This window comes from Gossypium hirsutum, chromosome A10 (assembly GCF_007990345.1).
Source record: "Gossypium hirsutum isolate 1008001.06 chromosome A10, Gossypium_hirsutum_v2.1, whole genome shotgun sequence".
Classification (NCBI taxonomy): Eukaryota; Viridiplantae; Streptophyta; class Magnoliopsida; order Malvales; family Malvaceae; genus Gossypium; species Gossypium hirsutum.
Window position 1 is genome coordinate 107,256,406 of NC_053433.1, and position 72,089 is coordinate 107,328,494.

General features: G+C 35.4%; 2 protein-coding genes, 1 long non-coding RNA gene and 2 other non-coding genes across 7 annotated transcripts in view; 3 read left to right on the plus strand and 2 right to left on the minus strand.

Moving 5' to 3' along the window:
• Nucleotides 1–1,158, minus strand: part of LOC121207626 (uncharacterized) — a 9,543-nt gene extending 8,385 nt beyond the window's left edge. The window contains exons 1-3 of one of the 2 annotated variants that reach the window (XR_005902720.1): nt 1,046–1,158; nt 812–895; nt 487–542 (exon numbers count right to left, since the gene is read on the minus strand). This is a non-coding gene — a long non-coding RNA (uncharacterized lncRNA). Of the gene's footprint in view, nt 1–442; nt 543–811; nt 896–1,045 lie in introns of both variants that reach the window. The other variant, XR_005902719.1, reaches the window with a different exon arrangement.
• Nucleotides 1,159–13,811: 12,653 nt separating this feature from the next.
• Nucleotides 13,812–16,668, plus strand: LOC121207627 (putative disease resistance protein At3g14460). 2 transcript variants are annotated; one of them, XM_041077980.1, is made up of 2 exons: nt 13,812–15,915; nt 16,437–16,668. In XM_041077980.1, the coding sequence occupies exons 1-2, from the start codon at nt 13,826–13,828 to the stop codon at nt 16,444–16,446; spliced, it is 2,100 nt and encodes a 699-aa protein (XP_040933914.1). In that variant the 5' UTR covers nt 13,812–13,825; the 3' UTR covers nt 16,447–16,668. The 2 variants fall into 2 exon arrangements, with proteins under 2 accessions (XP_040933914.1, XP_040933913.1); XM_041077979.1 differs by lacking the exon at nt 16,437–16,668 and adding an exon at nt 16,272–16,352.
• A 16,214-nt stretch (nt 16,669–32,882) lies between these two features.
• LOC121208928 (small nucleolar RNA R71) lies at nt 32,883–32,989 on the plus strand. The gene has a single exon (XR_005904049.1). It is a non-coding gene; the product is annotated as a small nucleolar RNA R71 (small nucleolar RNA).
• A 17,720-nt stretch (nt 32,990–50,709) lies between these two features.
• On the minus strand, nt 50,710–52,800 carry LOC121208083 (uncharacterized). Its single transcript, XM_041078590.1, has one exon. The coding sequence runs from the start codon at nt 52,798–52,800 to the stop codon at nt 50,710–50,712; it is 2,091 nt and encodes a 696-aa protein (XP_040934524.1).
• Nucleotides 52,801–72,057: 19,257 nt separating this feature from the next.
• The window catches only part of LOC121208830 (small nucleolar RNA R71), a 107-nt gene continuing 75 nt past the window's right edge, over nt 72,058–72,089 (plus strand). The window contains exon 1 of the small nucleolar RNA XR_005903954.1: nt 72,058–72,089. This exon is cut by the window's right edge and continues 75 nt beyond it. This is a non-coding gene — a small nucleolar RNA (small nucleolar RNA R71).

The following is a 72,089-nucleotide window of genomic DNA, read 5'->3' on the forward strand; positions in this document are numbered from 1 at the left end:
AATTAAATCCAAAATCAGACCAAATTTAAACAAATTTTTTGGTCAAATCAAATTCTTTTAGAACATTAATGGTTTAGATCATTCAAGTTTAGTCAGGTCAGTCAAATTTGGGTCAATTCATGTCCAAGTTGATTCAAGTTCCAGACTTCGGGTTTTTTCAGGCTCCGTTAGGTAGTTTCACGTTGTTAACTTTATATGATCAATTCATAATGCATACCAATCAAGCCAAAAATTCCATTCAAAGACTTTAAGTTCGTAGCTAACAAACTTTAATATTAAATGCAAATATGTTTCATAAGTAAAATCTTATCAAACAAAATTTCTTCTGCAAGTCTAAACAACAGATATAATTTATTTCTAATTTGGAAAAAAAAAAACTCAAACCCGAATTTTCTTTTCTAATACTATAAAACATAGATAATAGATAATAAAAACAACTTACATCCTTGGAAGAAGGAAAAGAACTAATTGGTGAATTGTCTTCACCTGATAAAATTAAACAGCAGCAATTCTGAATCTTCTCCTTGTATACATGAAAACTCCTATTTCAAAAAGCATAATTATTATTTCACCAAATTTAATGCACAACAGTTTCAAATTTCAACCAAACAAGATAAAATTAGCATCTGGCAGATAGAAAAGAAAAACTTAAAGTTACATGAGAACTCAAAATTTGCAAAAGTAATAACGGCAACTATTTCACCAAATTTCAACCGAAGTAAGTAAAATTATCTTCTTGCGTATATGAAAGAAATTCTCAAAAAGAACAAGAACAAATCAAATTGTAAAAATTAATCCCAAAACAGAGAACCTTAAATTGTTGGTGAGAAGGGCTTCTGGGCTGCACTGAGGAATCTGTGATTCGTTGCAGACAAGCTGGAAGCCAAGCCAATTCCTATTATTACAACAAAATTATTTGGTTTTATTCTCTTAAACTCAGAATTAATGTTAAATTATTAACAGATTAAAAGTAGAAATAATAAAGGGAAAAAAATTATCTTCTTTTGCTAGGAAAGAAAACTTTAAGAAGAAAAGAGATTTTCACCTCGGAAGATTGGGGAGGACGAAACCCTAAGCTTCTCATTTGGGCCCCAATCAAATCACAGAGAGATTTTTGTCACACTCTCAACTCATAAGTTTCTTTTATGAGTATTTTCGCGCCAAAAAAATCAGATTAAATAAGGTGAAAATACCTTTTGGGATTGAATTAAAATAATCCTTTATTATTGAATAAATCAATTTTCTCTTTATAATATTAAAAAATCAATTAATTTCAAATCTTCGATTAATGTAATTTTTATGTCTGAATATCACAATTAGGTCCATTTTGATATTTGAACTTATTAACAATGTCCATTTTTGTTTTGAATTTGAAAAATGGTGAATTTTATACTCTTAATTCTTTAAATTAATGTTTCTATACTTCAGAGAATATTTGGAAGCAAAAGGAGTGAAAAATAAACAAAATTTGAAAAATCGGAGTAAGTTTTAGGATTCATACGGGCTAGGTCATTCCACACGAGTTAGACACACGGTCGTGTGATTCACACTGGCTGTCACATGACCATGTGCCAGACCGTGTGGGAATAGCGAATCCTACTCCAAACCTGCGAGAAAACGAGTTTTTTAAGTTTTTCAGACATTTTAAGAATATATATGACAAAAATAAGAAGAGAGAAAGGAGTCGTAATAGAATATTTAAGACAATAATTCAGAAAAAAAACCATAGAAATAGACACTGAAGCAGATTTCTATCAAGATTTTAGATATCCTTTTGATTTCTTTGAAATTTATTGTGATTATGCGTGCTTAATTCTTGTTTAATATTTCTAAGCTATTAATCCATATTTGATGTGTTGAAATTAGGGGAGAAATAAACCCTGTTTAAGATTAGATCTAGCGTAATTGAGTAAAGTTGCATGTAATCTTATTAGCATAATTTAGTGATTTCTACGGATTAAAATACTAATTGAATTCTTTCTTAGCTATTATTTTGCTCCTCATTTGTTTTTTGTCACGTTCATAATCAATTATTTCAATTTCTCAATTAAATAATAAAAAGACTGTAATTATTAGATGCATTTGTCTTAGTTAAATTTTTAGTTGGTTTAGGATTGTATGATGGAAACCATCTATTTTTCCTAACTCCAACTAGGTTTGTATGCTTGAGGCCATCTACTCTGCTATCCTAACTCGACCTCGTAGATTGTGCTGGTAATTTGTTAAAAACATGGAGGCTGCAGTCATCGAGCTCCAACTTTCATGTTATCCTCACTATGTGAAGATCATACCTCAGAGAAGCTTAGAGAGGTAAAGAGGAAGTACAACATCATACTAAGGCCAGTGATGAACCTCAACCTTCTAAAAACCTCAAGGAGCTTACCAGTAAGTACTATTGTCTCCATAGGAGCAGAAGAGGAAAGACAAGAAACGATGCAATGGAAGATCCCTTACAACATTGAGAAAATAATGATAAGGAATTGGGAAAGGCCAGAAAAGCTATCAACAGCATTACACTGCCTATTGCGAGGCTTGAATTATTCTATTGATGCTTCAGCTGATTCTGTTTTTGAATCAAAGTAGCAGGAATGTCACTATTGTTTTCATGGGTTTTTCTTCTCTTTTTTTCTTTTTAATAATACAATTACGTGTGTGTATTAGTTACTTCTATATATTACTAAATGGAGACGTAAAAGTTGAGACCTTATGAATGATCTACCATTGCAACTTTGTTAAGACGCCCTCATGTTTTGTTGCTGAAGTTGTTCCTTTGTGAAATGTGAGAAAACAGCATTTCTGACAGAATTTGGCTGATATCAAGAGAATTGGGTTCAACATTGCCCACTCTTGTAGTTCTAGTTGACGTTACAGAGGAATTTGGCTTGAATCCACCAATCAAAGGATATCTCAGGTATATATGATAAAATGCAAATGCATCTGAATTTAATCGTAACATTTAGAACTAGGAAAACTTGATAATTGTTAATTATTTGTATGTTCAATTAAAGCTGTTGTTTATATCAATAAGACATATTGCACTCTTAAGAAAAGAAGTTATGTTTGAATTTTAAGGATGATATTATTGGAAAAGACAACCACAAAACCAAAAAGATTAATCTTAAACTATAACAAAAAGAAAAACCTGTTTTTATAATTGATAACTTCTGAAACCCTTCTATTGTACCAAAAACTTTTGGTCTTTCATATCATGTCTCTATTTCAGTTTTAATCGTGCTTAGCTATTTACACTTTGAATTTTTGTTTGCAGACACTTGTGACAGTAACTACAGGACTTGTATATGTTAGTTTTGCATGGTCAAATTTGTTACCAGCAGTTATAGCTTGTGAATCTTCAGCTTCAAGTTCGATCTCTGCTGTTGGAAAATCTCAACTCTCATTTTTTTTTTTTTAAAATCAGTTGATGATAGCCACTTTAAGGAATATGGCACCTCAATGTGATGAAATTGAATTGATACCTTTAAAAGTAGCATCTTTAAGGATAGCTCAAACCACGATGGAACATTAACCATTTGCACACATAAATTTCATTACATTAACCAAAATGTTAAAGAATCTATGAAATTCTGAATAAGACTAGAAAACTGCTATGTTAACCGAGCCCTCCTACAAGAACGCCTGCTGCCAAGTATCCTTCCTCAAATATGATTATGATCTTGCCCGGGATTTAGAGGTATTTGAAAAAACTGCTTTATATGCATGACTCTGTCCCTTTCTAAGGAACCGACAGAGTGCATTTAATCATTAAAATCAATAATACTTGTAAATAATGAATCACTTAAAGATGCTTTGCACTATGACACACACACACAAAAGAGAAGTGTTTGAAACAATTGTTTTACTCGTCAGGACTCAAGTAAAGAATCAATAAGTAGCATATAACCTAGCGAGAGCAGCTTTTAATATGAACAAACTGCAATAATGTGCTTAATAAAAAAGACAATCAGAATAACCAGGTAGAAGCAAAAAGCTTTTAGCACTATCTGGAGTACCTGAAACTGAAAATAGCATTTACCTGGATTACTTTTGCAAATTTGGTGCAGAAATGTGGCTTCCATGAAGCATAACTCCTACTCCATCAAAAATATTGCCACTGTTATCATGACGTATAGGTTCCCGATTCTTGTAAGCCTAGTTTCTGGTTGATTCGATAGAACCATGTATCTGCGGGAAAAATAAATAAAATTGAAGTTTTCATCAGAAACAATATAGAGGAAAGAACATGAGTAAAAGCCCTTACGAATTAAAAGGTGACAGACGTTACTAGAAAAGGCATGCATGATTATTGGTTAGAGGCTTGTGGAACCTAGATGCTTATTAGGAATAATTCCAATTTATATTTGTATATATCCACAACTGCAAACTTATCAGGAACACTAACACAAGTATTTTTTTTCCTTTTGAAACCATTTATGCCAGAACTCAACTGAATTTTAATTTGACAATCTAATGAAGCATTTACTAGTAGGGAAGTGAAATCATCAATACTTAGAGAAAGTTTCTGACCTCAAATTTCCTATATATCAGTCACAAACAAGCTAATCCATGGCAGAATACTTATCAGTTCTCAGAAATTATTCCAACTCAACACTTGTTGAAACAAATAAACATAAAGTAATAACTTGAGGGATCAGGAAAAGAAATAAAGTTTTAACAACCAACCTTCTTTGGGCATAGAATGATAGAAAGCTGCTGAAACTTATGCCTTGAACATCTCTTTCCCCTGCTCGAAGGAGATGGAATATCGGACAGAACAATACCATCATATTTCCAGATCAATCATTCAATTTACTTTTCCTTCGCTCTTGAAAATCCCGTAAGCAGAAATTTTATATCCTGAAATAAAAAACCCTTCTGATGCCTGAAGTGCATTGTTGAGCCCCTTTTACCATCTTCAATTTGAGCATCTGGTTTAAACCTTTTGCCAGGTCTCGAAGCAGAGGCTATATTAAAAATATCAAGATTCAAGAAATCTACAAAGGACAAGGAAATGCTACGTTGTTTTCCATATATAAGTAGTACATTTTGTGTGTGTAGATTGTCATCTGGTGAGCTTGTTTTTTTGAAATCAACTTCAGTTTCTGACAAACGAACCCATTTTCTTGCTGGAACCTTCATATCATTATTGCACTCAGATTGCATCCCTTGAATATTGCTGCCTGAGTTATGAAAGACAGAGACATCTTCTGCAACAATCTGTTCAGCATTTGCCTTTGAACGACAATCCAAAAGTTTGGCTGCCAGAAGTCGTTAGCGCATCCTTTGTGGTAGAATAAGAAGAGAGCTCTTTCCCATGGATGGCTGGTCCTGCAACGGAGTACTATCTTTAGGATGTTCATAGTTCTTATTGATCATTCCTTCTCCATCTGGATTATTCACAGCAATATTTTCTTCAGCATCTCGACCAATTGTACACTCAGGTATGGAGCTTTGAGCCAAAGACATCTCAGAATTTATTTTATCACAAAATCTAATTCCACTGTTTTTGTCTCTGAAGTGTAAAGAGGTTAATTGATTAACACAAAGTTTTGACTTCCCAAAATAGAATCATTTTCATGAAAAACTTTACTAGATATTTTAAGTGAGGTCAACTGCCTCCGAAATTTTGTTGTAGAATATTCACCATCAAATTCGGGCAGATCTTGCTTGGTCTCAGATATGCATATTCTCAATCTGAGGTTCTAATGAGGAGCATGGACAATTTCCTGTATTATCTTCTGTTAGTATAAATCTTCGGTTAGAAAAATCTCAAACATACGAACTAAACTTGAACAGCAAATGAAGAAATAGGACAAGGCTACAAAGCGTATATCAAGCTATTAATTTAAGTTTATATTCGCCTCTACCTATATTCGGTATGCAAAAAAATTTCAAGCTAATTAATTTCAAGGATATAATGAAGTCAATGACTATTTGTGTTTTGCACTAACGAGAATAATTTACACACTAACGAGAATAACTCACTAAGCACTGAGTAATATATAACAAGAAACTCAAATTTTACAAAAGATTTCTATAGTAATATTGTATAGAATAATCTAATAATATTAGAATTTTTGACCAATGACCAAAAAATTTATTTTTTGATTAATTACGTACATTTATTTATAGTTATTGAAACAATATAAATATTTAAAAATATTCTAACAACTTCTTCAAAATTTTCATTGATAGCAAGATAAATTCGTATTTTTAATATATTTATTTTTGACTAATTATCAAATAAAATGCTATTAAATTTGGATTTTTCTTATCAGGAATGAAGTTGGTGTGCTGAATTTAAACTCTTATAAAAAAAGGGCTAAATTAAAACAAAAAGCAAAGAGGAGGGCTTGATTGAAAGATTACTGAATAAAGATTGAAGGATTTTTAATATTGTTACAACAATGTAATTAGTTTAAATTTAATTTTTAATTTTTAAATTATTTAGTAATAATATTTAGAATTATTTAATGATAATACCTGGTGGCTATAGCAACTCGAGGTGTTCATGGGTTGAGCTACCTGGCCCGGCCGGGCCGAAGGTCCGCCCGAAATGTGAGAGGGTTTGGGCAAAAATATAGGCCCAAAAAATGGGCTTAGACAAAAAAATAAAGTCTGTTTAAAAAATAGGTCGAATTCACTAAAGGATAAAAAAATCTGTATTTTTTTATTATTTTAAATGTTATTTTTTGTTGTTTTCTCACTATTTTGCTATCATTTTACTATTATATTGCTACTATTTTATTGTTATTGTTTGGATATTGTATAAAATTTATTTTATTGTTAATTTTCTTATTATTTTAAAGGCATTTGTTAATTTTTTTATTATTTTAGAGGCATTTGCTTGTTAAGTTGCATTTATCTTAATGTTATTTAAGTCTACATATTTTTTAAAATTTATTTTCAATTTGTTGAAAAATATTTATTTTGATGTTTTTAGTATTTTTGATGTATTATATATATTTTAAAATAATCTAAAAAATTAATACGGGCGGGCTGGGCTCGGGTTTTAGTATTTTTATCCGGTTCGAGCTTAGGTAAAATTTTAGGCCGGACCCAACCTGAGCCCAATAAATGAGCATAATTTTTTAGTTGAGCCCAACCCGACCCATGAACACCACTAATAGGAACACATAGGCTTCTATTTCTATTTTTATTTCTTCTATTTCTATTTCTTTTTCTCCACTCCTGCGATTCAATATTGCTGTTTCATTTTTTTTTCTTTTTCTTCAACCTTTTTGGTTTAATTCCTTCCGAGGCCTTTTCCTTTTTCACTTTCCACAATTCCACAAAATCACTTTCAAAACATAATTTTTTTTTCATGATTAATTAAATCCTTTTTAGCTTTAACGTGGAAATTGCTCCAACAAAATAATCATGAGATACGAACCCGCTCAGGAAAACCTCTCCATTCAATATTCCCTATCTCATTGGCGTGTTCAATTGGAAAAAACTAGTTGCATTCTGTTAAGGGAGTTAGTGATAGGATTTAAACGACCCACACGGTTGAGGCTGCTAATTCGAGTTGGGTTTTTCAAACCGCAAGGCTGTCGAAGTCTTAAATTACAGGTACGTGCCACGTTGTTGGAAATTCGATAAGGGTCGATTTGCAAGTGATACCAGGATCGACTACGAAAGGAAGAGTTGACGGTTTGAGGGATCCTCGATTGCTATAACCAGCTTATTGCTTGGAAGAGAAATTTTGTTTCGAAGATCGATTCAAGATTGGAGTACATAAGCTAAGGCTAAACTTAAAAATATTTTATTTACCAATTTATTTTATTTTCTTAAAATTATTTTTGTATTTTCTAATTTATTTTTATTTTATTTTATTAGACTTTATATTTCATTATTCTATTATTTTAATCAATACCCCCCCTTCTTTTTCTTTTCAGCACAGTACCAACATTTTCTGAAGAAATACTACAAGGAACAATAGAACAAAGAGGATCCACCAAGGACGGATAAGAGGATCTCACATCTTGAGAAACCATAATGCCCTCGTCAACTTGGTTAGGTAAACCCACGAAGTGTACGCTTTTATCCGAAGCTATTTTAGATCTCTTGTTTGCGCGCTTCCTGACTAATGAGTTTTCATCAGGTGCAACATCAGCAGATTCAGAGAAAAAACTAGTCTCAGCAGCAAAACACTTAGTGATATTTTTGGTTTTTAGTTTCAGCTGTTCAGAATCAGCTTCCTTCTTAAGATAGAAACAAAATAAATGAAAAAGAAACAAGGAAATTTTAAATATTAAAAGAGAGGAACATCAAGTGCCTAGTTAACATACATGTACGTGCCCAAAATTAAGAGACACTAACGATAGTAAAATAATTTTAGACAAATAGACCTGGATATAAAAGAGATTATAACAAAATAACAAGCAGCCTGCCAATTTAAACAGAAAAAACAGTGATAAAACCTCAAAAACTAAACAAAGCAAAACTAGCAAAAGTAGTTACTCCAAAAAGTGCATAAGAAAGCATATGAGATGCTTATAAAGCAAGTTAAGAGATGAGCAGAGCAAGCATTAGCATTACCATTATGTATAATGGTAGGCAAATTAAAGGAAATCAAAGATCTAGTATCCCAATAACTAGACGGAGTCAAAGTTTGACAAAAGTTAGATGTGGAACGGCAAAGTTACCTTACAGATTGGCCATCAAATAATCTTACTAACAACCTTTATTCAAAGAAATTTATGATATTATCTATTTGTCCCTCCCAACACGACAGGTCTTTAATTCTTCTAAAGCTTCTTATTCTTAAATTTTGTTTCATTTTCAGTCCCCCCTACACCCCCAACACCCACATCCACACTAAAAACAAGGACCGTTGCGCTCTAGACAACCTATAATTCAGAATCTACTGGGCAAATACTGCCGAAGAGCGTGAAGACTCATTTTGATAAATTACTATGAAAAATACAATGGCTACAAACAACCCATTCTTTCCTCCTGTTTATTAAAATTGTAAACTTTGTTATGTATAAGACAACATGTACAAGCTAAAAATCAAACTAAATAACAAAAGGAGGTCTGAGATTCGAAGATCAATAGAATAAAGCAAAGTATGTACCTTCGTGCCCAACCACCTAATCAACGACTTCTAAATCCATCAGTGACAAATGGATTGGCATTACTTTGCTAAAATAGTGAGACATTAATAGTTATGTGATTATGGATTATATTTTTCAGTCAAATATCTATTTGGCACACACTGTGTTATCTCCGTCTTCTATCTTTAATATTATATAAAAAGATTATATTTTAAAAAAATAGTTTTAAGTATAAATTATATCATCACCCACTCCACATCATTATCAAAAATTATCAATCCAACGCAAAAGTGGTTGGGAAAACAAATTTCATTATCAAAAGTAATCAATCAAACATTTTAAAGAAGCAAGTTGTTTGATTAAAAAATGCAAAGATGGAGGTGAGGAGTCATTGGAATTACATCATGATTTCAGGCCAAGAAGCAAATTGTTTGATTAAAAAAATGAAAAGCTTCTTCATTAGCAATAATAAGCAATTAAAAATAAACATTTTATAATAATATGGCGGGCACATCCACTGCCATTTTCCTTACTTTTATTTTGTTTTTTAATGCATTATCTCTATTTGCCTCATTAATTACTTTATTGTTATTAGTTAAATCCCCAATTTTAATTGGGAAATATATTTGTAGTTTTAAATTGTGGCCACTTTTAACTGCTTCATTTTTTTTATTTGGAAGTTTGGTGACAATAGTTTTCAAAAGAATAATAATTATATAATAATATAATTATTTAATAATATTAAATATTTATTTATATTGTTTTGACTTGAACAATATGATAAGTTAATTTTTTTGTGAGACACCTGTTTGTAAAATACTGTCATCATGAATTGATTTGAGTTGACTTGTATTACTTTACTTGATTTATGTGTACAACTATTAATGTTTGAAGGAGCAAAAACAGATAACAAGATGAAAAACAAGCCGAAGGATACATACAAAACTAATTTCACATCAATTTTATCAAGAGTTACATCTTTCAAAGGTCAAATATCACCAAGTGCTGACTACTACCACTAACTATCTTCAAAATCACACAACTTGACAATTCAGTGAAATATGGGGCTACATTTGGACTAAATCAAACCAGCATGCAACCAAGCTAAATTTGCAGCATAATTGGCCATCCTGCAATAACAAAAAACATTTAATCGTTATTTTTCTCAACCTTCTCTACTGTTGAGCATTGGCCTGCAATGCAACATGTGACCAGCACCTTACCAAGCAGACCAGCAATGGAGCAGAACCGAGTGTAGTAGCTAGTTTGGTCTATTTTGTTCATTTTGTTCCTATGTAACTTAGTTTAGTTTCTTTGTAACTTGTTACTAAAGTTAATAAAATTAGTTTTTGATTTGTACTTAATGTAATGGCTGATGTATCAACTAGATTTAGTTTGAAATTCAACTTGTATTAGTTGTGTATTGGTGGGAGCATCTACATTGTTAGGTAACTGTCCAATTTCATGTAACTTACACATATATTTTGATTTCAATCAATGAAAATGGTTGTCTGGTGACATTTTCAAACTCTTTCTTTTATTTTGCTTTTGTTCCTTTTGCTTTTATTCTTGTTTTGAGTCTTGAGTTGCTGCCATTGTTCCAACAAATGGTAATCAGAGCCTGTCATCTTTAAGGGCCTCTGTTGTTGGTTGTTTCATTTGAGAAAACAAAAGCACGGGAAGCAAGAGTTTGAAGCTGTTGAGTTTGATTCAGCAGTATGAGTTCCACACCACCTCCACCTCTAGTGTTTGCTAGTGAGAACTACCATATTTGGGTATTCAAAATGAAGACATACCTTCAAGCACAAGACTTATGGAGTGTCGTTGAAATGATATCGAACCACCTCCATTGAGGGCTAATCCCACAATTGCTCAAATGAGGCAGCATGCTGAGGAGAGTACTAAAAAGCACAAAGCCTTGGCCTACTTGTAGAATGGAGTGTCAGATATAATCTTCACTCGAATCATGGCTTACAACACACCTAAGGAAGCATGGGAGAGGCTGAAGAAGGAGTTCATGCGATCGGATAAGACTACGCAACAACAGTTAATCAACTTAAGGAGTGACTTTAAGAACTTGAAGATGAAGGAATCAGAGACTATTAAGCAATATTCAGACAGGATTATGGCCACTGTCAATAGCATAAGGCTACTTGGTGAAGATTTCAGTGAAAGCAGGGTTGTTGAAAAAGTTATCACAACTCTCCCTGAGAGATTTGAGTAAAAAATCTCATCGCTCAAGGACTCAAGGGATTTAACAACCATTTCTTTGTCTGAGTTGGTGAACTCCCTTTATGCACCGGAGCAGAGAAGGGCCAACAGGCAGGAAGAGTATTCTGAAAGAGCTTTCCAAGCAAAGGCCAAAGAGAGCTCTAGTTCAAGCCAGAAAAGAAAGAAGTATTGGCTCGATAAGAGGGGAGAAACCGAGGAGTGATGCAGGCAAGAGGAGGTTTCCACCATGTATCCACTGCAAAAAGACCACACATTTGGAGAAATATTGCTGGTATAGGCCAGACATTCAATGTAGGAGTTGCAAATAGTTTGGCCATGTTGAGAAAGTATGTAAGAACAAAGGGAAGGTACCAACACAGTAACAGATCCAAGCTCAAGCTGCTGAGGACCTTCAAGCTCAGGAGGAGTATGTTTTCATAGCTTCATGCTTTGCAACCTTAAGCAAAGTCAAATGCAATTGGCTTGTGGATAGTGGCTACCTACATCACATGGCTGTTGATGAAAGTTTGTTCAAAGACCTTGACAGAAGTTATGCCTCAAAAATTAGAATAGGCAATGGGAATCTGATTGAAGCCAAAGGCAGGGGCAATGTTGTGATTAACACTAGTTCAGGTAACAAAGTCATTTCAAATGTGTTTTTTGTACCTAACATTGATCAGAATCTACTAAGTGTTGGTCAGTTAGTTGAAAAAGGGTACTCACTAGTTTTTAAGAATGGTTCTTGTGTTATTGAAGACTTTCATGGCCAGGAAATGATTACAGTAGGCATGGTAGATAAATGCTTTATGCTTGATGCGAATCAGCTTGAGAAGAAGGCTTATACAAGCTTAGCTGTTAATGCTGGCCTATGGTGTAGAAGAGTAGGCCATGCTAATTTCAGATCACTTGATCTGTTACACAAACTGAATTTGGTAGAGGATATGTCTAAATTTGAGGCAAGGGAAACTGTTTGTGAAGTATGTCAGCTTGGAAAACAAACTAGACTGTCTTTTCTAGTCAACCGGGCATGGAGGGCTCGAGAAAGACTTGAACTTGTGCATTCTGATGTGTGTGGACTAATGAGGTCCCCTTCCTTGAATGACAACAAATACTTTGTGCTGTTCATAGATAATCTAACCAGATTTTGCTGGGTTTACTTTATGAAATAGAAGTTTGAGGTGTTTGAAGTCTTTAGCAGATTTAAGACGCTAGTGGAGAACCGGTCAGGTTGCAAGATCAAGACCTTGAGAACTGACAATAGAGCTGAACACTTGTCTGAAAGGTTTTAAAAACTTTGTGAGTAGGCAGGGATCCACCGTCAATTAACCATACTTTATACTCCACAACAAAATGGAGTTTGTGAAAGGAAGAACAGGAAAGTCATGGATATGGCCAGGTGTTTGCTATTTCAAAGCAAGCTTCCAGGAAAATTTTGGGCTAAGGCTGTCAATACCTCAGTATATCTACTCAACAAGCTTTCTATTCAAGCTGTGAAGACAAAACACCTTTTAAAGCATGGTATGGACTCAAACCATCTATTTCTCATCTGAAAGTATTTGGATGTGTATGTTCTATTCTTATTCCAGTAGAGAAAAGAACCAAGCTGGAGAGAAGGTCTGCTCCTGGCATATTTGTTGGCTACAGCAGCATTAAAAAGAGCTACAGAGTGTATGATCCCTCAACAAAGAAAATTTTGTTGAGTAGGGACATCAAATTTGATGAAAAGAAGGTTTAGAATTGGGTTGGTTTAGATGCAAGTCAGGTTGATGAAGATCAGTTTGATATCAGCTTGGAGCTAGCTGAAGGTGAATCTGGAAATGCAGACATTGATGATCCTCCTGTGAGAGGCACCAGAAACCATTGTAGACATCTACCATAGATGCAATGTTGCAATAATTGAGCCTTCGAGCTTTGAAGAAGCTGTAATCGACAAGTGCTAGAGAAAGGCTATGGAAGCTGAGCTAAATATGATTCAAAAAAATGAGACATGGGACTTGGTTGATAGCCAGACCAGAAGAAAGTCATAGGTGTCAAGTGGGTTTTTAGAGCCAAATTCAATACTGATGGCTCATTGAACAAGCAGAAGGCAAGTCTAGTGGTGAAGGGCTACAGTCAGGATTATGCACTAGCGAACCTTTCTTCCATTAAGGTTGTCTTCGGGCTTTCCAACTTATCACTTAACCAATCATGTCCTAACGAATTTGTTGCCAAACTTGCGATGCTTAAGGGCACTTTCTTTGGAAGGGTACCAAATCATCATGTTGCCAGATTTTGTGGGAGATTTGAAACTCTTAAGGTACCTAAACTTCTCTCAGAATCGAGTTATTAAATGCTTGCATGAATCACTTAGTACCCTTCACAATTTAGAAACCTTTTTATTAAAGGGGTGTTATAACCTTGAGAAGTTACCGTCAGAGATGGAAAAGTTGGTCAACCTATGCTATCTTGATATCGCTGGTGCAAATAAATTAGAAAGCATGGCAAGCAATTTTAGCATGCTGACTAATCTTCAAAAACTTTCCATTTTTGTTTTGGGTAAAGAGAAGGGACATAAAATAATGGAGCTAATGAATTTGTCAAATCTCAGGGGTGAACTTTGTATTTCAGGATTACAGAATATAGCTGAGCCTCGAGATGCACGGATGGCTAGATTATCGAATAAGTCGAGAATTGGGAATTTAAAATTGCAGTGGAGCAAAGACTTTGAGAATAGAAGAGAAGAAGTCGAGAAAAGGGTGTTGGATGGACTTCAACCTTCTAAGAAGCTCATGGAGCTCAGCATTAAGTTCTATTGTGGTGAAATGTTGGCAAATTGGGTGGGAGATTCATCCTTCAATTGTTTACAATCTTTATGCCTTGATGATTGTATAAATTTATTGTCATTGCCATCAATTGGGAAATTGCCAGTGTTGAAAAAGGTACGTATTAAAGGATTGCGCACTGTAAGGACTGTGGGAGTTGAGTTCTTTGGAGAGAATACGACCAACACATTTTCTTCATTGGAGATTTTAGAGTTTGTGGACATGCTTAATTGGGAGCAGTGGAACTTGTGTGAAGTTGATGAGGAAGCTAGGAAATTCCCTAAACTTCGTGAACTCTTGATTCAAAATTGTCCCTTATTGTTAGGGAGTATGCCGGAAGACCTTCCTTCTTTGAAGAAACTTGCAATTCGTAGCTGCAAGAAGTTGATATTTTCTGTTCAAAACTTTCCATTGCTTTCAGAATTAGAAATTTGGGGTTGCCACGATGTAATTTATAAAGGTTTTGCAGATTATAGCTCCATAAAAAGAATATCGTTTCGAGGGATTTCCAAGTTTAGTTATGCAGCAGAATGCTTGAGGTTAAGATCAATCAAAGTGGAGTTGTTTGAGATTGTTGATTGTGAGGAGTTGTGGTCTTCTCGAGAGAACAATTGGGGATTGCTAACTCAGTCTATGTCCCCCCAATATTTGAGAATTTCCAATTGTCCGCAACTTGTATCCATAGGAACAGATGAGGAAAGAGAAGAATTGATGCAATTGAAGATTCCTTCTAGCATTGTAAGCATGAGAATAAGTAATTGTGGAAGGCTAGGAAAACTATCGACAACCTTGCACTCCCTCACATTACTTATGACATTAGTGCTTTTCGATTGCCCAAAATTGACTTATCTTGCAAGGAGCAATTTGCCTTCGAATCTGAAAGTGCTAGAGATTGAAGATTGTAAAAAGTTGCAATGTTTGTTGTTGGATGAAGGAGAGGATGTTGACTCCAACAATGCATGTGTTCTTCAGAAGTTGAATATTGATAGTTGTGAATCTCTAAAGAGAACAAATAGAAGTGAGTTGCCCTCCACACTGAAAGAACTTCAAATAAGTGAGTGTCCAAAGCTAGAGTCCATATCCCAAGAAATTCAAGATAACTCTTCTCTTGAATCTATTGATATCGAAGGATGTGATATGCTTCAAGGGTTACCTCAAGGATTGAACAAGCTCAAGCATTGCAACAGCATACGCATAGGTAGTTGTTCAAATTTGATTTCCTTAGCAGAGGGTGGTTTGCCCACCACAAACCTTGAAGTGCTCCGCTTCAGCTCTTGTAGAAGTCTCCAAGCTTTTCCTGGGAATATGCAGAGTCTCAACGCTCTAAAAGAATTAGCAATATGGAATTGTCCAAATGTGACATCCATTCTGGAAGAGGGGATTCCTACCAATCTCACATCGCTTTCAATTGCTGGACCCAATATCTGGAAGGCAATACTAGAGAGGGATTTGCATACACTCACTTGTCTTAAATCTCTCTCCATATCAAATGGGTGTCCGGATGCAGTGTCATTTCCTCAAGATGAGATAGAAGTCACACTGCCCTCCTCTCTCACCCATCTCCGCATCTCGGATTTCCCAAAACTGGAGAGTATATCCTCCAATGGCTTTCGGAACCTCACTTCTCTCCAGCACTTGAGTATCGGATTTTGCCCAAACCTTAAGACTCTTCTGGGGAACAACATGCTTTTTTCGCTTTTGGAGCTAAAGATCGTGGGGTGTCCAATGATGGGAGAACGGTGCAAAAGGGATAATGGACCTGAGTGGTCCAAAATTACCCACATACCTTGTGTTACAATTATTGTGTCAGGAATGGAGAAACAACAATTAATGAATCAAATTTGCAGGTATGTCAAATTGGGATACCTATATCCGATACAAATTTTATTTTATTTATTAACATTTTTACAATTATTGTGTCTTATTTTATAACTAGAAAAACATAATATATTGTCCCTTCAGGAATATTATTATTTTAAAATACGAGTTATTTCAATATTCACTCAAAAATAGAATAATTAATTTTTGTAATGATTTCTGCATAGCTAAGTCAAGTGAAGCACCAGATGGTTTTAATCTAAACAATACATTTTTGTATGTACCAAAAAAAAAAACAACAAAATTTTGTTTTATTCATTAATCCTTGCTATTGGAAATACGGACACATTGAATCTATGTATGGATTTTGCTTGGGGAAATGCAGACCTTTTCTCAAGCGAAAGAGTTGAGCTGATTCAACGCCTAATTTCGTAGGCTTTTGCTTGGACGATCTTTACATGGGTACCTTTCCATTGTACCAAAAAAATTTGTCTTTCATACCATGCTGTAATATTGTACAGCTATTTACACTTTGAATCTTTGTTTGCAGATACTTATGACAGTGACTACAAGAATCGTATTTGTTAGTTTTGCATGATCGGATTTGTTACCAATATCTGTAGCTTGTGGATCTTCGGCTTCAAAGTTGTCTCTATTGTTGGAATTTCTTGAACTTTCTCTATTATGTTTTGGAATAATTACTTCTTGATGATAGCTAAGGTAGAGTTATGTATTTATTGTAATCATGTAGCCACACTTTTATATTACAGTGAAGTTTTTTAGTGGATTCTCGTGGTTTTTACCCTTTGATTTAAAGGGGTTTTTGACGTAAAAATTTTGCGTCTCGTGTGATTGATGCTTTGTGATTATTCTTGGAGGCTTCTGTGTTTTTTCGGAGAATATTTAAAGCTATTTGTGCTGTCATAATTACCAAAAAAGAGTTGCAGTTATGCTTGCATGTCTTCGGTTGTTTGAAAGGTAATGGGTTATCAAAGGAGATTGTTTTTGCCATATCAAAACCATCTATTTTTCTGAACTCCAACTAGGTTTGAATACTTGAGGCCATCTACTCTGCTATCCTAACTCGACCTCGTAGATTCTGCTGGTAATTTGTTAAAAACATGGGGGCTGCAGTCATCGAGCTCCAGCTTTCATGTTATCCTCACTACGTTAAGATCATGCTGCAGTGAAGCCTAGAGAGGTAAAGAGGAAACACAACATCGTACGAAGGCCAGTTATTGTACCAAAAACTTTTGGTCTTTCATATCATGTCTCTATTTCAATTTTAATCTTGCATAGCTATTTGCACTTTGAATTTTTGTTTGCAGACACTTATGACAGTGACTACATCACTACAAGACTTGTATATGTTAGTTTTGCATGGTCAAAATTTGTTACCAGTAGTTACAGCTTCAAAGTCGATCTCTGTTGTTGGGAATTCTCGACTCTCGTTTTTTAATCAGTTGAAGATAGCTAAAGTGTTGAATTTACTGCGACTTTTATCCTTTAATTTTTTTTTAAATCTATGTGAAAATTGTGTATATATATAATAGATCCACAATTACATCTTTTTCTTTAAAGTACAAATTTAATCTACATTTAATCATTTTCTTAAATATCTTTTAGTCAAGCATACTTGGTGATGGCTATTAGACTAAGGGATGTCCTATTAAAGTATTAAGTAACTTACAGCGTAACCAGCAGAGGGCAATTTGATTAAAAAATAGACAAACGAAGGGTCAACAGATTGTTTTTGCCATATCTGAACCATCTATATTTCCGAACTCCAATTAGGTTTGAATACGTGAGGCCATCTCCGCTGATGCTCCAGTCTGCTGTCCTAACTCGGCATCATAGATGGGGCTCGTAATCCTAATATTTAACTGCATTAAAGATGGACGTTGTAAACTAAATAGTGTTGAGTGTACTAGTAAGGCAACTTATATTCTCAAAAGGAGACACGAGTTCGAATTTTGGAGATGACATTATTGAGAGACACAACCACAATCTCCAAATATGGTTCGTAAAACGAACATGTAGAATACCATAAAAAAAATGAACATTGCAGTCATCAAGCTCCAACATTCATGTTCTCTGCACTAGGTTAATATCATGCCGCAAAGAATCCTAGAGAGGTAAGAGGAAACTCAACATTAGACCATGGCCAGTTATTCTAGTGATGAAACAATTACTTTCCAAGCAATCTGTTAGCAATCCAATCTCAGGTTGCGCTGATGAGTCACTAAACAAACTAAAATTACGACAAAGGCAAGCGCACCTAACAAACAATAGTATAGCTATGGTGAGTCGAGAATATCGTGTCCACGAGGACTTAAAGTACTAGTAATTACTATTTTTCTATTACTTAGCCGATAAAATGGGATGATTGTTTTTAATCTAAAATTAACTAAACTAATTACTAAGAACGCGGCGGAGAATGAATTAGGAAAATAATCGAATTAAACCAATGAGGAAGACAATACCCAGGAAAGAATCCACCTAGACTTCACCTATTATTCTGAATCTGATTGAAACGATTTATTCACTTGTTCCTTGATCTGTAGAAATCTCTGTAACACCCTGAAAATTTCTACAGTAAGATATTACTCTTAAAATAGTAAAATAAAGAAATAAAGTGACAAGAAAAGGAAAATTGAGTTGGAAAATTGAGTTATGTCACTGGAAAGTATATTATGACATATTGATTCAAGAAAGGACTAAATTGTAAAAATGAGAAAAGTTTTGTGGCCCAAGAGTAAATATTCAAAAATTGAGGGATTAAAGTGTAAATATGAAAAATTTGAAGGACTAATAGTGAAAATATTTTAAGGGTGGAAGGATCTAGAAACCAAGGAAAAATTTGATGAATTAGGACCAAATTGAATAGATGAAGAATTATGAGGGACTAAATTGTAATTTTACCAAAATTAAGTGATGACTCAAGAATAAAATTTTAAAAGATCACGAAGGGCAAAATGGTCAATTGAAAGGGAGAGAAATCTAGAAAGTAATGATGATGTTGGAGATATTTTAGATTAATTAATTAAATAAATATTAGTTATTAATATTTTAATTTGATTTTTTATATGATATTTTATTAGTATATATAAAGAAAGAAAGATGAGGAAATTCTCATCCATTTTCCATGCATTCACGCTAGGGAGAAGAGAAGAGAAGAAAAAAACTTTTCATTCTTTCCAATTTAGTTCTTTTACCAAAAATTTACCATTTTCACCTAGAAATTAAAAGAATTTCCATAGCTACCAAGGGAGAAAAATATTAAGGAGACTATGGGGAGTTAGAATATCAAACTTGATTCAAGGAATAGAAGCTGAAGGAGAGAGAAAATCAAATTAAAGATTGGAATCAATAGATCAAGGTAAGTACATCAATATTTCAATATATTTTTAAGTTTGTTATTATTGAGAAAGCATGGAAATAATGTTATAGTGTGATCTTAATGAGTTAGTGAAGGGAAATAGGAGAAAGTGATGGGAAATATTGTAGAGAAAGGGAATAAGGGTGTTATAAACATGGTAAATAATATCTTGCACTAAAACAATTTTAGATAGTAGCAATAGGCTAAATTTGAAAAATCACCAAAAATTATGGAAGTTGAATTAGAGGTTGAATAAAACATGAAATTAAAGCTTATTAATTCTAGTTTCTTATAGAAGAAACGATGTAAGCAATGGAATTGTAAATCATAGAACAAGATAAATTTTGTGAGACAATGTCAGAATGATTTTGGGTTCCCCTGTTCTAACTTTGGAAAATCATCAAAAATTGGAGAAAAATAATTAGAGACTTAAATTTATATGTTTATAATCCTGAATGAGTCTATTTTCAAGATAAATAAACGTAACATCATTTGAAATTTGTACAAGGAGATAATTAATTTTAGTAAAGAAGGGTCAGAACTGTCAAACAGTAGAATAGAAGTGAATTTAAAGAATAAACTGAACTTATTGGCTAAACCAAAAATTCTAAAAATTTTATGGTAAGAATATATGTAAGTCTAGTTTCAGGAAAAATTAGCAGATCTTAATTTCAAGGTCTGTAGCTCAAGATATAAATAATTTAGTGACTATGACGCAAATGGACAGTTTTGAATATACATATAAGTGAATAATGAAAGTATTGATAATGTTACTTGTAGCATGTTATATAAATTAAGGATGAGGAATGGAGAGGAGGAGGAGGAGAATATGTATGAATATTCAGCTAGCATGGCTAATTTGTATGTTTTAGGATTAGGGACTAAATTGAATAAAAGTAAAATTTTAGGGGCAATTTTGTAGGGATATAAAAAATGACCATATCGAAGGAAATGAATTGACTTATTGTCTAAATTCATAAATTGAATGGAATTATCAATTTAGATCAAGATCGGATGAAAATCAGGGAAAATAAAAAATTACCAAAATGCCCATAAATCTGGGTATTTTTGAAATTTTGTCAGGTAAATTTGTGTAACATAATTGAGCATGAAATTTTAATATAATGAAATGAATGATTTTAAACGGTAAGTATTTAACGGAAATTTTTGCTAAATGATATGTAAATCTGAGTAATTCTTCGAAACTTTGTTCCAGCAACGGATACGGGTTAGGGGTGTTACAATCCCTGATTTATGTTAATATCTCTTTTGAGAATAAGAACAACTAACTTTAGGTTGATTAATTGAAATCTCTTTCTAATTAAAACCCCTATTGTCGCATTGACTCGATCTATAAATTCCCTTATTAGATTTGACTCTAATCCGATAGATTTATGTCGTCTTATTTCTAGGATTGCATGCAACTCCACTCAATTATACTAGATCTACTCTTAAACAAGGACTTTTGCTCCACCGAATAAGCACATTTAGCATGAGTCAATATCCTGAAAATATCAAAACATGAAATAAGCATACATAATTAAGAACAAGAAATGAAGTATTTATCATGTAAATCAGAAATTAAATAACAAGATCCATCATAGGTTTCATATTCCCTGGGTATCTAAGGAATTTAGTTCACAATCTGGGATGGAAACATCTCAAAATTAGAATAACAACAAGACATAAAGAAACCCAATAAAACTTCTAGATAAATTGAATGGAGATCTTCAATCTTGAAGGAGATCCGCTTCTAAGTTGAATCTATTGGCGTTCTTCGAGTCTTTTCTTCATTCGTCTCTCTGTGTCCCTTTAGGTCCTCTTCTAGTGTGTATTTATAAACATTAGAATGCTTAGAAACCTTAAAAATTGGGTTTTTTTGCGTAAAAGGGAAACAAGGTGCGAAATTAGCACTGGCTGGCACATGGGCGTGTGGCTAGCTCGTGTGGCTAACACGGGCGTGTGCCCAGGCTGTGTGGTTCCTTAAAACAACTCTTTTTGTTTGATTTTGGCCCGTTTTTCACTCATTTTACTTTCCTATGCTCACATAAGTATAGAAACATGAAATTAAAAGATTAAGAGCATCAAATTCACTAATTTACAAAATAAATCATCAAAAACGCATCAAGAATGGGATTAAAAACATGTTACTTTTATGGCTTATCAAAAATCCCCACACTTAAAAGTTTTCTTATCCTCAAGCAAAATCCTCAAGCAGAAAGGGAGTCAATAAAACAGGAAAAATTCTCAATGAAAAAAAAAAGAGAGAGCTATGGGTTGACATTAATGGGTAAATCAAGAAACGGTGTGTTAGGCTCAAAGAGGTTCACTAAGAGTTAATCATATAGGTAGGCTTTTAAGGGATAAGTGGGTTAAAACTTAAGTGCCTTTATCATTTAAGTATATCAAATCAAAGGTATGATCTCGACATGCATAATCGAAGCAAGTTCTAGAATAACCAATCAATATTGGCACACTCATAACCAATAATAAAATAAGCAAGGGAAGTGTATGCTCTAAAGGCTCAAAATCTCAAAAAAAATTATGGTTTTTGATATCAATCTTGCAAATCTCAAACTTCAAGGTAATACCTCAATTCAGGGAATGTAACACCCCCTACCCGTATCCATTGCCGGAATAGGTACGAGGCATTACTGGAGTTTACTGAATATTTTTAGATAATTCTGAGTCATTTATTATTTATATTTTGAAAATAATCATAACGTCTCTCTATTGGGTCCTCGAAGCCCCAAACATACATTAAAAACCAACCGGAATTAAATCGGGATCATAAAAAATTTCGCAAAATCTTAAATTTTATTTTTATCTAAGTACTTACCATTTCAATACTTCTTATAATTAAACATGTTACCATTCAATCAATAGCTTGACACTTGTCTAAGCGTCAAACAACATCATTGTTAGTATACTTGTATATTTTTCATATAAATTCAACATTTATATACTTATTTTCTCGACATGTTACACTTGAGTTCAATAATTTTCTTTACTTGCATAATTTCCTTGTATCAACATATTAAAGATAATCATTTATGTACATGTCATGAAACATATCATTCTCTTACTGTTTCTTCATAAGTATATATCAATCATTTCATTATATCAATATTTCATGTACCATCATTTCCATATATTTTATGTATATTTATTCCGGTAAAGTTTATATCAAACTTAACATAAATTATATTCCATGTACTAATTCTTATTTTGTTTATCTATCTTCATAATTATTTCATACAACTATTTTGTACATATATTTCCATATGACCAGTTCTTGTAAACATTTCACACAACTATTTCATATAACCATTCGTCATTTGATACATATTACCTGAATATCAATTGTTTAATAGATGTCATCGCGTCTCCCATCCACGGTCTTATTTATCTTTGACATGATGCCATAGTCTCTTTCAACTATGGTCTTACTCATTTTCTGTCATGTTGCCATGGTCTCTTTCAACCATGGTCTTATTCATTTCATGTCACTCTGCCATGGTATCTTTCAACCATGGTCTTATTCATTTCATATCACATTGCCATGGTATCTTTCAACCATGGTCTTACACATTTCATATCACGTTGCCATGGTATCTTTCAACCATGGTCTTATTCATTTCTCGTCTTGTTGCCATGGTATCTTTCAACCATGGTCTTATTCATTTCATATCACGTTGCCATGGTATCTTTCAACCATGGTCTTACACATTTGATATTAGGTTGCCATGGTATCTTTCAACCATGGTCTTACAAATGTCATATCAGAGAGCACACTCCCGCGAACCTCATCCTTACCGTGGGATTACCAGTCCAGGCTAAATCCCCAGTAATATAAACTCATAGAGTATTGTCGGGATTACCAGTCCAGGCTAAATCCCCTGCAACGACAATTACTCTAATGAGTTTGGATCTGAATTACCAGTCCAGGCTAAATTCAGACCCTAATATGGATTACCCGTCCGGGCTAAATCCATTTACACGTATTCTTCGGGAGGGCTATATCAGGATAGGATCACCCGTCCGGGCTAGATCCTTTTTACCGTAAATTCCTTTTCAGAGATCCATCGAAATTTCCTTTTATTCAATCGGGATTTCTTCCCCTTTTTATCAAATATATCAATGTTCCATCAATTTTCATACAATGAACATTCAAATTATTTTCACATCAATAACATACATTTCAAGCATTTAAGAATATAATTCAAGTTACACGAACTTACCTCATTGGTTGTTTGTATTTATAATTTCATTAATCCGATATCTTTTCTTTTCTACGATCAAGTCTCATATTTGAGTCGTCCGGATCTTTATAAATAAATTTGATCATCATTTTCGTTCATTTCATATTCTAATGCATTTAATTAATGCTCTAGGTAAAATTACCATTTTGCCCCTAAACTTTTAATTAATGACAATTTCATCCTTAGAGTCAGGGAAAATAAAATTATTGCAATTTAATCCTTATTTCCAGCTATTATTCTCATATGTATTGATAACAGTTCATGAATTCTATAAAATATCAAAATTTTTCATAATTTCAACACTTTTCAATTTAATCCCTAAAACATGTTTTCCCCCGATCTTGAACTAAATTAATAATTTTATTCAATTTTGTAATTTAAATAATAAAATAATCCATTTCATGCAATTTGGTCATTTCTGAAATTTTTACAAAATTGCCCATAAAGTTTTACTTTTATTCAATTTAGTCCCTGAGCCTAAAATATACAAATTAGCCATGCTAGATGAATATTCATACATATTTTTCCTCCTCCTCCTCTCCATTCCACATCGTTAATGTAGATAACACACTTGTAAGTAACATTATCCATAATTTTTATTATTTACTTTTATGAATATTCAAGTTGTCTATCTGCGTCATAGTCACTAAATTATTTATATCTGGAGCTATAGAACTCAAAATTAAGATATGATAATTTTACCTAAAACTAGACTCATATATCTTCTTACCATAAAATTTTCAGAATTTTTGGTTTAGCCAATAAGTACAGTTTATTCTTTAAAGTTACCCCTGTTCTGTCGTCTGACAGTTCTGGCCCTTCTTCACTAAAAATTAATTATCTCCTCGTACAGAATTCGAATGATGTTCCCATTTGTTTCTGTTGAAAAAATACTCATTCAGTATTTTAAACATATAAATTTAAGCCCCTAATTATTTTTATCCAATTTTTTATGATTTTACAAAGTTAGAACAGGGGAACCCGAAATCATTCTGACCTTGTCTTACAAAATTCATCATATCACATGATTTACAATTCCATTGCTTACATCATTTCTTCTATAAGAAACTATACTTAATAAGCTTTAATTTCATATTTTATTAATCCTATAATTAGATTTCTACAATTTTTGATTATTTTTCAAAGTTAGACTACTGCGGCTTTCCAAAACTGTTTTAGTACAAGATATTAATTACCATGTTATAACACCCTTATTTTCTTTTTCTACACCATTTCTCATCACTTTCTCTTATTTTCTCTTCACTAACATATCAAGAACATAGGACCTTATGTAAGAAAACTCTACTATAACATTATTTCCACGCTTTGTCAATAATAACAAACTTAAAAACATATTGAAATCTTGATATACTTACCTTGTTCTATTGATACTAATCTTTAACTTGATTTTCTCTCTCCTCCAGCTTCTATTTCTTGAATCCAACTTGATATTCTAACTCCCCATGGTCTCCTTAACATTTTTCTCTCTTAGTAGCTATGGAAATTCTTTTGATTTCTAGGTAAAAATGGTGAATTTTTGGTGGAAGGACCAAATTGTAAAGAAAACAAAATTTCTTTCTTTTCCTTCTCTTCTAACGTTGGTTGCATGGGAAATGAAATGTGATGTTAATTCTTCATCTTCCTTCCTTTTATACTAAATAAATAATAATATAATAATAATAAACATCTCATAAAAATATTAATAAAATAATATTTATCTAATTAATTAATTTAAAATATCATCAACATAATCATTACATTCTAGAATTCTCTCTCTTACTAATTGACCATTTTTCCCTTCATGATCTTTTAGAATTCCATCATTGAGTCATCACTTAATTTGATAAAATTGTAATTTAGTCCCTCATAATTTTTCACCTATTCAATTTGGTCATAATTCATCAATTTTTCTTGGTTTCTAGATCATTCCACCCTTAAAATATTTGCACCATTAGTCCTTCAACTTTTTTTATATTTACACTTCAACCCCTTAAATTTTGAGTATTTACTCTTGTGCAACAAGACTTTTCTCATCTTTGCAATTTAGTCCTTTCTTGAATTAATATATCATAATATACTTCCCAATATTGACATAACTCAAAAATTACCTTTTTGTCACTTTATTTCCTTATTTTACTATATCACGAAGAATATTTTACTGTAAAAATTTTCGGGGTATTATAGGGAAACAACCTAATAATTTTTAATTCTGAAAATAGACTTATTATGCTTGATTATCTCATATCTTAAAGTTTAAACAATCAATGCACAAATACCTATGAATTTAACCTAAAACACATAAATAAAAATCACAAATTGATAAAAATTCATTCTAATAGTAAAATGAGAAAATTACTTAAACACAAGACATAATTCAGGGATTTTCTAATAATCATATAAATAACCTCTCCACACTTAAGATGTACATTGTCCTCAATGTACAAATAAAAATAATCACAGTAGAAACAGAATATCATAAGAGAGGGTGAGAATTGAAACTGCCTTGAATATTGGATGAAACCCCTAGAATAGTGAAAAGCGGAATTGTAGACAAATCTAGATGTAGTGCATGATTCTGAGCAAACTATTAAGAAAATAAACACAAGTGGTGAAGAAGATTAAGGGATTATACTCGATTAGAAACAACCATTAAATGAAATATAGTTCACAAGATAAAAATGAAATAAGTTTAAGAAAATAAAAATAAAAATAAAAATAAAAATAAAAATAAATGAACTCAATGGTCCTCATCATCAGACACGTTGGTGTTGTGAGTCGTTGGCACTAGAGAGGAGATGTAGAAATGCTAACATAGCTGCTGCAATGTCGCCTCAAGACTGTCGAACCTCTAAACGCAATACTGCTGGAAGTGAGTGATCTGCTTGGGGAGGTCTGCTAGAGTGGCAGTAGAAGGAATAGGGCGATGACTCAAAGGTGGAGGGTCTTCGTGATGGAGAGAAACATCATTAGTGAAGTCTTCGGGTTTATTCTGAGTGTCAGAATGAAATAATCGATATTGAGGGGGACCCACTCCACGACGCCGCTCGATCATCCTCATACGTATCATGCTCGAGATTCCCTGAGGGGACATATGGCCGACTAGTGTGAGTGTAGAGGACTGCTCCTGTGTGTCGAGGAGACCGAAGTGTCGAGCAAGACGAGTCACATAGGGGACAAAATAGATGGGGCCCTTCTTGTGGCGGTCAGTCTGATGGCAGAATGCTAATGCGATGAAGCAAGCCAAATCAATGATATGGCCGTTGACCATGCTCTATAAAAAATAGGCATCATGAGTGCTAACGGCTCCAGTGCTCTCTCTCTTACCTGTTAAAGTATGAGTTAAAAGTGCATGAAGGTACTGTAAAGCTAGAGAGAGAGAAGTTGCCTTCGAGTGACTTGCATCATAAAGTGTCTGGCTCGTTCTAAGCTCTATCCAACAACATGGTGGCGAGTGATGGATATGTTGATGAAGTCGAAGGAAGTTCTCGGCGCTCATAAACTCTTCTGTATAGAGTCCCATAACAGCATCGAACTCTGGGAAGCTCCTATGGCACGCCAAACTACCAAGTCAGAAAGTGATGGTGCCTGGTTCGTCATGAGTCATCATGACCTGGTGTAGAAGAAATGTCACGCAGAACTCCAAGGTAAGCTCCATATAGATGGGCTCGATGATGGAGGAGAATATGTCCCACGGAGCTGTGGCAATAAAATCGTGAACATCATCGCTAGTCGGACCTACTCCAATGCGGCCCAATAAATACATCGGCCTAGGCTGAGTGGTACGAGCACTGATATAAATCCTCTTGGAGGCCGCCGAAAATTAGAGATAAGGGTGGCAGGCCTCGGCGGAAGCGCTCAAGGAGGATGTCACACCATGGGTCTTCTGCTTTTCGAAGTGGGGACGACGATCTTAGTATTGCCTCGTGTGTTTGTCATGGTGTATCTACGATAAAACAATCAAAATATATTAAAATGGACAAACAAACATAATAGAGGCAATGCTAATAAGAATGAAAAATCTCAGTAAAGTTCAACAATTTGACTAATAGAGAAATAGACTTGAAACATAATAAAACTACTAAATAAAATGCTACTTAAAACAAAAATACAATAGAAATAAATAAAACTGATAATAATCAATAATAAAATGAATAATTTAAAACTGGCAAGAATAAAATAAAAAATGAAATCAACCAAAACAAAATAAATGTATAATCCTGTTAAATCAAAATAAACCAGTAAAAATGTCCAATAACTACATCAAGAATAAATCCAAAATTAATCAGTAAAGAAACCAAATAAATAAGATTGAATAAAGCACAAGCAATAAAAACAATAAAATAAAATACCATGGATTAAAGAAATAATAATAATAATAATAAGGCAAAGAAAGTGTAACCGACGGTGGTGGTTCCGATTAGACGGCCGAGGTGGTAGGTCGGACGAGGGGGAGAGTGTGACGGAAAGGAAGACGGAGGTCAGCATTATACGACTGGGACGGCTGTAGGGGTCATGGGTGCATGAAGGGGAAGAGGAGAAAGAGAAGGGGATAAGGAGAGGGGAAGAGGGGTTTATGAGGTGATACGGTTATGTAAAGGCCCGTGTTGGGCTACACGACCGTGTCACACGCTCGTGTGACTCTGTTTAAGCCCATGTGCAATAAAGGCAAAACAACCCAGTCTTCACACGGCTTTGGACACGCCCGTGTGGCTCAGCCATATGCGTGCCTTGCCCGTGTAACTCTCTGACTTTTTTTAAAATTGGAAAAATTACCTCCAGGTTTCACACGGCCTAGGACATGCCCGTGTGGTCCACATGGCTGTGTCATACGCTTGTGTGGACTATCTCCGTTGATTTTTGAAAAAAATTAGGTCCCAGGATCAGCACGGCCAAGGACACACCCTTGTGTCTAAGTCGTGTGGGTTACACGGCCATGTCGCCAGGCCGTGTAACTCACTGTTGAACCCCTTTTTGTGCACACGGCCTGGGACACGCCTGTTGTAACACCCATATAACCCGTATCTATCACCAGAATGGGTTATGAAGTGTTACCAACCTAAAATACCACATTTGTACAATCACATTGATATAAAAACATCAACTTTTATATGCATTCAAAAACTTTATACAAACATTTAAAAGATGCCATATTCGCATGGCCCATAGACAACAAATTTTCAAAAATACCATTCACTTAAGTCTATTCTATACATGCCATACTAGCTTCAAAACATAGTAATACCAAAATGATAGATAGTGTGACGAGTTGCTGACGATCCCTTTCCAAGCAGGTGACTAGAGTCAACAATCTATAAAACAGAGAAACATAACAAACGGAGTAAGCTTTCATAAGCTTAGTAAGTTTTAAGCAATACAACAAATAAACTCAATTATACATCGATTATTCAATTTCTCAAGAGGTCATTTTCTAGATATATTACCATTTGGCCGAATATACACAAGCACATAATGCACAATTAGCATTCTTATTTCACTTAATCTGAATTCATATAGCATAAATAAATCGAATATTTTCACATACTTTCACACCTTGACCGAATGTATCATGATCATAAATATAGATATAACATTTATTCACATATGTATCATATTATACACTTATGATTCAATTCAAATCATACTCACATATAAATACATAATACGTACCTGGCCAATTTAACGTATTGAATGTATTCATTTGTCGTTCTAACACGAGGTATCTTAGTTTTAGACTTTTATCAAATCACCGGTATTCAGCCTGCTAGGTTTAAAACCCGAATTCATTCACCGGCATTTTGCCTGCTAGGCTCGAAGCCCGATATCATTTCATCGGCATTATTGCCTGCTAGGTTTAAAAACCAAATTTATTCACCGGTATTTCGCCTGCTAGGCTCGAAGCCAGATATCATTTCACCGGCATTATTGCCTGCTAGGCTCAAAGGCCCGGATAGTATCTGTATGATATTCAAATAAACAAGTTTCATATAACACAATCACACCAAATTAGGTACCAACATCATTCGAACATATCATCCTACATTTTATTCACTTTTATTTCATTTCATCACTCACATTTATCATTTGATAGTTTACACGTAATATCTTACTCATATTCATCTAACACTATCATTTGATCATAAAAGCATATCACATTTACTTCTATTACAAATGTCATTCGGCCATATACATATATGACAAGTAATACTTAATTCTCATAATCTGTCATGTCATTATCGAATATTATTTACATTTAACTACTTAAAACTTACCTCGAATATTTTTGAACAGTCTCGGATCGACTATTCAACTACTTTCTCTTTTCCCCTGTCCAACCTTGGTTCTCTATGCTCTTGAGCTAATTCAAACAAAATTTAACTTATTAAAGTCCCATCATGCTAGCTTATGGCCGAATATGACAAGAAATTTAATATGCCATTTAGCTACTTTTAGCTCAAATACAAAATGGTCATACACATTTTTTTAATCACATTAAGCAATTTAATACATTTTATTTAACATTCAAGCATTTTATACCAAAGTTTCTCATTAAAACCTAAAGACAACAACCAAATCCCTTCAATTTCTTCCATGGCCGAATGCTCATAACACAACAAATTTTCAAAATTTAAACATGGGTTAACCAAGAAATGTTTTGACCATGCTAATTTCACAAGAATTTCAAGAAAAAAATACATGAACATACCTTTGAATCATGTAGTAAATGACCGAATGTTGCTTGAGTTTCTTTTCCTCTCCTAATTTCGGCTATGAAGAACAAAGATGAACAAGCTTTGTCCTTTTCCTCATTTTGTTATTTTATTTATCTTTATTTTATGATAATAAAGCCATTAAATTTATTAATGCTAATTTAAAATGCATATTTTATTTATCACCATCATTATGGCCGGCCACTACACATTAAAGTGAGAATTTTGACATGAAAATCCACCTATTTTACACCATAAATTATTTGGCCACTACAAATTAACCTATCGCATTTTCAAAAATTTTCACATAAGTCCTATTTAATAATTTCACATACAAATGACAAGATCAAAGCATGAAATTTTCACACATGCACTTTCACATATAATAAACACAGAACATAACATTTAATTATTTTTGTGACTCGAGTTTGTGGTCTTTAAACCACTTTTCGACTAGGGTCAAATTAGGGCTATCACACCCGTGTGTCTAGGCCGTGTGGGTTTAAATTTTTTTTTAATTTTGAAAATTAATTAATTTTAAAAATATCATAAGATAAAATTAAGAAATTAGCAATGTTGACGCTCGGGTTACCTCCCGAGAAGCGTTTATTTAAAGTCTAAGCTCGACTTACCTCATATTCGTACTGTTACGGTGGTTCTAGGAGTTGAAACTCCTTTTTCTCGCTGTCAATTCTATTATCAATATAAGGTTTGAGCCGAGTAATATTTACCTCAAAAGTGCCGAATTTAGAATGATTTACCTCGACTGTACCGTATGGGAATACATTCAATACCGTAAAAGGAGTCGTTCCATTTGCATTAAGCTCTAAAGTGGCAATTCGAGGGTTTGTTTTATCTAACAATACCTAATCCCTAACCTTAAATTGGTTTGTTCTATCCTTATGCTCGTCATGGTGTCGCTTTGGTTTTGCATCATGTATTCTCGGTTTCTCCTTGATATGTGTCCGCGATTCATCTAGTTCATCGATCTATAGCCTTTGTTCTTCATGAGTTGTTCTGTTTTTGTCGCATGAGCTGGGACGTGGCTCTTTCATGTTTTTTCGAGGTGTTTCTTGTAAATAATGTTAAGCCACAATGTTACTCATATTAACAAAAGTCATTTAATCATCTCGATCACTAGATATTTTTGCAGAATCACGAGCTTGGAGAGTAATCATGTCATCACCTACACGAAGTATTAGTTCACCTGTACCAACATCAATAATAGTTCTGGCAGTTGCTAAAAAGGGTTGTCCTAAAATTAAAGGTACGTCACTATCCTCATCCTTGTCTATGATAACAAAATCAACTGGGAATATAAATTTGTCAATATTGACAAGAACGTCTCCAATAATACCCTTAGGAAATCTAATGGTTCTGTCTACTAATTGAATACTCATCCTAGTTTGTTTGGGTTTCCCAAGACCTAATTTTCTAAACATTTTATAGGGAATGACATTAATACTCGCCCTTAAATCAGCCAAAGCATTATTAACATTTAAACTACCAATTAAATAAGGAATAGAAAACTCCCTAGATCTTTCAATTTGTTGGGTAGTTTATTTTGCAACATAGCTAAACAAACTGCATTTAGCTCCACGTGCAACGAATCATCTAACTTCCATTTGTTTGCCAATAGTTTTTTTAAAAATTTAACTGAATTAGGCATCTACGAAAGAGTTTCAATAAACGGTAAGTTAATATGTAACTCTTCTAAAAGTTTAAAAAATTTACCAAAATTTTCATTTATGTGGTCTTTCTTTGTCGCATTGGGATATTGCATACGAGGTTTATACTCCTTATTGACTGATTCTTGCTTATTTTGGCTTACCTCATCCTTACTTTTACTTACCATACTTTCTTGCCTCGGTTCTGGTTTAGGTTCAATTAACCCTTCTTCATCTCGCACAATAATTGCATGAAGCAGCTCTTTTGGGTTAGTTTTAGTATTACTCGGCAAGCTACCTTGTGGTCTTTTTGAAATTAGCTTAGCAAGCTGACCTATTTGGTTCTCGAGCCCTTGAATCGACGCTTGTTGATTTTTAAGTGCTGTTTCGATAGTTTGGAAACGAGTTTCTGACACCAAAATAAAATTCGTCAACATCTCTTCAAGGTTCGGCTTCTTCTTTGGCTGTTAAAGTTGTTGAAAGCCTAGAGGGAGTTGTGGTCTTTGGGTTCCTTGACCACCCTAAGAGAAATTGAGATGGTTTCTCCAACCTGTATTATAAGTGTTTACTGTAAGGATTATTCTGAGACCTAGGATTATCACCCATATAGTTGACTTGTTCGTTCTCTGTGCTAGGACTGTGGGGTAAATATTCTGGATTATTCATTCCTCCTCCATTTGTATCGCACTGCATCACCGGATGTACCTGCGTAGAAATACATAAACTATCAATTTTCTTATTAATTATTCTACCTAATTTGACAATATGGTCACTGCATCTAAATTGAAAACTCCAGCTGCTTTATTAGGCTTCTTCCTCATGAATTGCCACTAATAATTATTTAGTGACATCTCTTCTATAAACTCGTAAACTGCTTCAGGTGTTTTATTGTTCAGAGTACCACTGACTGCTGCATCGATCAACTACCTAGTTGAGGGATTCAAACCGTTGTAGAAAGTTTGAACCTGTAGCCATAAAGGTAACCCATGGTGAGGGTACCTACTTAATAAATCCTTATACCTCTCCCATGCATCATATAAGATCTCTAAGTCCATCTGTACAAAGGAAAAGATATCATTCCTCAACTTAGCTGTTTTAGCCAGTGGAAAATACTTCAGTAAGAATTTTTCGGTCATTTGATCCCATGTAGTGATAGAACCTTATGGTAGAGAGGTCAACCACTATTTAGCCTTATTCCTCAACTAGAAGGGAAACAACCATAGGCGAATAGTGTCATCAGAAACACCATTTATCTTGAAAGTGCCGTAGAGTTCTAGAAAATTAGCCAAATGAGTATTTGGATCTTCGTCTTGCAAACCATTGAACTGAACAAACTGTTGAATCATCTAAATAGTGTTCTGCTTCAGTTTGAAATTATTCACAGCAATGGTGGGTCTCACAATACTCGATTCAGCCCCAGTTAGAATGGGCTTAGCATAATCGTACATAGTACGAGGGGAAGGATTCAGATTAGGTGGATTCGCAGCAACCACAGGAGGTAACAGATTATTCTGATTATCAGTCATCTCCTAAATAATATTAATAATGTCCTCTTGCTCTTCTACTATACTTTGTTGACTCTGTATTGTTTCTCTATAATTTCTGCGAGCTGTGCTTTTAATTTCACTATCAAACAGTAATGGTCCCGACATGTTTCTTCTAGTCATAAACTAAAGGAACCTGCCAGAAGCAAATAAAAGAAAAATTAGGAAAAAAATAGAAATAAAAAAAAAGTAAAATAAAAATAAAAATGGCTAAATTAATAAAAATCGAGTGTTCCTAATATTTTAATCCCCGGCAACGGCGCAAAAAACTTAATGAGTCACTAAACTAACTAAACTTACGACAAAGGCAAGCGCACCTATCAAACAATAGTATAGCTATGGTGAGTCGGGAATATCCTACCCACGAGGACTAAAAGTACTAGTAATTACTATTTTTCTATTATTTAGCTGATAAAATGGGATGATTTTTTTAATCTAAAATTAACTAAACTAATTACTAAGAACGCGACAGAGAATGAATTAGGAAAATAATCGAATTAAACCAATGAGGAAGACAATACGAAGAAAGAATCCACCTGAACTTCACCTGTTATTTTGAATCTGATTGAAATGATTTATTCACTTGTACCTTGATTCATAGAAATCTCTAATTTATGTTAATATTTCTTTCGAGAATAAGAACAACTAACTCTAGGTTGATTAATTGAAATCTCTTTCTAATTAAAACCCCTATTGTCGCATTAACTCAATCTATAGATTTCCTTATTAGATTTAACTCTAATTCAATAGATTTATGTCGTTATATTTCTAGGATTGCATGCAACTCCACTCAATTATGCTAGATCTACTATAAAATAGGGGCTTTTGCTTCACTAAATAAGCACATTTAACATGAGTCAATATCCTGAAAATATCAAAACAAAAAATAAGCATACATAATTAAGAACAAGAAATGAAGTATTTATCATGTAAATCAGAAATTAAATAACAAGATCCATCATAGGTTTCATCTTCCTTACGTATCTAGGGAATTTAGTTCATAATCTGGGATGGAAACATCTCAAATTAGAATAACAACAAGACATAAAGAAACTCAATAAAACTTCTAGAGAAATTGAATAGAGATATTCAATCTTGAAGGAGAGCCACTTCTGAGTTGAATCCGTTGGCGTTCTTCGAGTCTTTTTTTCGTTCTTCTCTCCGTGTCCTTTTAGTTCCTCTTCTAGTGTGTATTTATAAGCTTTAGAATGCTCATAAACCCTAAAAATTAGGTTTTTTTGCATAAAAAGGAAATAGGGTGCAAAATCGACACGGGTTGGCACATAGGCGTGTGGCCAGCCCGTTTGGAAAATGAACAGGCTGTGTGGTTCCTAAAAACAACTCATTTTGTTCTATTTTGGCCCTTTTTTCGCTTCTTTTACTTTCGTATGCTCACCTAAGTATAGAAACATGAAACTAAAAGATTTGGAGCATCAAATTCACTAATTTACAAAATAAATCATACAAAAATGCATCAAGAATGAGATTAAAAACGTATTACTTTTATGGCTTATCATGCGCCATACAAGTCAAAAAAGGCAACTTTTAAAACCGGCATCCTTAAGACCAAAGACCACGTTCACGGTTGCACCTTAATACTTCAAATTTTGAGCTGCAAGAAAATGGTATTTTCTCAATGTAAAGGCTAACTTGGAGGAGTTAAAGTAATTTACACTAGCTTTCGGTAATTTACATTCATTTTCACGAACCTGAGGTATGCAGATTCTGAAAAAGGAAGAGACACATGGCCACCCAAAATGTTAGAAAACTGCTATGTTAACTGAGCCCTCCTACTGGAACGCCTGCTGCGAAGTATCCTTGAAATATGAATATGATCTTGCTAGGGATTTAGAGCTATTTGAAGAAAGTGCTTTATGTACATGACTCTGGCCCTTTCTAAAGAACCAGCAGACAACATTTAATCATTAAAACCAATAATGCTTGCAAATATGAATCATTCTTTGAACTCTAACACACATAAAAGAGAAATATGTGAAACAATTGTTTTACTCGTCAGGACTCAAGTAAATAATTAACAATTAGCATATAACCTAGTAAGAGCAGCTTTAATATGAACAAATCAGTGCAATAATGTGCTTAATAACAGAGACAATCAGAATAACCAAGTAGAAGCAAAAAGCTATTAGCATTATCTGAAGTGCCTGAAACTGAAACTAGCATTTACCTGGATTACTTTCACAAATTTGGTGCAGAAATGTGGCTTCCCATGAAGCATAACTCCTACTCCATAAAAAATAAAGCCACCGTTATCATGACGTACAGGCCTCCCAATTCTTGTAAGCCTAGTTTCTGGTTGATTCGTTAGAACCATGTATCTGCAGGAAAAAAAATAAAATTGAAATGTTCATCAGAAACAATAGAGAGGAAAGAACATGAGTAAAAGCCCTTACAAATTAAAAGATGACAGAGTTACTAGAAAAGGCATGATTATTGATTAGAGGCTTGAAGTTTTACTTTAAATCAATTGTGGAACCTAGGTGCTTATTACGAATAATTCCAATTTATATTTGTATATATCCACAATAGCAAACATATCAGGAACACTAACACAAATATTTTTTCCCTTTTGAAACCATTTATGTTGGAACTCAACTAAATTTTAATTTGATATCTAATGAAGCATTTACTAGTAGGGAAGTGTAAAGGAATTATTATCCAGTTAGCCCCAAAATTTCCTTGGAAAACAGCCAAGGAGCAAGAAAGTAGACAACAGCAAATCAAATAAAAAGTACTTAATTATAAAATTCCAAAAGAAACAAAATTCTGTCATTTTAACACAAAACCAAGCCTAGGATTGTTGAAAATTGGCCTACCATGTTGCTATGATATTTTTGGTTAAAGTGCATGCAGCACATGAAACTGCTATAATATCTCCAGATGAAGTGCATGCAGCTTGTAAACATGCTGCAACACAAATGTTACAAGGCTGTTTAGCTGTAATATCTCCGGATGAAGTATGTGCTAGCAATTGTGCATGCTGCAGCACGTATGCTTGTTGTTTCATTGTAATCAGCCTAGTTGGAAATAAACAAGCTGATGACAGCTTGATATGTTTATGTGTTGAACGACTAGGTTAGATGGCTTGTTTGTTTGTACAAGCAATATTTATCAAGTTACTAGGTTACTTAATGTTGTTAGGTAGTGTTAGGTGATGTAGTTGGCTATAAATGTATTGTTTTTCTTATTGAAAAATTAAACATATCAGTTATTGCTTCCTTGTTGCACGTTTGTAAGCAAGTAAATTTTTCTTGCTTCCTTATTCTATGTCATGTATTTCTTCCTCTTCTTTGTTCTCTTTTTGCTACTGTCAAAAATCCCAACATGGTATCGAGAGCTTTTATGATCTTGGAGGGCCTTTGGAATTTTTTGCTTCTGTTGCTAGAAAGGCAAGAAGTGGTTAAAGCCTATCATCTTTGAAGGCTTGTTTTTGTTTCTGCTGTTTGTTAAGAAAGACAAGAAGCTGTTAAAGCCTGTCATATTTGAGGGCTGCTTGTAGAGAAGACAGAAACAACTCACCCCTGTAAGACTTCCAAACAAGCTTGGATAAGCTGAATGAGGTGTTTCAAGGAAGACAGTATGCGAAGTGCAAGTCTGTCAAAGGTGAAGCTCAATGCAAGTTGTAAAGTTGCAAGCCTGTTAAAGACAGTAAGCAACATGCGAGCCTGTCAAAGCGAGAGCCTATTGAATTGCAAGCCAAAGTGGCGGACAGCCTAAAGGCAAGCCTGAGAGGGTGCAAGCCGAAGAGGCGGAAGGTCTAAATACAAGCTCAATAGGGTGCAAGCCAAAAGTGGCAGGCTGAAGGCAAACAAACTATACTTGCAAGCTGTTTATGCAAGAAGAACCAGGACTATAATGAACAAGGGGACAAGGCAAGATGTGTAGTCAACTAAGGCTATGAAGGAGGAGAAGACTCCATTTGCCAAGGTTGAAAATGAAGTGCTTGTGCAGGGTCAGCTTGAAACAAAGCATTTTGGGACTGCCAAGCTTAAATTTTTTTGAATGATTTGTATTTGCAACATGGAGTCCAAGGAGGAGTGTTGAAAATTGGCCTACCATGCTCCTGTGATATTTTTGGTTAAAGTGCATGCAGCACATGAAATTGTTGTAATATCTCCGAATGAAGTGCATGCAGCTTGTAAACATGCTGCAACGCAAATGTTACAAGACTGTTTAGCTATAATATCTCCGGATGAAGTACGTGCTAGCAATTGTGCATGCTGCAGCACGTATGCTTGTTGTAACAACAAGGTTTTTTTGTTTAGTTTCACTGTAATCAGCCTAGTTGGAAATGAACAAGCTGATGACAGCTTGATATGTTTAGGTGTTTAACGACTAGGTTAGGTGGCTTGTTTGTTTGTACAAGCAATATTTATCAAGTTACTAGGCTATTTAATGTTGTTAGGTAGTGTTAGATGATATAGTTGGCTATAAATGTATTGTTTTTCTTATTGAAAAATTAAGCATATCAGTTATTGCTTCCTTGCTGCACGTTTGTGAGCAAGTAAATTTTTCTTGCTTCCTTGTTCTGTGTCCTGTATTTCTTCCTCTGCTCAGTTTTCTTTTTTTTTGTTGCTGTAAAAAATCCCAACAAAAATTAACAAGTGGCAAGTAAAATTAAGAACTTACTTTTCAAGTGATAACGCCGAACCAGCTGTAACTGAATCAGTAAGCTGCTTATCTTTTAGAATTAATGAATTCACCTATTAGAAACACATCCAAAAAAGATATATATATTTATATATATATAGTAACATAAAAAGAGTGACAAAATTAACAAATAACAAATTTTATTATCTTAAAAAAACACTATATTAGCAAGATTCTTAACAACTTTTGTGGGGGGGGATTAAATCTTTGATCTTTTGGAGAAGAGCACTAGAGGTCTTAGCATTGGTGAAGGAAATTATGAACGAAACAAGGTGGCTTAGCCACCCAATTTTGTTATATAAAAGGGGGAAACACGGTAATCTGTTAGGTTATATTTTGGAACACTTGCAGCACTGATATAGCATGGTTCAAAAACTGAACATTGTTGTGGCTCTTGGATGATTGAAAAGAAGTGTCCATCATGGCTCTTATAGAGAGGAATCTAGAAGCTACAGTGTGATCCCAAATTAGAGCACTAGCACTTCTATCAATGTTCTCATTGGGATGCAACTAAATCAGATTAGAACCAGTTTCCATGTAGCACAACTTTCTGTTCATACTTAGCTACATCTAATCCCTGCATGCATTAGTTTCCAACTAGGCACAAGTTATATGGATTTAAAGCTTGTGGCATAACATCATGTATCCTGAGCTTTGGCTGTCGTGCTTCTTCTTTCTTATTTTTCCTTTTACCAAACAAGCACTTCTCCGATGTCATACTCAATTCACCTTTCTTGATTGACTTCCTTAACACCTTAAAGGTGGTCCAAGGTGATAACCTTCAATGCTGAAAGAACACTTTAGCTGTACCATACCTCTTTGCACTGGCGTTAGATGGAGCTTCACAAGCATCTTAACTAACCTCAAAAGAGAATTGGTGTTCGTACATAGACATGTCAATTGGCAGAGCTGGATCAGATTTGAATCAGGTCGATTCAATTTAGGTTAGGGTCATCTAAGGTTCGAATCATTCGAATTTAGGTCATTTTAGATTCAATTAATTAAATTCAAAATAAGATTAAATTTAAACAAATATTTTTAAAATGTGATAGGTCAATGCATGAGGACCTATTAGTGCATGTGGAAGAAAAGGGGACTTGCATGTCAAATTCCCCCTCCCTAATATGTAGTGGCCGGCCATGCTATGGGTGGAAACATGTCACCAACATGTTGTGTTAGTGATGTATGGTAAGGAAAATAAAATAATAAGCATGATAATTAAATAATGAAAGGAAGGGTGATGGAAAAAAACTAACATGGTCTCACCCCCTTGTTGCCGTGAATTGAAGAAAGAAAAAAAAAAGTGTTCATTCTTGAACATCCTTGGCCGAATAGAGGAAAGAAAGGAAGGGGAAAAAGCTTGAGAAAATCGGCTATGGTGGTTTGCTAGACTAAGGTATGTTTGATATTATTCTTTGAGATTCATGTATATTTTAAGTTGTAAGTGAAAATCTACCTAGCCATGGTTCAAATTTTGTTAATTGATGGAGATGATATTCGGCCATGAATGTTACATTCTTGGTTGGTATTTTGATGTCTTTGGTGATGAGGTATGAAGATGGTTGATTTTGAGTGTTTAATAAAAAGGATGCATGAATTATTGTTAAATAATGGTCGAATGTAGCATGATTAAAGATGTGAATAAATTGAAGTTAAGGAGGTTGTCAATGAAAAATATGAGTTGGATGAGGCTTAAAGAATAAAAATCTAGGTGACTAGAGGTCAAGGACATTCGGTCATAGGCTTGTATGCTAGCAAAATCGGCCAAGTGATTATGTGGTGGAAATTAAGTGTTAAATGGAATGAAAATGATATTATATGGGGGTATGTATATTCGGCCATATGAGTAAATATATAGATGATGTTAAATTTGATTATGTATAATGGGCATTAAGATGTGGAACTTAAGAAATTAGAAGTAAATGAACTTGATAGTATTTAAGAGATAGAGGTGATAGATTAATGTTGCACATTCGGCTATGGTTAGGCATGTTGATGATCTTATCTTGATTTAGATAATTAGGCATAAAAGGGTGGCAAAGGGGATGAAATTGTCGAATGATTAGTTGGGTAACAAAAGAAGCATTCGGCCATCCCTTGAGAGCTTGTGTGATGTTGGGTTTAAAATTAGCAAAGGTAACTTACCTAATGCATGTGCATGGGTGATTAGATTTTGATGATATGGTAGTTGCATGAGGTTATTAGCCGAATATACTAACATACATATACATGTGAAATTGGATTGTAAATATTTGGCAAGGTGGTTAAACTAGTTAAATTATTGATTAAGCTCAAGGAGTTAAAGGAGGTGAATCGAGCAAAGGCAAAGAAAAGGTCATCGAGTAGCCGAGTTGGAACCGTCTTAACCAACACGAGGTAAGTCATTAAGCATGTAGTTGGTATTATTTCAAATGGTCATAATGTTTATGTTTTGATGCTGAATGGAATGAATAAATATACATATATATATTTGCATGTACGTATGTGATGATGAAATTGTTGAATGAAAAGAAAAGAGGTAAGATGTACTGAGTTGTTGATCTCGGCACTAAACGTGCGGGTATAACCATTTATGACCATGAGATTGGCGCTAAGTGCGCGGGATTGAATTGTACAGCATTAAGTGTGTGATTTGACTATGTTGCACTAAGTGTGCGAAATGAATATGATGCACTAAGTGTGCGAATTGACCATGCGGCACTAAGTGTGCGAGTTTGACTATGTAGCACTAAGCGTGCGATTTGATTACGTAGCACTAAGTGTGCGAGTTGATTATATAGCACTGAGTGTGCGGACTCAATATACATTCGTGAATCATTATGGACACTATGTGTGCGACACTATTGAGTCGATCGCGGACAGCGGATCGGGTAAGTGTCTTGAGTACATGGCTAATAGGTGCTATGCTTATACTTGGTGTTGAGCTCGGTAAGTTTGAACCTATGTGACAAATATACTTGAAGTCACGTACATAAAATTTATCGTAGGATGGGTGAAAGGCCGTTTAGTCGTTTGATTGTAACGAAAATAAATTGATTTATGAAAATGCCTCAATGTCCTATTGATGAGTATATGGAATGTGAATGCATGAATTGATATGAAACTGAATCGATAGGTTGGAGGAACTATGGTATGGTTCGGTATGGATGGAGTAAATTGTCTCGTTCCATTTTGTTTCCTCTTGTGATAATGTTATTGATGGATGGTAGTGCATTGCTTATGACTTACTGAGTTATAAACTCACTCGGTGTTTCCTTGTCACCCATTATAGGTTGCTTGGACTCATCTATTTTTGCGGGGCCAGGCCGTCATCGAAGTCATCACACCGGATAGCAAGTTTTGGTACTTTCTTCTTAGTTGGCTTAGAAGAACATTTTGGCATGTATAAGCTATTACGTTGTGTTTGAACTTTGGCATGTAAACTTTAAGCCATGCGAAAATGGCACGAATGTTCGATTGAGTTGGATCAAGGGTAGGCATGAAATGGACCTAGTTACTTTCGTAACAGATGCTGGCAGCAGCAGTGTCATGAGATTGAAAAATCACTAAAAATAGTAGGAGTGGAATTAATTGATGAATAAATTATGTAATCGAAGCTCGATGAGTCTGTTTTCATGAGGAAGTAACGAAAAGATCATATGGGCAGTATATTAAGAGATAATCAGATTTTTGTGGGACAGGGCCAGAACGGTTTCTGGATTCCCTGCTCAAACTTTGGAAATTCATTATAAATTAACCAGAGATAATTAGGGGTCGTACCATATATGTATAGATTCCTCTCTGAGTCTAGTTTTCATAGAAACAAACGGCATCAGTATTGAAGCCCCGTGCAGGGAGATATCCAAGTCGTAATGGGCAAAGGTCAGTGTAGTCGACCCCTGCAACATGGGAGACTTTGACTAATAAACTGTACTAATTGGCCCGACCAAAAATTCTAGAAAAAAAATACATAGATGGGAACATGAGTCTAGTTTCTGGGAAAAATTACGAAACTGATTTTCGAGTTACGAAACTCAAGATATGATTTTTAAAACGACTAGTACACAGATTGGGCAGTGTCTGGAAAATAAATTTTATAAGGGGTTAAAGTCAGTTAACACCTCGTGTTCGACTCCGGTGTCGGTTTCGGGTTCGGGGTGTTACAATAAACATCTGAAGGTTAGATCTGCTATGTATCTACTCTCCGTTGAAATGGAGATGCCAGATCTGTTATCTTGGATCTGCTTTGGTGTGAGAACATTCGAAAGTCAAATCTCCTATGTCTTCGATTTGTTCCTTGTAAACACAAGAATGCCAAATCATCTTGAATCTGCTTTAGTATAAACATCTGAAGGTTAGATCTGCTATGTATCTGCTCTCCGTCAAAATGGAGATGCCAGACTTGTTATCTTGGATCTGCTTTGGTGTGAGAACATCCGAAAGTCAAATCTGCTATGTCTTCAATTTGTTCCTTGTAAACACAAGCATGCCAAATCATCTTGGATCTGCTTCAGTATAAACATCTGAAGGTTAGATCTGCTATGCTTTGGCCTATCGTCCTACTGCTTAGGGAATTTAAGGCGCACCAATCTTCATTGTCCTTTGAAGGACATGACCTGTATAATGTGAATGATTTCATGGCTAATGATTAGGATGCTATGATCGAAATGAATCAAATGCTCCTAATTAAACCTGTTATAATGCAAAATGTTTATGAATATGACCCTTATTCAGACATCACTACTCATTCCTTTATCAAAGCTCATCCTTATTTCTCTCGAAATATCATTCTTTACTCAGCCCATGGATTTGTACCAATCTTCAAATGCTATGACCCATAAAAAATGCTCGTGAGATGATCCTCTCTTAAAATCGAATCGTTTGATTTGTCCAATCATCATTTTGGACCAAAGAAGGAATTTCCTCGAGTTCTTTCAAGCCTCACTTACGTGAATTCCTTGAACAATTGTTCTGTTTTAGTTTCTTGTATTATCTAGAAATTTCCAGAGTAATGAGCAAACTTTATTTGTGAAAATTATTTAGTTCATCTATCATTATTTAATGCAACACACTTTAAGAACAATGGAAAATGAATTTAATCCCGAGAATAATTAGATTTGAATGAATTTGTCAAAGAAATACAAAGGAAATTAATCTGAAAGCCTATCTTTAAGAAGAAATAAAACCTAAAGATAGCAAACAGGACAAGGGTTAAATTCCCTAGATATCGCCGCTTGAGCATTTGACACCAACTCCATGAAGTCTTTCTTGAGTTCAACATGTGTTTAAAAATCAAAATACTTTGTCGATGCCCCGATATGCGACACACTTCGCTCTTTGTTGAATCAGTCATAGCGAGTTTACTGTATACCCTTCAAAATTTGAGCTGCCCTTTCGGGTTTTCAACTCAAAACCCCTTTGGTCATAAGGTGCCCTTTACGAGTTTTCACCTTGGCCTCTTCATTTTTTTTTGTGAAAATTCAAGGCGCCCTTTGCGGGTTTTCACCTTGAATTCTCCTTTTCTTTAGACAAAGTACTTTTTGACTGAGTCTAAATTCACTAGATTGGGTAAACTCTTCCAATCCATTTATGTCAAAATCAATGCACCTCCAGAGAAAGCCTTCTTCACGATATACGACCCTTTCCAATTTGGCATCCATTTTCCTCTAAAGTCTTTCTGAATGGGAAGGATCTTTTTTAGTACAAGGTCCCCCTCATGGAATTCTCTTGGATGAACCTTCTTGTCGTAAGCTTGCATCATTCGCTTCTGATACATTTGACCATGGTGAATAGCTTTTAGCCTCTTTTCTTCGATCAAGTTCAACTGGTCATACCGCGATTGAATCTATTCTGCTTCATCCAACTTTATCTCTAACAAGATTCAAAGAGAAGGTATTTCAACTTTAATAGGTAATACTGCCTCTATCCCATAAACTAGCAAAAAAGGAGTTGCCCCAGTAGAGGTTCTGACAGACGTTTTATAGGCTAAGAGTACAAATGGTAACTTTTCATGCGAATCTTTGTAGGTTTCAGTCCTTTTTCCCAATATCTTCTCGATGTTTTTGTTAGCAGCTTCCACTGCCCCATTCATCTTTGGGCGATATGGAGATGAATTATTATGCTTTATCTTGAACTGACTACAAACTTCTGCTATTGTTTTGTTGTTCAAGTTCAATGTATTGTCTGACATGTTTCTCTCAGGCATCCCATACCGACAAATGATCTCTTTCTTCAAGAACCGACTTACTGCCACTTTAGTAACATTTTCATAAGAAACAACCTCTACCCACTTCGTGAAGTAATCTATGACCACAAAAATAAAGCGATGTCCATTTGAAGCTTTTGGCGATATTGACCCAATGACATCCATGCCCCACATAGAAAAAGGCCATGGAGAAGTCATAATATGTAAATGTGAAGGTGGTACATGAATCTTATCTCCATAGATCTGACATTTATGGCATTTCTTGGCATAATTGATGCAATCTCCTTCCATAGTAGACCAATAATATCCAAACCTCATGATTTGTCTTGTAACGCCCCAATTTTCGGGAATTCTATGAATGTTGGCATAGGTTTAATTATGTTAGTGGGCCTCTAGAAGGCCCAAGCCTAAGATAGAACCCGGTAATTTTAGTTAATTTTTGTTCTATAAGAAAAAGGGAGTGAAATTATGAAATAGGACCTATGTGAAAATGTTTGAAAATGCTATAGGCTAAATTGAAGTAGCCAAATAAATAGGAGTGCAAAATAGGAGGATTTGCATGACAAACCTCCCATTTTACATGAAGTGGCCAGCCATCATGTTGTTGTAGACAATATGAGCACTTGATATCCATAATTCATGGTACAAATTGATAATGGGTTAGGTAAATGTTCCATGATAATTGATTAGGTAAATATTTCAGGATAATGGGTTAGATAAATGTTTCATGATAATGGTTTAGTTAAATGTTCTATGATGGGCATTTCATGTCTTTTGTATTAAAGAATTAAATGGATGAAATATAAAATTTTATTAAAAGAAAAAGGGGTGAAAAGAACAAAGTTTTGTCCATCTTTGTTCATCATAGCCTAAAGTTAGAGAAGAGAAAGGAGAGGAGAAAGCTCTTGAATGTTCGGTCACTTTGGGAAGAAAATTAAAGGTAAGTTCATGGTAGTTTGCTTCTATCTTGATGTTCATGAGTTCTTCTTGATTCTACCTTAACTCTTGAAGCATATTTTGGTTTTTAGTTGTGTTGTGAGCATTTAGTCATGAATTAAAATGAAGGAAATGGTTGTTGTTTCATGTTCTTTTGATGAAAAATGGAAGATAGGTGAAGTTCAGCCAAACAAATGAGCATGCATGTGCCTTAGATGTTAAAGGGAAAAATCAGCTAACATGTTGTGCTTTAAAATGATGAAATGGAGATTATACTGAAGTAAAATCATAGATATGTGATGATTGATTGGTGATATACATGTTTAAATAACAAGCATGCAAGTTAGGTGTGAAAGAGTGATTTGGTAATAAATCTGCTTGAGACAGCAGCAGTAACGTGACTTTGGAAAATCACCATAAATTGTGGGAGATGAATTAGAAGCTGAATAAATTATGTAATTAAAGCTTAATGAGTCTAGTTTCAAATGGAATATACGAGAACATATTTTGAATTCTGTACAATGATAAATTTGATTCGTAATGAAGAGTGGTCAGATTAGTCAAATAGTGAAACATGGGAAACTTTGAGAAAAATCTGGTATTGATTGGCTAAACCAAAAATTCTGAAAATTTTATGGATAGAAGATATATGAGTCTGTTTTCAGGGAAAATTAATGGAACTTGATTTAGAGTTTCGTAGCTCCAGTTATAAATAATTTAGTGACTATTGCTCAGGAAGACAGCTTGCAGTGAAATTATGATTATGTGGTAAACATTGACAAAAAATTGTTAATGAGTTGCTTATTGATTTCTTATAAGCTTACTATGATCTGTAGGTGTGGTTGGCCGAATATTGTAAGGGGTTAATACATAGTTTGTATTTGAATAGTTAGATTAACGTGTTAGTAATCCAATTGTAGGCGGTTCGTGTGTGGATCTCGTCAGCATATCGTCGCAAACAGGTGTGTAATTAACACCCTCTTTCTTAGTCTAGATCGGCAAAAGCCGAAAAGCCGAAATGCCGAAAACCGATATTTTGTAGATTTGCGAGTGTGCGAATGCTCGTGAGGTAAATGGATTAATGTTTTTGGTAAGCTGCAATGTTTGGACTGCAAAGTGCATGATTTCTGTGCCCTCGATATTTTTGGGCTTAATGGGCCAAAATTGGAATGATGGGCCAACGGGCCCAATTCAGTAAGAACCCTCGGTACGTGATTCTGTTAGTACGTGAAAAGTAGGAATATGCATGAAAACCCTAAAATAGATAAATTACTGAAATACCTTTAAAAGTGGAAAATTTACAGTTTTACCCCTAAGAGATAAATTACCGAAATACCCCTAGGGTTAAATTGACCTAAATGCATGTTTGACTGTTGTTATTTACTGCATGCCATGTTGTTATTATCTGATGCATAGGACTGGGATATTGACGGAGGAAGTACTGAAAGTGGCTTGTCCACGTACTGGAGGCTTTGCCTCAATTTACTGTTAACTGAGCAGCAAGGCTGCAACTGTGGAGTGTTGGGCTGGGTGGGTTGAGCTATTCCCCACATGGAGTGTATGGCTGGTACGAGTGGAGTGTAATGGTTGGTGGGTTGAGTAGTCTCCCCAAATGGGCTTGCATATGTTATTGATGTTGCATTTATTTTGAAATGGGCCTATGAGCCATACTGTTATCTGAATAAGGGGCTAAGGCCCAGTTTATTGTAATCTGAACAGGGCTCTGGCCCAGTACCACTGTTACCTGAATGGGCTTAGGCCCAATAGGCTTGAGCTGACTTGGGCTTTGAATGGGTTTTCCTTACACACTGAGTTTCCCCAAACTCACCCCTTTTATTTTCACCATAGTGGGCTTGGAGTTGTGAGGGAATTCGGAGTGGCCACCCGTTCTGAAAGTTTGATTTTCTTCTGGTGAACTGGACATCCTTTTATTTACGTTTGAAGTTTTGGGTTTTTAAATGTAATAAGAATTTTTGATGGTTTTAATATGTATTACTAAGATAGGTATTACTTATTTTAACTGTTGAAATTGGATAGCTTTAGGGCGCGTTTTCAAAAACAACAATTGATTTCAAAATAACACGACAACAAATAAATCTTCCGCAATGAAAGTATTTTCCAAAATTAATCACTTTTCCTAAAAATGACTTAATCAAATTGGTTTCCTAGAAATATCCATGACGTTAAGGTGTGGCAATGGCGGTATGCACGTCTAGGATTGGATCCGAAGGGAGCTTGGTACTTAAGCAGTCCGATGGACTCACCACCTCTTTTCCGGTTTCCTACCTGGTGCACAGCTTCCATTCACTTTAACCTATAATGAAATTATCTTTTAAAACAGTAAATAAGTTTTTCTGGACCAATAATATAAAATGTTTTGAATGCTTCGATGTGGCATGTCGGATCCGACCATAACGTCTAGGCCGGGTTTGGGGTGCTACATGTCTAGCCATCGTGAAACCATTAGCATGCTTCCCACAAACACCCTCGTGAACTTCCTCCAAGATTAACTTTGCCTCCACAGTATCAACACATCTCAACAATACTTGATCCTTTCTTCTTTTGTACAAGATGTTACCATCCAAAATGTAATCGCAGGCTATTCCTCTTAAAATTCACTTATCATTTTCAGTTGCCTGTTCTTGATATTTACGATCCCTTACATATCGTAATATATCATGATACCAAGGGTTATCATCCTTTTCTCCCTCCTCAATGTTACAATAGCTAGCTGGAGCTTCAAAGATACTCATCTGAATGGGTCTCATCTTTTCCTCTTTATTTACTCTAATCAATGAAGCCAAGGTTACTAGAGCATCTGCCATCTGGTTTTCGTCTCGTGGGATATAATTGAAAGTGACGTCATCGAACTCCTCAAGAAACCCTAAAACTATCTTTCGATAATTAATTAATTTAGGATTCCTTGTCTCCCATTCCCCTCTAAGCTGGTAAATTACCAACGTAGAGTCTCCATATACCTCTAAGGTTCTTATTCCTCGCTCTATAGCTGCTCGGAGTCCCATGATGCATGCTTCATACTCACCATATTGTTTGTGCAATCAAAATCCAACTTGCATGTGAATGGATAATAATCGCCATTTGGGGATATCAATATTGCCCCAATTCCATTTCCTACTACATTGGATGCCCCATCAAAACTCAACTTCCAAGAACAATCCTCTGTAGTTGCCACACATATCACCTCCTCATTTGGGAAATCAAAGTTCAACGGCTCATAGTCTTCTAAAGCTCTACTAGCTAGAAAATCTGCTATCACACTTCCTTTTATAGCTTTCTAGCTCACATAGACTATGTCAAACTCTGAAAGCAGAATTTTCCATCTCGCCATTCTCTCATTCAACGTTGTTGATTCCATCATATACTTCAAAGGATCAAGTTTTGAAATAAGCCAAGTAGTATGATACAGCATGTACTGTCTTAACCTTCGAGTCGTCCAGATTAAAGCACAACATAATTTCTCAATTGGCGAATATCTCATCTCACACTCTGTTAATTTCTTACTGAGGTAGTATATCGCCTTCTCCTTTCTTCCCGACTCGTCATACTGACCAAGTACACATCCCATGGAATTACTAAACACCGACAAGTACAGGATTAATGGTTTATTTAGACTAGGCGGAGATAGTACTGGAGCGTTTAACAAGTATTGCTTGACTTTATCGAAAGCATTATGGCATTCCTTATCCCATGTACCTTGATTGTGTTTTCTAAAGAGACGAAATATAGGGTTGCATTTCTCAGTTAATTATGAAAAAAACCGAGCAATGTAATTCAACCTTCCAAGAAAACCCCAAACTTCCTTCTGAGTACGTGGTGGAGGCAAATCTCGTATAGCCTTAACTTTGTCTAAGTCCACTTCTATTCCTTTTTCGCTGACCACAAAGCCTAGTAGTTTCCCTAACCTAGCTCCGAAAGTACATTTTGCCGGATTAAGTTTTAACTGAAACTTTCTTAATCTCAAGAATAGTTTCTTTAAAACTTCAATATGTTCCTCCTCCATTCGAGACTTGGCAATCATATCATCGAAATACAGCTCAATTTCCTTGTGCATCATATCGTGAAATAAAGTCACCATAGCCCTCTGGTATGTTGCCCCTGCATTCTTCAATCCAAATGGCATTACCTTGTAACAAAAGGTACCCTACTGCGTTATGAAGGTGATTTTGTCCTTGTCCTCAGGATGCATCTTTATCTGATTGTACCCTGAGAATCCATCCATGAAAGAGAACAACGAATATCCTGCTGTATTGTCTACCAAAGTGTCTATGTGTGGTAGAGGGAAATTATCTTTTGGGCTAGCTTTATTCAAATCTCTGTAATCAACGCACATTCATACCTTCCCATCTTTCTTAGGAACTGGTCCAATGTTAGCTACCCATTCGGAGTACTTCACCTCTTGCAAGAATCTTGCATCGAACTGCTTCTTGACTTCATCCTTTATTTTCAACACGATATCTGGCCTCATTCTTTGCAACTTCTGTTGAACTGGCTTACAATCCTGTCTTATTGGAAGACGATGCACCACAATATCAGTATTTAACCCTGACATATCTTGATAAGACCATGCGAAGGTATCCTTGAACTCACGTAGCAATTTGATCAGCCTTTGCCTCATAACTTCAGCAATATGCGTGCCAATTTTCACTTTTTTTCCTTCCCTTAGGGCTACACTCTCTATTGCCTCTTTCTCATGTGGCATGATTTGTTTCTCCTCCTGTTTTACCATCCTCAAAAGATCCAAAGACACATCACAGACTTGAACATCCTTAAAATCCTGAGATTTTTCTAAATACATGTCTTGCTCGTGAGAGAAATTAGGATTTGATATATCAGTGCTCATGTCATTGATATCTAGGGATCTATGATGTATAAAGAATATACAAAGAATGAATGAATTTAAGAATTATTATTTATGTACTATGAATGAAAGAATAAGAATTGTCAAAATTTGATGGATTATTGATTGATAAAAATAAAACAATACTCGTTGAATTGATAAAAGTTATGTTTTATTAAAAATGATAGATGATCATAAACCTATTTCACAAATGTAATTCTATTACTCCTAGGCTCTAGAGTAACAAGAATGTTTTGAGAATTACTCTGAAAAATTCTTAAAGACTACAGGAAGTTCCTCCGCAGTCTAATTGTTCAGAGAGCTTCCCAATTTGTAAAGGCGAATGCCCTCAAGGTTTCTTTGCTTTGATTCTTCCTCTTGTACAACATTAATATGATGACTTCTTTCTATGAGTAACCCTCTCGATATGAAGGTTTGGGATATTGGAGGGAATGTCATCGGCTCCCACTCCACTTCTCTTCAATTGAGACGTGCCCTTCTTTCCTCTTGGTGCTTCTCAATTTCCTTCTTCCTTTTCTTATAATCTGGTTTAAAACCCAGACCAAAGTGATCTCTCTTCTCTTTAAGTTCAAGGATTTGAGTCCCTCATTGTAAATGTTATTCTAACCCCCTTTTTGGTGAGGCTCCCTTTCCTGTCATCACTTGTAGAGCCATCCTCGTAGCTCTTGCTATCTTTGGCATCGATAACTCACTCCCTTCTGAAATGAAGGCTGCATTTACAAAATCTAAAGAGCAAAAGGAACACTCTATAGATTCTTCATTCGTCTCGACATAAGGGACCTTGTTAGTGACTACAGCTATAATGTCCTCTTCTACATTGACGGTTACTAACCGTCTATCTGTCACTAACTTCAATTTTTGGTGCAATGATGAGGGCACTGCTCCCGCAGAATGTATCCATGGCCTGCCTAATAAGTAATTGTAGGAAGGCTTGATATCTATTACCAAGAAGTCTACTTCGTATATGTTTGGCCCAATTTCTAAATGAATGTCAATTCGTCCCATCACCCTCCTTTCTGTACCGTCAAAAGCTCTTACCACATTCTGACATGTCTTCATGTGAGAATCGTCAATGGGTAATCTGTTCAGAGTAGATAATGGTAGAACATTCAAAGCTGATCCGTTGTCAACAAGCACACTTGGGAGTGTATACCCCTTGCATCGAGTAGTAATATGCAAGGCTTTAGTTGACCCCCATGCCCCCGGTGGGATTTCATCATCATTAAAGTAGATGAAATTATCAGCACTTATATTATTCACCAACCGGTCCAGCTTATTAACAGATATGTCATGGGTGACATATGTCTCGTTGAGCACCTTCATTAATGCATACCTATGCACTTCAGAACTTAGAAGTAGCACCAATACTGATATGCGAGCCGACTGCTTACGGAATTGCTCGACCACGCTATACTCGCTATGTTTAAGAAACTTTAAGAATTCCTTAGCCTCCTCCTCCTTTACCGGCTCATTGATGGGTACTTTGGTCTCTTTCTCCTTCTCAACCTCGACACCTTTTGTTTTTGTGGACTCCACTCTAACGCCCTCCGTATCATAACGCTTCTCACTCCGCGTATGGGAACCTTCAACTTGCACGTCTTTAGATGCACTGGCTATATTTTCTTCCTCCGGCACTGTCATACTACAGTCATAACTCCATGGTACTCTCTTGCTATCCTTGTAAAAGAAGGGAGTAGGCTTATGGATAATGACCTTGGGCACTGCTGGTGTCCCCACTTCGTTATTCCCTGGCAGGGAGATAATAATCCTTGGCCAGCTGGTTCCTTTTTGTTCATCTTCCAGCACACTTATTTCTCTTTTATAAGAGCTACCTTCACAAATTTGTAGCTCTTTATTATCTATGAAGCCTTGCACCAAGGCTCTGAATCCTTCACAATTTTGGATCTCATGACCCTCTTCTTCATGGAGCTCACAGTAGTTCCCCGTCTTTTCTCTTTCTCTCTTAGAGGTTGTCATCCCTCTCTTCATCATTTCCTCCCAAATTACCTTCATAGGCATCCTTATCTCAGAAATATTTTCCTTCGTCATTCTCTCACTAGCTTCGCCAATGGCATTCACTCCTTGATTGTCATGATTTGGCAAAAGGTTTTCAGTATTTAGGGTACTATCAAATTTCACAACCCCCATCTTGATCAACCTTTCCATGGACTTCTTGAATCCGGTACAATTTTCAATTGAGCACCCCAATATTCCAGAGTGGTACTCGCATCTGGCATTTGCGTCATACCATTTAGGATATGGAGGCTGTAATGGCTTCAAGTGAAAAGGAGCAATAGCATTTGCATCGTATAAGCTTTGATAAAGCTCACAATACATCACAGGGATAGGTGTGAATTGCATCCTCTCATGCCTTGTGCCAGATTCTTGACTTTGAGAACCCTGTTGCCCAACCGTAGCTACTTTGGGTTGACCAACTGTGACTACCTTCGAGTTGAAGCTACTTGTGTTGTTCACCTCATTGTCTTTTCTCCTTGGGGCTGATCTTTTGGTTACTTCCCCCTCAATTTTGATACCTCTTATGGCATTCTCAATCATCTCTCCCGCCATGACTATTTCCGTAAAACTTTTGGTAGTGCTTCCAATCATGTGAGTAATGAATGGAGCCTTCAGGGTGTTGATGAACAACATGGTGATCTCTTTCTCCAATAGTGGTGGTTGAACCTGCATTGCCACTTCTCTCCATTTCTGCGCATATTGCCTAAAATTCTCATTAGGTTTCTTCTCCATGTTTTGTAGAGTGATCCTATCAGGAGTTGTGTCAGTCACATGATTGTACTGCTGCATGAAGGCTTGCGCGAGATCTCTTCATGAATTAATTCTAGCTCAGCTCAACTGATTGTACCGCCTGGCTACTGCTCCTACTAAGCTATCTTGGAAACAATGAATCAACAGTTGATCATTGTTCACATATCCGGTCATCCTCTTACAGAACATCGTAATGTGGGCCACTTGGCAAGTAGTCCCGTTGTATTTTTCAAACTCCAGCATTTTGAATTTATGGGGAAACACCAAGTCTGGGACCAAACTCAAGTCTTTGGCATCAACTCCATGATGCCCCTCAGCACTCTCTAAAGCTTTAAATTTCTCCTCCAACCATCAGCAACGTTCCTCCAACTGTTTTGTAGCTTCGGTTCTCAAATTTTCTTTTTCTGCTATATCCAAGTCAGGAATGAGCGGATTGGTAAGGTTATCACCCAAATTGAATCCTGAACCAGTTGGGTAATTCATTTGAATCCCAGCATCAACTAGCCCATGTTGAGGCCTTATATTGACAGATGGTCTTTTAAGAGGTGCCTCGGTTTGTGTAGGCCCGTAGGGTAGGGTGAGACCTGGAGGATGACCCTCATCTTCAGAGATCGCCATGGGGGCTTTTCCCTTATCAGTGGCTTTCAGCAACTGAGCCATCTCAGTCATCATATTCCTCTGAGCCTCTAGCATTTGCTCTCTCAGGTCGTTTTGCATCTTGGCCAATTGCTCTTACAATTGGTCCTACATGTCCTTTTGTAGATGTTCAAACCTTTGATCCATATTCCTAGATTTTGCACAAGTTCCGTACTGATGCATGGTTTCTAGATTTTCTTTTCTACTTCTGTGGTGATTTTAACTAATTAGGGGTCTTTCTATAGCTTTGAATGCAAACGATGCGATGAAATGCTATGATATGCAAATGCATGAATGCAAAAAGGAAATCGATTCTGATTCAATCTCATTTAGAAAACTTTATTTAGAAAAAGAATATCTTTACATATAAGAGAATTACAAATAAGCTTTCGCCCTAATGCCCAAAGTTTTAACTCTATCTAATAAGAGGACTAACTCTCGACCTACATCCGACGATGACTCATTCATCATACTCAATACGTCAGCTCGTACTGCCAAGTTTCGAACGTGTTTAGCTACCTCTCGGATCTGAATTATGGCTTCTCCAATAAGGTAATCTCTATCTCTGACTTGTTCTTTAGACTGGCACAGTTCTCCCTTTAAATAATCCTCTCATGCCTCAAGCTGCTCGATAAAAAGCTTACTATCTTGCAACGCTGATTCCTACTCCTAAACTTTGCCTTTTAGCTTCCTTACCTCTATAGTGGAATCATGACTTCGTTGCAGATGAAGGGATCGCCCAAGTTCAGTCACTTTAGTTTTTAACCTTTGGTTTTCTTTCTATAAGGTCAAATTCCGTAATTGCATCTCTTGGAACTTCCTTTCCCAATATTCAGTTTTGGACTTTTCCTCTCAGACCTCTTTCTGCAACTAATCTGAAGACCTTCCTATTCTCGCTCTCTTCAAGGATACTTGTGCCTTTTTGTAATGCTCCTTTAAATCATCTCGATCTTTCTCAATATTCTTTTTCTCCTTCCTTTCTTTTTCGACCTCCCTCTTTTGAATGTCGACGTCGAGGCTCAAGTATATCTTTTCTTCATTGAGCTTTGTTATCCTCTTCTCGAGCTCCAAATTCTTTCTCTCGAACTCTTGCTTCATAATTTCTAACTCCGAGGGCATCACTTGCAAATATTCCTCCATCGATCGAGCTCCTTCTACGCTTGGCCTAGGATGTTATCATTAATCTTTCTACCTCTCCATTCAACATACTCTGGAGTTGTAGTAGGGCTAATAGCTACTCCCTTTAATCGACAAGTCTTGTTCCAAGCACTAGAGATTTCACTAACTTTCCTCTTGTAGTCAGCTCCTCTATATATGAACTCACTTTGAACCAACCCGTAAGTTGTTGGTATGAACTGTCTCAATCCATGTTGCCTCAACACAAGCAAAGGGGCATAACCAATGGCACCTCAAATTCCCAACAAAGGGACCCAATCGAAATTTCCGCATAGGTAAAGAATCTCACCATGAATCATCTATGGAGCCCTCCACTCCACATCTTTTGACTGCAGGTTGTGAAGTAGCGCTATCCAATTTTTTTAGGAACATCCACTCTCCTAGTTGAAGCTGCTATGTCTTTCAACGGGGAGTAATCCTCGAAGAAGACCTGACAAACTACCCTATCTATCAATTGAAAGTGACTGTAGAACCAAGCTAAAAGTAACTGAGCACAACGAACAAACCTGCCTGCACTGGCCCTCCTACATGTATTCAAGGATCTGAACGTCTCCGCCAAAATCGCAGGAACAGAAGTGACTTGTTTTCTAAGTCAATGGAAGAGATCCATGGTCGCCTCATCCACATATCCCAAGGCCTTAGGGAAAACCATCAATCCGTATAAGCTTAAAGCAAAAATGTCTGCCTTCTTCGCCTCGTCTGGATGTGTCTGGATTAGATCTTTCAAAGCTCCCCACGGAATGCACTTGCTCTCACCCTTTTCCTTAATTCTGGTGTTGATCCACTGCTCACTCATCCCCGTAATGATCATCAGCTTCTTACCAAAGGTTTGGACACAAGCAGCTAGAGAATAAATCCTATCACACTGAAATCTGGGACACCGGAGTAAGGCTGTGTACTCCTCCACAATAGGCACTAAATCTACCTCCCCAAAGGTGAAACAACTGTATGCTGAGTTCCAAAATTGAACGAGAGCTCGAAACAAGTTCTCATCAACCTGAATATCAAACAAATAGGGCAAATCTCCGTACTTACCGTAGAATGATTGCTTGGTCTCGTTGCCCCACTGATCCCAAATTGCCTTAAGCTCCTGTAGATTATTCTGTGTAACACTGATGCGAGTGTAGTCTGACAGCTCCGACATATATCCCACAGTTATGCTATTCCCTTTTTCTAGCTGAGTTTGCTCAGACCATCTATGGACGTTAGCGTTGCCCTCCATTCTATCAAAAAGTCCGTTCTCCATAATACAACTTTCTAACTTAGAAACTGACCGTGAATCGATACCTTTTAAATGCAAAATGACATGCACAAAAGAAAGAAAATAGTCAGTATCATATGATATTAATAAACATAAAGATAACCTAAGTTTAATTCTATCTATATTGAACTCTTACGGTTTTTCTATATGTGGTTTGTTTCTAAAGTTTGAGGTACCCGAACCAGTAGATTCCTCGATCCTCACCCATTATAGGCTCATTTGAATCGAGTTCAGTTCATGGGAATATATTTCCCTATGGCTACACGGAGATGAAAATCTCACGAAACCATAGGTACGGATGTATCCCGAAAGTGATCCACTATCCTGCACGGAGGCGAAAACCTCACGAAAGCGTAGTTTCTCACTCCCACTTAAAGGTGTGACCACCACGGTCATGCAAATGCAATGCGTATCAAAATATAGCAACACATGTAATAAAACAAACACATGTAATGCAAAGAGGATTAAATTTTAAAATTTTTAATTTCTGACATTAAGACAAGAGATAATCAATTGCACAACTTAGCTCTCTTATTAGTCCCCAGTGGAGTCGCCAAGCTGTCGAGACCATTTTTAAAATCGAGTTTTAAAAAATGGGAATCGACTTTAAGGAAAACGAAAACGGGAGTCGCCACCAATCTTTTTAGGTGTGATTGGATCACCTTATAAAATGTTTTGTTTTAAAACATTAATTTTGGTCTACGAAAATCGAGAAAACTGATTCGGGTGTCGGTTACGTACGAGGAAGGGTTAGCACCCTCGTAACGCCCAAAAATTGGTACCTAATTGATTATCAAGTGTCTTTAATGTCAAAAGTTTAAAATTTTTAAGATCCAATCCTCTTTAGAATATTTTAATTTTGAAAATTAGGGTTTATTGTATCAAATGAATCAAAATATTACATCCAATAAGTTAGGAAGCAATATTTTTAAGACATTCGAAGCTAGGCTAGCCCTTTTTGAAAATCCTTGTCTCAGAATGACAAAATGCCATATCCAATAAGTTAGGACATAACGCTTTGAAATTCCTAGACAGTTGTTCGTATTTTGAAAACCTTAAAAACTTAGAAGGGTGCCTGACTATTCGAACTCCACGAGAAAAGTTGCAACCCAGTAAGTTAGGGCACTACTTTTCTCAAAGTTTCCAAATACCAAGCATTTCCTTTTTATTTTTGTAAACTTTTGAATCTCGTTTTTAATTAATGCATGAAGAACCGTATATATACATTATAACATGTAAGATAGCATTTTACAATAATAGATAGCTAAAACATGCATTTAAATAATATGATAGCCATAATATAAAAGTTCTATACTAGATACATAAATATAGCAAATATAATAACATATATATTAAGATATACATAGCATATATTGAAGATGAATAAGTAAAATATACGAATATACAAAGTAATAATTAATTTAAAAATGATGCATGATATATAATTAGACATATAAATATATATACAAAACAAATGCGATAATATAAAAAATAATAATAATGTAGTAACATATATATATCAATCAAACAAAACTTAATAATATTATGAAACCAGCATTTAATATATAAATGATATAAAATACAACAATATATAAAAGATTTAATTCATATTAAAATATAAAATAAAGTGAGTAATTATTTTTTTAAAAAATATAAATAAAATAATATTTAACAATAAATTTCAAAATAAGTCATGTATAATAATATAATATAAATAGTATATGTAATAAAAGGTAAATTTTTATAGCATGTAATATAAAAGTATACAAGTTAAAAATATATAATAATAATTTTCCAATTTTTTAAAAATTATATAACAAGTAATTTAAAATAAATAATAATATATAAATATGAAATAATATATAAAAATAATATTTATATTAAAATTAAAGTAATATATAATTTTTTAAAATAAATTAATTAATAAAAGGACTAAAATTAAATTTAAAGAAAAAATCAGAGGTTAATTTAAAAAAAGAATTTGGGCCTAATTGAGATGTTCATTAAACCTAGGGACTCATTGGGAAATTTTCCCTTATTTCTGAAACGTCGTCGTTCCTTAGAATGAAGTTTAACAGCCATTGGGACTAAATTAAAACAACTAGAAAATATTAGGGCCGAATTAAAAAATAAGATGAAATGAAATTATAAAATTTAATAAACCGAAAGGATCAATTGGGAAATTATCCCAAATTACAAAAACACGCGGATCCTCCCCCGGTAATTGGGTCAACACGCGGATCTTGAGTCTTGAAACGACGCCGTTTTATGCTTATTGAGTTAAACTAAAACGACATCGTTTCATTTGGGCTATATAAGCCAAATTCTGAGCCTCCAAATCATTTTTGCACCCGGTTTTAAAAAAAAACAAGGGAAATCCTCTGAAAGAGGACTTGGGGGCCGGTCTCGGAGTGCCGTCATGCCTACGTCCAGGGGGCCGCACTCGCTCACGCGCCCCGGTCTACGCCACCACATACGGTGGTCAGAAACTAGAAAATCTCCCTTTTTCGACGCGAATCGAAACGGTATGTTTTCCTTTTCTTCTTTATTGTTCGTAATCTATACATATATTTAAAAAGTATTCACCTTTGTATATTCCGATCGACTGTGATACCCTTCTCTGTATATATGTAAAAGTAAACTTTTTATTGAATCTGTGTATGTATCGAAAAAAAGAATCTGTCCCCTCTACAATCTTTTCGATTCAGGCTTTTATAACCACTGTTTACAATAATTTTGGTAAGAATAATTTCCTTGGATTTCTTCCTATTTTGTATGCTGCTTTTCTTTCATTTGTGTGTAGGTGAGGGAGGAAAATCCAGCGATGATCGTGCTGACGATGATTCAGTACGATCGGTGGAAATGGCCCTAACACGGTGCTAAAATTTTAGCCCACTGGTGGAGGCATGATCGGTGGCCAAGTTGAAGGGTCGTGGTGCGTTGAAGGGCCTGTGACAATGCATTGATGACCTGAGACAGAGCATTGATGGCCGTCTAGATTTTGGGGAGCTGGACAGACGCTCCTCGAATCTTCCAGAAGCAGTGGCGGCTTGAGGAAAAAAAAGGGCAGAAACCCTAGGGTTTCCTGCCTTGGTGTAATAGGCTGGGCCAGTTGGGCCACTTTAGTCCTGGGCTAGGTAGGGTGTAATGGGTACCGAGTAATGAGTTATTTCTTACTCTTGTAGCAACTTCAAATTCTTACTATTTCACCTATTTATCAACTATTTTACAACTTTTGCAAAATAGTTGCTTTAGGTGTTTTCCATGAAAACTCCTTTATCAAAGTTGTTTTTGACACAACTAGGACTCATATTCTTCTATAAAAACTCAGCAAACATCACAAATCCTTTCATGGTAACACCCTAAACTTTCAATCATTTTGTAAAATAGACCCCTCATTTGAAAGCCCATGCTTCAAGGGTCTCAAAAATGTGAAAAACATTAAGAGAAACTTTCAAAATCACTTACTTGAGAGGCTTAATGTTGCTGAAATTTTTGAAGCTTTCAAAACCCTCCTATGGCTAGTAAAAATTAGTGGAGAAGAAGAAAATAGAGAGGAAATGGCCTTTATTTTATTTAAATTAAAACTAGTCAAAATTGATGACCTCATCTTCACCTAATTTTGACATTCTCCTCAATTTGTCTCCCCATGGCCAGCCAAGCTATATCACAAGGTTTAATTGCCCTTTAAAGACCCTAAATTTTAGTCCTCTAGCTATTTAATACATTTAGGTACTAAAATGCAACTTTTGCCTTTTATGCGATTTAGTCCTATTTCTAAATCGGGCTTGAAAACATTAAAATTAGCTCACCAAACTTTTCATGCACTAATAAAATCATACTATAACCTCATAAAAATAATAAAAAAAATAATTTTCCTACCATTGAATTTGTGGTCCCGAGGCCACTGTTCCGACTAGGCCCTAAATTGGGCTGTTACAGCAAATCTTGAAAACTGAAACCTGTAGAGACCCTCATGCATGTGGCCCTATAGCAGAGTCATCCCTGTTTGAATGTCCTTCACAAAACACAGAAATGGGTGAAATTCAAAATAAACACCGTAATCTTTCGCAAACTGACCCATAGATATCAGATTCTTGTAGACTGTAGGAACATGTAAAACACTCTAAAGGCACAGGAGTCTGGAGCCAGCCAAGAAAGTAGATAAACCTACATTAGCTATAGAGACAGACTCACCATTTCCCGTAGTGACATGGCTTGCACCTGTGTAGGGAGAGGCAGTCGTGAGATTAGACACTTCAGGTGTAATATGATTCGTTGCACCAGAATTAGGATACCAGATCTGATCGGAGGTGAAGGGAGCAGGAGCTTGAGGAGGTGACTGATGAGAAGATGCAGGTGGTGGAGAAAATGAACCACAACAATGAGCCAGGGATGAGCATGTAGGTGTAGAAGAGGAAAAACCATTATTGTAGAACTGGTGATAGTTGACTAAAGGGTTTTGACTAACACCAGAGAAATTCTCATCAATCCTATGATAACAAGTTTGAACAATATGACCGATTTTCCCACATAATTGACACTAGGGCCAAAAGTGTGACCAGCTTCTACCATTGCCACGAGCTCTTCCACGAAACCAGCCTCGGCCTAGCTTTCTTTGCCCTTGCTTAGGCTACTGAGAATAAGTAGGTTTTGAATAGTTTGCATTGTCTTGACGTTGAGAGACCAAATTTGCTTGCAAAGGAACATCTGTTGTAACACCCTGAAATTTTCTATAGTAAGATATTATCCTTAATATAGTAAAATAAGGAAATAAAGTGACAAGAAGAGGAAAATTGAGTTATGTCACTGGGAAGTATATTATGACATATTGATTCAAGAAAGGACTAAATTGTAAAAGTGAGAAACTTTTTGTGGTTCAAGAGTAAATACTCAAAATTTGAGGGATTAAAGTGTAAATATGAAAAAGTTAAAGGACAAATAGTGCAAATATTTTAAGGGTGGAATGATCTAGAAACCAAGGAAAATTGATGAATTAGGAACAAATTGAATAGATGAAGAATTATAAGGGACTAAATTGTAATTTTACCAAATTAAGTGATGACTCAAGAATGGAATTTTAAAAGATCACAAAGGGAAAAATGGTCAATTAGAAGGAGAGAGAAATTTAGAAAGCAATGATGATGTTGGAGATATTTTAGATTAAATAAATAAATATTAGTTTATTAATATTTTAATTTAATTTTTAAATGATATTTTATTATTTTATTATTATTTTATTTAGTATATATAAGGAAAGAAAGATGAAGAATCATCAGCTTTTTCCCATGCACCCAACGTATGAAGAGAAAAGAAAGAAAGAAACTTTCTTTTCTTTACAATTTGGTCCTTTCATCAAAAATCTATCATTTTCACTTATAAATCAAAAGAATTTTGGAACGATGGAAATCTGCAAGTGTACACAATGGTAACAAGTAATAAAGTGACAAGTAAATGTCGAGTTATCGTACCCACAGGGACTGTAAAAAGCAATATTTATGAAATTAATTAAAACACTTTGGTGAGGTAAAAATAATTTTGGTTTGAAAAGAGTTATTTATAAACTAAGATCTTAAAACTAAGCAAACAATTTAAAAAAATAAAAGAGTTCTAGTGCACAATTTCAATTAAGATTTAATCAAGATGATATAATTGCGTTGGATTAATTATACCTTTTTAACTTAGAAATATTAAATTCGTGCTTATGCTGTTATGAATAAATTCACGGCAACCTAGTAATTTGCTAACTTATGAACATATTTACGAATTAAAAAATTCCATTTATCTCTTGGACATATCCCTATGCCAATTCAACCGACTAAACAGATTTAATAAAGTAAACATGCTATCGCACATACATACTTATTGAATTAAATTATCTCTCGCATATTCCTATGTCGATTCAATCGATTAATTCAACTTAATAAACATGTAAAAGATTATGTGAAGTAACAAAGTAGCCATACCTTGAAACAATTTAATCACAACAATCTTGCAAGTTATGCAAGGCATATGTATCGCCAAATACAATGCTAATTTAATTTTCAGTTACCTTAGAAGAATTAAACATGCACTGATTAAGTACTGAGTCCATTAACTGCAATTTCAATCCGCTTAAACAATTAATTCTTTAGTTATCTAAACAATTATAATGCCAGATAACCTAAGCATGATTTTACTTAATCAAGCATTTCACTGAGGCCTATAACAGCATAAACACTATTTTAATAATTCAAGTAGGCAAAATATAATCAACCCAACACGAATTAAATGCAAGCTAAATTGATTAAAATAACCATTTCAACAACAATATTATTCATAGATATGTTCATCATAAAAACAACAGAAATTAAAAAGAAAGGGAATAGAAAGCAAATCCAGTGTTTCTCTGCGGCTTGACTGTTGCTCCGTTCTTTTGTCTCCGTTGTCTTCGCCGAGCAAGGCTTCTATGAATCATTGATTGCTGCCCAATATGGCTGAAGAAAACCTCTTTCTCAAGAGAGGAAATCGGCACAAGAGGAAGGGAAAATGGGATGGAAAAATGGAGAGGAAACTTTAAGAGAAGTGAAGAGAGGATGAGAGAATGTTGTGGAATGAGAGATGTTGAGGGATGCTTTGAAATGAACAGCATAGGGTGGATTTTATAGCTGAAGAGGGCTGCTAAAAATAGCAAATTCAGCAGCCAAGAGAGCCCTCCCATGGCCGGCCACACACATGGCAAGGTTGAAGCTTTCATCCTTGCTAAAAATAGGCTGGGGCAAATCTTCAAAGCCTAAAATAAAGGTGGGGATTGAATGTAATTTGGAAGTTTTTCAAGGGCCTTTTTGCAATTATATTTTATCAGCTAATTTTCTGATTTTGGTCAGCCAATGGACGGTTCTGGTCAGCCCAATTAGTGGCTGGTTTGGCTCACTTCATTCGGTTCAACCAGTGCGGTTCACTAGGCCCTTTCTTCATAATTAATTAAAATTAATTCATTTAACCTAAATTAAATAGGAAATAAATTAAAATTAATTTAATTATGAATTAATACACATTTCTGGACCGTCTTGGGCTGGAAATTAATTGGCCTCGATACTTCAAATTACTCTCAATTTTGTTCTTCTCGCAGTGTTCACCAGGCTCTTTTTTCTCCAATTGTGTAATTCTGTCAAAAATAACCAAATTTAATCAAAAGTAACTATAAAATTAATTAAAATTCATAATGTTCATATTTTTTACATAATTTAATTATTTTATAATATTTAATTATTTTTCGACAAGAATTTAACCGGAATAGCTTGGTTTTAAGTTTAAAAGGGTATGAAAAAGTATATAAATTTTTGTGTTTCCACACCCCCAAACTTAATTCATTGATCGTCCCGAGTACTGCGCAAATTTTGAGAAGAATCTCTTGGAAACACCTTTGAAAAATTCCTTCAGAACAACATTTTTCCCGAAATTATGAACTTAAAATACTTATGCTCAAAGACAAGAAATCTGTTAAGTTATGCTACATAAGTATGCATATTGTTCAAATTAAATTCAACAACTTATTATAATAGCAAAATTTAGACTAAATGCTTTTGTAATAAAGACATGTTAACCCTTACCAATTTGATTTTTATTCCTTTATTTAAGACTGAGTTGAAATCATTAAGCTTAACTTATGTCTTCATATGTTGATCGTAGCAATTTCTCTCCACTAGTGTAGGTAGCATGAGGACTTTGAATCAATAGGTCTTTATCAAGGTTGCAACGTGGCTAGGCTAGGGGTAAGTGAAAGATGGATAAATTTTGGTTTTTTTAAAAAAAAAACCCTAGACTCAGCATCAATTGAACCTTCGGAGTTTTTACCTTTGAGACACCAACTTGACTTTCATATGCTCTTTTGTACATCTTTCAAATATATGTGCTCTTTTTTCTTTTAAATTCACACGAGCACTTACTTTGTGTACTGCAATTCTTGAGCAATTGATACTTCTTTTCAACTCCCCCAAACTTATTTTCGTAAAACATCTAGAATATTATTGAGTCTAGTGTTTGGGACAATTTTAAGATTATTAAGTGAAAAGTAATGGCTAATTATTATAAGGGTCGAAATAAAATCAGGCCATATAGTCTCAAAGTTGGGTTTCAACGGATAAAATATACCATGATGGGCTTGAAAGGCTCAAACGATCCAAACAATAGTTGCCTAAATCATTTCCAACGTTCCATGCTCCCTAGGATTTCGCCTCAAGAAACTTACTAAGTCAATTTTAAAGACTTAAACTTTCATGCATACCTAACTTTCCTAAAGAACTAAAAATTTTATGGTATGAATTTGCATGCTTTATTAAAAACACATTCATGTCATTATTAAGCTAACATAATAATTTATTGAAATAATAGAACTTTATTCATACTCAAATTGAGCATACTTAATAGAATTCAAATTTCTGAACAAAATATATCCTAATCATAATTAAAAGAAAAAATTTATTCTGAGTGGAAATAATTCAATTTCTCAGTCCCCTCAACTTAAAATGAACAATGTCTTCATTGTTTAAAGTGAATAGATACTATACACCAGGTAGGATTTTAGAAAAGAGGAGGTGAGTCAATTTGACTGCTTAAGTACCAAGCTCTTTCTAAATCCAATCCTAGACATGTATATATCTATTGCCACACTTTAAATTTTGTGACTTGCTCACATTTTATTAATGATTTTCCTCTCTTGTTTTATTATGCAAAAAACAAAAATAAATTCCTAATTAAACTTAATCCTAAAATGACCTAAGAAAAGAAATAAAATAAAGTCAAGATCCTCCCTTTATTTATTTGCAAACCCTTCCAAATTTGACTCATCTTTTCCTCCATCACTATTGCCTTTGCATGAACCGCTTCGCTCCTTTTTTGAGAGTGGAGTCTATGGCTCAAATATGAAATCTGGAAATTTAGGCACAAAAATAAATGGATCATTGTATATTTTCTTAAAAGCACTTCTCATCGAGTCATCCCTTATTTTTGAGTATCTCCAGTAGGCTTGTTGTTGCCATTGCATATGTTGCATTAAGTCCATCAGTTTTGATAGCTCATCTCGAAGGTCTGGGCTCGACGATTTAGCTCGAAAAATTGAAGTTTCCGCATCAGGTTTAGCTTCTGGCTCCATTGATTCTACTTTATCAGGGACTTCAAATGATTGCATCGCGGGATCTTCTTCTTCATCAGGTTCCTCCGGTTCCTCAATTACTTCAACTCGTTGCTGTAGAACTGAGTCTCCGACTATTCGATAAAGGTCCCAATCCGTGATTGTGCCTTGGCTATACCTTGTCTTCCTTACATTCGCAAGAATTTCAGCCTTCAAGCATAGAATTGTTATCGTAAAGGGGAAATGAGCAGGGCCAAAGTGTTTAACAGCACAATTACATATCTCCCTCAAGATGATCTTCCCCACATCAATGGTCTTACCAATTAGGATCGAGTACAATAAGACCATTCGCTCTAATAAGATAGTAGTCCCGTATGAGCTAGGCATAAGGCTGAATCGGATGAAGTAAAACCATACCTTTGCGAGTGGCGTCAGATATTCTCTTCGACAAGTGTGGATTCCTTGTTTTGACACAATCCATGTAGAACCTGGAACTGTCAGTTCCTCGAGAATTTCTTGCAAATTTTCCGGCTTGATATTGCTCATCAATGTGGAATATTCATCGTTTTCGAAATCTAGTAATTCAAAGAACTCATTAATAGCATTTGAATTTATCGGTACCTTGATTTCGCAAAGTGGAACTTCTATCATCTTGCTTGAAGTTAAATTTGCATAGAACTCACGAACCAGTTCCTCATCCACACTTGGTCTTTTTTCACAAAACAATTCCCAATTTAGGGTTTCAGCAACTTGACGAATACATGCCATAAAGTCTCAGTAGTTGCTCTCCTATAAAATGAAGCCTTTTTCTGGATGTATCTGTTGATTTTTGAAGATACTTTCGTATCTCACTTTGGCTTCTTCACAGTGGAATTTGTTTTGTGTTTCATCAATTTGAGCGGAAGTATGAGTTCTCTTGCGAGGCATGTTTAACCTGGTCATAAGATGGAAAAAATTAGTTTCTCAATAAATTGTAATAAAAATAATTCAATGATTTGAAAAATTAATTAATTAAAATTAAAATTAAGAAAAGCTAGGTCTTACCACCTTTTTTTGTGAAATATAAGAACTCCAAGATTTAATAATAATAATAGCGAAAAATAGGGGAATTTAAAAGAAGGGTTGGAGGTTTGTGGCTTAGGATGAATGGAAGAGGAATGTCGCACAAGCAGCTAGGGCGTACGGGCGTGGTGCGTGTGAGAGCAGCTGTGTGCAGCAGAGCTGGTAGCAACACGGGCGTTCGGCAGCAGGTGGGGCTCAGGCACATGCAGGATGGTGCGGAGGGCAGGTACCGCACGCGGGGTGAAGGCCTGGCGCAAGCTAAGGCTGGGGCCGCTCGAGGCAATGCGTGCGTTGTGCGCGGGACGTGCATGTGATGGAGCTGGGCGTGTGCTGGCCGACTTCTTAGAGCTGCTGTTGCTTGGGGTTTCGGCACTTGGGTATTTTAGTGCTTTGGGTTTTAAGTGTTAGGTGAATGGGAAGATGGGTAGTATTTATAAGGGGAGAAATAGGAATTAGAGTAGAATTCTTAAAACAATTTAATTAATAAAAAATTCTAAATTCTAATCCTATATAAAGATAACAACTATTAATAATTAGATATATGCATATATTAAACTATTAATTGCTATTTAATTTATTAAAACAAAGATAAAATCCTAATTTCATGCTAAATTGATAAAGATTAATATATAAATAGATATAATTATATATTAATGATTATCATTTTATTATAAAAACTTATCAAACAGAATCCAAAAATTGATAATAATTAATATATATTATAATGGGTATAATTATATATTAATAATTATCATTTTTTAACTAAAAACATTTATTCTAGAAGCCTTTTAAAAATATTTACAAAAAGAGGCATCTAGCTTTGATTATTTACGAAAAGAGCAATCAAATTTTAAAAATAATTTAATTTAAGTCCCTAGACTCAATGAAAATTAAAAATTGAGTGGAAAATTAAAAATTGGATCAAATTGACCCTTTTATTTGAAAAACAAAAATTTATTTTGTTGATTAGGGAAAAATTTCTTGGAAAATTATGTTAAAATAAATTCCCAGGAAAGATTGGAGGAGTCACAAATGGTTCCGCTTAAGTTCCAACCTCTTAGATAGAATTTATTTAAACATACTAAACCCGAAAAATAAACCCTAAATTATTTATTAAACAAAACACGAAGATTATTAAATATCTAATAAAATGAATGAGACGTTATCACGTTCGGTTTTATTCCCCCAATAGTGTTTCAAACGCTGAGCATTAACTTGAAAATTACCTCTCTTACCTTGGAATTCAACAACTCCGTATGGATAGACTCTGTGAATTGTAAATGGACCGGACCAACGTGATTTTAGCTTACTTGGAAAAAACTTTAGTCTGGAATTAAATAACAAAACTCTCTGACCTGCTTCAAATTCTCGAACTCGAATGTGCTTGTCATGCCATTTCTTAAGTATCTCCTTGAGTAATTTGGCATTTTCGTAGGAGAATAGCCGGAATTCCTGTAGCTCATTGAGTTGGAGCATCCGTTTCTCTTTAGCAAGCTTAGGATCCAAGTTGAGTTGTCAAAGAGCCCAATAAGCTTTGTGCTCTAACTCCAAAGGTAGATGACATGCTTTGCTGAAAACTAGCCTATAGGGTGACATCCCTAAAGGAGTCTTGTATGCTGTTCGGTAAGCCCATAAAGCGTCATCTAGTCTTTTGGACTAGTCTCGTCGATTTGGGCAAACTACCTTCTCCAATATGTCCTTGATTTCTTTATTTGCCAGTTCAGCTTGTCCATTCGTCTGTGGGCTGTCAGCCGTTGCAACCTTGTGTTTCACCCCGTGCTTGTCTAGTAACCATTTTAACCACTTGTTCACAAAATGGGACCCTTCATCACTAATGACGGCCCTCGGGGTTCCAAACCTCGTGAATACGTGTTTCTGCAAAAACTTCATCACAACCCTAGCATCGTTTGTCAGATATGCCTCTGCCTCAACCCACTTGGACACATAATCTACTGCTAACAGTATATACTTGTGACCAAAAGACGAAGGGAAAGGCCTAAGAAAATCAATACCCTAAACATTGAATAATTCGACCTCAATGAGGTTTGTTCGAGGCATCTCATTTCTGTTGGTGATATTTCCAACTCTTTAACATCGGTCACAACTCTTTACTTATGCATATGCATCCTTGAATAGTGTTGGCCAAAAGAATTTGGCTTGCAATACTTTAGCTACAGTACGAGTTCCTCCGAAATGACCCCCACTTGAGGCTGAGTGACAGTGGTATAGAATCTGCGGTACTTCTTCTTTTGCCATACATCTCCTAATCATCTGATCTACACACTTTTTAAATAGATATGGTTCCTCCCGAAAATAGTGCTTCACACCGTGAAGAAACTTTCTCCTTTGTTGATATGTCTTATCTTACAGTATTAAACCACAAGCTAAAAAGTTAGCAATCTCAGCAAACCAAGGGGTATTATGGACATGACTTACCTTCAGTATATGTTCATCTGGAAATGTTTCTTGAATTGGTACAAGTGGAGAATTCCCTTCTTGTGGCTCCAATCTGGACAAGTGATCTGCTACTTAGTTTTCTACTCCCTTTTGATCTTGAATTTCCAAATTGAACTCTTAAAGTAGAAGTGCCCATCGGATCAACCTTAGCTTAGCGTCTTTCTTGGCAAGTAAATATTTAATTGCCGAGTGGTCTGTATAGAAAGTTACCTTGGTACCTACAAGATAAGATCGAAACTTGTCGAAAGCAAATACAATAGCAAGTAACTCTTTTTCTGTTACCGTATAGTTTAACTGAGCTCCTGTCAGAGTTCAGCTTGCATAGTAGATAGGATGAAAAACTTTGTTCCTTCGTTGGCCCATGACAGCTCCTATTGTGAAGTCACTTGCGTCACACATCAATTGAAATGGCAAGTCCCAGTCTGGTGTGACAATTATGGGTGCTGTGACTAATCGATTCTTCAAATCATTGAAAGCTTTTGAGCATTCCTCATTAAATTTGAATATCGTTTCCTTCTCCAATAATTTGCATAAAGGTTTAGCAACTTTGGAGAAGTCCTTGATAAATATTCGATAGAAATCGGCGTGGCCCAAAAAGGTCCTAACACCCTTTACAGATGTTGGAGGTGGGAGTTTCTCAATAATATCCACTTTTGCTCTGTCTACCTCGATCCCATGTCTTGTTATCCGATGTCCCAGAACGATACCTTCTCGTACCATAAAATGGCACTTTTCCCAGTTACGGACTAGGTTTGTCTCTTCGCATCACTTTAGTACCTTAGCTAAATTGGCTAGGCAGTCATCGTACGTATCTCCAAACATTGAAAAGTTGTCCATGAAAACTTCCAAAAATTTCTCCACCATGTCAGTGAAAATAGGCATCATACATATTTGAAATGTAGCAGGTGCATTACATAAACCAAATGGCATGTGTCTGAATGCAAATGTATCATACGGGCAGGTGAATGTGGTCTTGTGTTGATCTTTCAGTGCTACTGTAATCTGGTTGTAACCTGAGTATCCATCGAGAAAACAATAGTAATCTCGCCCCACAAGTCTATCCAGCATCTGGTCTAAGAATGGCAAAGGGAAGTGATCCTTCCTAGTTGCCTTGTTCAGCTTCCGGTAATCGATGCAGATTCTCCATCCCGTAAATGTTCTAGTTGGTATCAACTCGTTATTCTTGTTCTCTATGACCGTGATACCTCCTTTCTTTGGTACGCACTGGACCGAACTTACCCATGAACTGTCTGAAATGGGGTAAATGATACCCACATCTAACCACTTGATAATCTCTTTTTCACTACGTCCTTCATGATGGGGTTCAGCCTTCGTTGTCCATCGATCATCCCTTTTTCACCATTTTCCAGGATGATCTTGTGCATGCATACAGATGGACTAATACCGCGAATATCGGCTATGGTCCATTCGATAGCCTTCTTAAATTGTTTCAGAACTAAGATAAGTTTCTCTTCTTCCTCAGTAGTTAACTTTGCTGAAACAATCACAGGTAGAGTAGAAGCGTCACCTAAATAAACATATTTTAAATGAGAAGGTAATACCTTGAGTTCTAGTTTAGGTGGCCCCTCGATTGACGCTTTTGGCTGTGTGTAATCTCTCTCTTCTAAATCTAAAGATTCAAAACGGAATTGTGGATTAAATCCCATTTGATTAGCTTCTAGAAAGCTAAGTTTTCATCCTCATCTTTATCACTTGGAGGGTCTGATATCAAAATTCTTTCCAGAGGATCCTCAGCAGAGTTGAGTTCCTTCTCTACTATTAAATCCTCTAAGTCAGATACTGTAGAACAATTATCTATTGCGTCAGGAAATCACATTGACTTGAAAACGTTAAATGTTACCTGATCGTCCTAAACGCGCATAGTAAGTTTGCCCTTCCGCACATCAATAAGTGTCCTTCCGGTTACTAAGAACAGTCTCCCCAGGATAATTGGTACTTCTTTGTCTGCTTCAAAATCTAAAATTACAAAATCAGCAAGAAATATAAACTTATCTACACGTACCAATACATCATCGATTTTTCCTTCTGGATGTGCTAAGGATCGATCTGCTAGCTGAAGTGTAACCGTAGTAGGTCTAACTTCACCTATCCCAAACTTCTTAAATATCGACATAGGCATCAAGTTGATACTTGCACCCAAGTCACATAGTGCCTTACCACAATAAGCTGCTCCAATGTTGCATAGTATGGTAAAACACCCAGGATCCTTCAGCTTAGGGGGTAATTTGTCTTGAAGATATGCACTGCATTCCTTCATCAAAGCTACCGTCTCAAATTCTCCAAGTTTTCGCTTCTTGGACAGGATATCTTTCATAAATTTTACGTAATTTGGCATTTGTTCAAGTGCTTCAACCAATGGGATGTTGATATGAAGTTGCTTGAGTACGTCAAGGAACTTCTTGAATTGGACCTCCTATTTTTGCTTCTGGAGTCTTTGAGGGTAAGGTGGTGGAGGTTTATATACTGAAGTTGGTACTGGTTGATTTGTCTTTGGCGGTAATTTTGCTGCTAACGAATTGGTTGGCTTATCAGAATTGGCTGGTTCTAAGGTTACCTTTTCAGGTCTTGCAGGTTCTGGTTCTAGTGGAACTGGAACTTCAACGCTCGGTTAAACTTCTTCCGAATCTTGAGCTTCAGCATGCTCTTTTTCAGCATCAATATGTTGGGCTCTACCGTTTTTTCGCTCCTCAATGTTAGTGCTTTACAATGCTCCTTCCCTCGATTTCCCAAATTTTTCGTATCACTAGGTAGAGCACCCTGTGGACGGCTCCTAAGTTCAGTAGCAAGCTGACCCACTTGGTTCTCCAAATTCCTTAGAGTGGCTTCATTCTTCGCCATGTATGCCTTCAATAAATTCTTTAAGCTATTGGACGATTCAGCCTGAACTAGTTTTTGAACTTGCTGTGAAAAACTAGGCGGCTGGGTTGGTTTAGGTTGGGCGTAGGTTTTACTACCTCCAGCTCCTTAGTTACTCCAGGAAAGATTGGGGTGATTTCGCCACGATGGGTTGTAAAAGTTGGATTGCAGCCCTTGCCTTCATCAGTTCTGGTTCTGATTACCTATGTAGTACATGGATTCTAGGTTTGACGGACATTCTTCAAACACATGTCCTTCCCTACAATAGACACAGGCTATATTCTCATATTGGTTAGGTGGTTGAGCTGCAAAACTGTTAGACCCATTAGTGGTAAGATTCTTTAACATTGAAGATATCGAAGATACCTGAGATGCAAGTGAAGTGAAAGCATCTACTTCATGAATTCCAGCAACTCGTCTTCCTAACGTTGCTCGATTGGTTGGCCACTGATAATTGTTACTAGCGATCCTCTCAATGATTTCATAAGCCTCGTTGTAAGACTTAGATAAGATATCACTGTTAGTAGAAGCATCTACTACCATCCTTGTGTGAGCGTTGAGACCATTGTAAAATGTCTCGAGTTCGATGCAATGTGGAATTCTGTGATGAGGACGTTTTCGTAATAACTC

What these genes read in the sequence shown, in the direction of transcription:
- LOC121207627 (XM_041077979.1), top strand. Translation starts at nt 13,826, where the DNA reads ATGGAGCTAATGAATTTGTCAAATCTCAGGGGTGAACTTTGTATTTCA. An exon ending in TTAATGAATCAAATTTGCAG is followed by an intron (nt 15,916 to 16,271) that starts GTATGTCAAATT and finishes GGGGAAATGCAG; the next exon opens with ACCTTTTCTCAAGCGAAAGA.
- LOC121208083 (XM_041078590.1), bottom strand. Translation starts at nt 52,800, where the DNA reads ATGCAGGTTCAACCACCACTATTGGAGAAAGAGATCACCATGTTGTTC.